The 72,089-nt window shown below is 43.8% G+C and overlaps 2 protein-coding genes across 8 annotated transcripts; one reads left to right on the top strand and one right to left on the bottom strand.

Annotated features, from left to right (window-relative positions):
• The first annotated feature begins 8,138 nt into the window (after positions 1-8,138).
• Positions 8,139-51,490, top strand: NFE2L3 (NFE2 like bZIP transcription factor 3). The gene is made up of 5 exons (XM_073677879.1): positions 8,139-8,968; positions 40,263-40,427; positions 41,532-41,612; positions 44,048-44,149; positions 46,559-51,490. The coding sequence occupies exons 1-5, from the start codon at positions 8,432-8,434 to the stop codon at positions 47,789-47,791; spliced, it is 2,118 nt and encodes a 705-aa protein (XP_073533980.1). The 5' UTR covers positions 8,139-8,431; the 3' UTR covers positions 47,792-51,490.
• A 7,443-nt stretch (positions 51,491-58,933) lies between these two features.
• Positions 58,934-67,421, bottom strand: HNRNPA2B1 (heterogeneous nuclear ribonucleoprotein A2/B1). 7 transcript variants are annotated; one of them, XR_012320057.1, is made up of 12 exons: positions 67,259-67,421; positions 66,828-66,938; positions 65,249-65,395; positions 64,968-65,178; positions 64,790-64,891; positions 64,619-64,708; positions 63,892-63,954; positions 63,135-63,263; positions 62,701-62,790; positions 62,361-62,449; positions 61,057-61,171; positions 58,934-59,089 (listed from the first exon to the last, which is right to left on the bottom strand). XR_012320057.1 is itself a non-coding variant. In XM_073677881.1 (11 exons), exons 1-10 carry the CDS (start codon positions 67,262-67,264, stop codon positions 62,382-62,384), a joined length of 1,017 nt encoding a protein of 338 aa, XP_073533982.1. In that variant the 5' UTR covers positions 67,265-67,420; the 3' UTR covers positions 61,726-62,193; positions 62,361-62,381. The 7 variants fall into 7 exon arrangements, 6 of the variants coding, with proteins under 6 accessions (XP_073533982.1, XP_073533981.1, XP_073533983.1 ...); XM_073677881.1 differs by lacking the exons at positions 58,934-59,089; positions 61,057-61,171 and adding an exon at positions 61,726-62,193 and having other exon boundaries at positions 67,259-67,420; XM_073677880.1 differs by lacking the exons at positions 58,934-59,089; positions 61,057-61,171 and adding an exon at positions 61,726-62,193 and having other exon boundaries at positions 62,656-62,790; positions 67,259-67,420.
• Between the last annotated feature and the right edge of the window lie 4,668 nt (positions 67,422-72,089).

The raw sequence follows: 72,089 nt of genomic DNA on the forward strand, positions 1-72,089 counted from the left end.
CTCAATGCTTCACGGTGGGAACCAGGCATGTAGAGTCCATCCGTTCACCTTTTCTGCGTCGCACAAAGACATGGTGGTTGGAACCAAAGATCTAAAATTTGGACTCATCAGACCAAAGCACAGATTTCCACTGGTCTAATGTCCATTCCTGTGTTCTTTAGCCCAAACAAGTCTCTTCTGCTTGTTGCCTGTCCTTAGCAGTGGTTTCCTAGCAGCTATTTTACCATGAAGGCCTGCTGCACAAAGTCTCCTCTTAACAGTTAGCAGAGATGTGTCTGCTGCTAGAACTCTGTGTGGCATTGACCTGGTCTCTAATCTGAGCTGCTGTTAACCTGCGATTTCTGAGGCTGGTGACTCGGATAAACTTATCCTCAGAAGCAGAGGTGACTCTTGGTCTTCCTTTCCTGGGGCAGTCCTCATGTGAGCCAGTTTCTTTGTAGCGCTTGATGGTTTTTGCAACTGCACTTGGGGACACTTTCAAAGTTTGCCCAATTTTTCGCACTGACTGACCTTCATTTCTTAAAGTAATGATGGCCACTCGTTTTTCTTTACTTAACTGCTTTTTTCTTGCCATAATACAAATTCTAACAGTCTATTTAGTAGGACTATCAGCTGTGTATCCACCAGACTTCTGCACAACACAACTGATGGCCCAACCCTATTTATAAGGCAAGAAATCCCACTTATTAAAGCTGACAGGGCACACCTGTGAAGTGAAAACCATTTCCGGTGACTAGAGAATGCCCTTTGTTGAGCTGATTAGTATATATGTAGCTTACCACGGGCCTAGGTGGTCTGGAGTTGGGACCCGGTCCTATTTGTCTACCCTTTTATATGCATTACTTCAACTTTGATATACAGTAAGGTTTTTAATATAGACAGTGTAGGTACTGTCCCAATTTAGGGTCACCTTGTCGCTGGTGGAAGGCTTGTATACTTATTTTGATCAAAAATAGTTCACTAAGTACCCTATATTTAATATGCAACTTTGCTTTACATTTATATATAATGATGGTAGGGTATGAGATATATTAGTAGGACTATCAGCTGTGTATCCACCAGACTTCTGCACAACACAACTGATGGCCCAACCCTATTTATAAGGCAAGAAATCCCACTTATTAAACCTGACAGGGCACACCTGTGAAGTGAAAACCATTTCCGGTGACTACCTCTTGAAGCTCATCAAGAGAATGCCAAGAGTGTGCAAAGCAGTCATCAAAGCAAAAGGTGGCTACTTTGAAGAACCTAGAATATAAGACATATTTTCAGTTGTTTCACACTTTTTTGTTAAGTATATAATTCCACATGTGTTAATTCATAGTTTTGATGCCTTCAGTGTGAATGTACAATTTTCATAGTCATGAAAATACAGAAAAATCTTTAAATGAGAAGGAGTGTCCAAACTTTTGGTCTATACTGTATATAAAAAAGAACATGGCCTCTTATATGTTATCTAATAGAGAAAAGAAACCCCTTGGCATGCAGGGATCCTGTACAGCGGCCCAGGTTACTAAACGGTGTGACATAAAGAAACCTCTTACAAGCAATTCCACATTTCTCAGTTCTCCTTATAGACAGCAGCAAGGAATCTCACAGAATGGATTATTCCAGCAAAATAAATATACACTAAGGCATAAACTGCATTGTATCGGAATAGAATCCAGTATGTACAGAATCCTCTATGGTACATCTATCCATGTTTTGAAAATTATTTTTACAGTCAAATTAGGATTACCTGGGATACTTCTACAATGGGGACTAATTTGCCAGGTATTTGTTTTCTTGCTGAAACATACTATAAAACTATAACAGGAAATGTAAAGGGACCACGAGGATTATAAAACTAGTAACAGATGCGGCTGTGACCCGTGGATTTACATTATATAATAAAATATAACAACTGTGAAAACATTAAAAAAAATCCTAATAAAAAAAAAGGAAAAGAAAAGACAAAGCAAATTCCTCTCCACATATTCCATCTGCAGAGCACAGGACATCAGGGTATTTAAACTGAACCTGACATCTGATAAATGACGCCCAATCCACAGCATGAATCAGACACTGGCTGTGTAATTTCGTCCAAGTATGTGTGACACTGAAACGCTGCCGTTTTGCTATGTAATCTGAGAGCAGCATGATTTAGGGGTAGAGACCCTGATTCCTGCAATGTAGCACAATGATCCGCTTGTTGTAGTTTCAATAAAATTAGTGATTTATCAGCAGGAGATTATCACCAGAGGACTAGTTGTCTAATGCCATGTAGTCCTTCTATTCTGTATAACTCCTTCCTCACCAGTGATTGACAACTTTCTGCCTATGCACAGTGTTCACAGAAAGCATTGGTGTAGAGATGGGGTTATACAGAGCTCAGCATTCAGAGAACTGGATCTGCAGCAGAGAAAACAGTGATTCTATTAACACTACACCAAGCAGCCCAGTAAGTGACACATCGCTGGAATCAGGGTCTCTGCCCCTACATCATGCTGCCCTCAGATTATATAGTAAAAACCTGCTGACAGATTTCTATTAAAAGCCAGCTGGGGACACTGGTGGGGAGAAGCCATTGGGGACCCATCTGCCTGAATACTCTCCAGTTCAGCTTGATCCCCGGTGGTATGTTTTTCAAATATACAATGGTAAAAACATACAGCAAATGTCTGATATTTGCTGCTGTGGATCAGGCAGCATTTATCAACTGGGAAGTTGACTTTAACCTTTGGATAATTTATTTTATCATCTTATTTTATATACATATGTAAACTTTTGCACAGTAATGTATCTATCAACATAACAAAAATGGAGGCAGCATGTCCTTTAATATAACTATCTATTCCATGCCCTAGGTATGCAAAGTTTTGTCTCTAAGGCCATGGCTCCACTATCAGTATTCAGTCAGTATTTTTTCTCAGCAGTGGGAGCTAAAACCAGGAGTGGGTGATAAATGCAGAATTGGTGACTTGTTTCTATTATACCTTTTCTCTGATTGTTCCTCACCTGGTTTTGGCTCCCACTCCTGAGAAAAAATACTGACCAAATACTGACCGAATACTGATAGTGGAGCCACGTTCAGTATTTGGTCAGTATTTCACCTCAGCATTTGTAAGCCAAAATCAGTAGTGGATGATAAATACAGAAGTGGTGATGTGTTTCTATTATACTTTTCCACTGATTGTTCCATTCCTGGTTTTGGCTTACAAATACTGATATTCTGATTTGGTTTTTATCCTAAGGCGTATTGCAAGACTTGTTAGAGGGTTGATAGTGACTTGTAGGATTGCTGCTTCCAACAGGTGACGCTATAGAGTTCAAGTCCTCTTCCTCTCTGAAGAGGCAATTTGCATATTAAATACTGATATAAAATATTAACCAAATACGTGTGAACATGGCCTTAGAGTCGAAATGTTGGATCATACTTTGTGCATGGAATAATTGGAATAATTATTTTTTAAGTTCTATTGAAGGACATGCGGGCTCTATTTTTACTACTTGTACTTTGGGTTCTGATTGCCGGTGAATCTGGAGGGAAGCACCAGAATTGGGGTATTGGTGCTGCTTTGTTCTTTTCTTGTTTATATATATATATACATACATGCATAAAAACAAAAGAAATAGGGTGCTCTTGTCACGCCAGGTGTGAGTGCAACACAGAGAGTCACGCCAGGTGTGAGTGCAACACAGAGGGGAAAGTGAGCCCAGACACTAGGGAAAGGGGGAATAGGTGACCTCCTAATCTAGACTAGCGTCACCCTGTCTCCCCCTAAAGTCCCTATACAGCCTCCGCAGCTGTTGCCTCGCCCTACTATCCCTGGCGTAAGGCTATAGCTGAGGGTGGAAGGAGATGAGCACTAGTCAACCTCCGCTAGCACTCTAAAGACAGAAGGGGAAGACAACACAGGGGAAAAACAACTTAGCTTAAGAAGAACTCCAACAGGGCACACGGCCTCAAGACTCCAAAGAGGACGTGATGCTGCTTCAGCCAAGTTCCAAGTAGAAATGAGTATAACCGGCGACGCCCACCTAGACACACCAGGTATATATACACCCAGACTAAAGGGAGGTAGTCGTTGGGTCCTAAACACAGCCTCCTATCTAGGCAGCTGTCTGCATTGGCAAACATGGAGATCTCCTGCAAACCATTGCAGGGCAACTGTCTGTCACCTCTGACACACCCGTGACAGCTCTGGACTGAGGAGTCAAAATGTGGAATATGTGTCTATAACAGAAGGCAGTTCATTCACCAAAGAGCCTGAGAGTGGTACAATAATGAAAGTCTGCAGGCAACAGTGAAGCATGGTGGAGGGTCCTTGCAAGTTTGGAGACGGTTTTCAGCAAATGAGGTTGGGAAGTTAGTCTAATGGTGTCATTTTCTGTAGCCTGTAGGGCTCAGGAAAAAAAATTATAAAACCCTCACGAGATGGTATCATTATCTGTCTGAATTGCATACTATTTTCCCCTCCGTCCCAGACATATGCTGGCGCTGTGAGCAAGAAGTTGGTACTGTGCTCCATATTTGGTGGGGATGTAATACGGTTAAACAATTTTGGGAACAGGTGTTTTCGTCTTATCCTATAATTACAGGAAGACCATGAATAGTCCACAAACAGCTCTTCTCTCCATCCTACTCTCTTCCATTAGCTGTCAAAAGAAGGACAGTCAGTGCTTTTGTTTCACAGCGGGTCGCTCAGTGATCCCAAGACATTGGCGTCCACCTCAGATTCCTTCCATAAATGAATGGCATACCAAAATGGTTGATATTTGTTGAATGGAGGAACTGATGGCTGAAAGATCTGGTAATTCAGATAAATTTAGGAAGTATCTGGATTTTGTTCCAGGATTCATCAGATTTCCACAAAATATTTCAGCAGGGTGTTGTCTGGAGCTTTAGTTAGACCTCGGTTGGTGCTATGAGTCCCTATTTATGTTCTGGCATTCTTCCATTCTCTTATATTCCCTCACATTTTACCTCCCTCCCACCTTCCGCCAGTCTTTATTCTTCCTTCCCCCTTTCTATTCTTTATTCTTTTTTTTATTCTCTGAAATCCTCAAGTACTAAGTGAGGGACACTATTGGGTGTGCTTCCTTCACAGCATAATTTGTTACTGTTAATTATTTTATTTTACATAAGTCTTCATTTATCTTCAGAATTCTAAAAAAGACCCTGTGTGGCTAATATGTCTTGCCTATACCATTATACTAAGTTTTGATTGATTCTTACTCATTCTTATGTTATATATTGTACAATATGCTTAATAAAACAGATTGAACATAAAAAATACAGGCAGATACTTATCTATTCTACAATACCATTAGGGAGGCGCCTGATTGTGTCCAAATTTATTCTGCAGCAAGACAATGACCTTAAACATACAGCCAATGTCATTAAAGAGGTTGTCCACTACTTTATCACTGGTGACCTGTCCTGGCCGATGTGTAGTACCCTGCCGCGGCCATTATCAGAAGACGGGGCAGCTCCACAATTGACTAGTTCTGACCGGCGGCTGCCGACACCAAGAACAGCTGATTGGCGGGGGGTGCAGGGTATCGGACCCCGACCGATCAAACATTGATGACCTATCCAAAGGATAGGCCATCAATAATAAAGTAGTGGAAACCTCTTTAAGAATATCTTCAGTGTAAAGAAGAACAAGGAGCCTTGGAAGTGATATGTCCCACACAAAGCCCTGATCTCCACAACATCGCGTCTGTCTGGGGTTACATGAAGAGACAGAAGGATTTGCACAAGCGACATCCACAGATCTGTGGTTAGTTCTCCAAGATGTTTGGAACAACCTCCCTGCGAAGTTCCTTCAAAACTGTGTACGGCTATGTGCCCACGATGCAGAAATGCTCAGGATTTTTTCCTGAGCATTTCTGCATCTCCCTGGCAGAAAAAAAAGCATGCGGATTGTACATGTGGATTGTACATGCGTTTTTCATGCCAGCGACAGGCGGAAGTGAAGCGTTCTTCAGATGCATTTCTGCATGCGGGTTGACAAGCACTTTCCAAGCGATTTTAGCATCACTTGGAAAGTGCTTGACAACTAGGTCACACTATATAAATCCATGCAAACTGCATGGATTTATATAGTGCGACCCGAGAGAATGGTTAAAAATAAAAAAATAAACCTATACTTACCTTCTGATGGCCCCCGAGTCTGGCTGCGCTCCTGTGCTGGCTGCCGGCAGATCGCGGTACGCTGTACTGAAAGACCTGCCATCACATGACTGTGACGTCACCGCAGGTCCTTCAGTCCTGCAGGCAAGCACAGAGAAGGAGTCCGGGGGCCGTCGGAATGTGAATATAATCTTTATTTTATTCTTTTTTTTACAGCTTTTAATGGTACCTGGGTGTGGAGAAGAGTCTCCTGTCCTCCACACCCGGGTACCATCCGCACATTAGAACGCGCCAATTACGCAAGTACAGATGCAGTCTTGCGGAATTAACGTGTTCTAATGCAAGTCAATGGCGGCGAAAACGCAGCGCTTCCGCAAAATTAATGGACATGCTGCGGATTTTTGAGCGCAGCATAAACGCTGCGGAAAAATCCGCAGCATGGACATTGAAAGTGCGGAATTGCATTGGAGACCATGGGGGAAGGTTTACCAAGCGTTTTGCTTGAAAAACGCATCGTGGGCACACAGCCTTAAAGTGTATCCAGAAGAATTGGTGCTGTCATGATTTCCATTTCGTTCATTCACTTCGCATTTTTTTAATCGATAAAAATAAACTATGGATATTTCTGTATTTGCAGCATTCTCCATACTTGCCTACAACACACATGCATATACGGTGTCTTGAAAAAGTATTCATACCCCATGAACTTTTCCACATTTTTTCATGTTACACCAACAAACTTAAATTTTATTGGGATTTTATGTGATATACCAACAAAAAGTAGCAAGTATTTGTGACGTGTAAAGGAAATGATACATGATTTCATAAATATTTTTATAATATAAATCTGAAAATTGGTATGTGCATTTGTATTCAGCCCTCTGTAGCCTGATACCCTTAAATACAAACCTGGGTGACCAATTGCCTCCAGAAGTCACATAATTAGTAAATTGAGTGCACCTGCTGGGGGTGATGGGAGTAGTGAGGTCAGACCTGCTGGGGATGATGGGAGTAGTGAGGACTTACCCTCCCGAGGATGATGGGAGTAGTGGGAGCAAGACCTGCTGGGGATGATGGGAATAGCGAGGGCAGACCTGCTGGGGATGATGGGAGTAGTGAGGACTTACCCTGGTGTGGATGATGGGAGTAGTGGGAGCAGACCTGTTGTGGATGATGGGAGTAGCGAGGGCAGACCTGCTGGGGATGATGGGAGTAGTGAGAACATACCCTGCTGTGGATGAAGGAAGTAGTGAGAACATACCCTGCTGTGGATGAAGGAAGTAGTGAGAACATACCCTGCTGTAGATGAAGGGAGTAGTGAGAACATACGCTGCTGTGGATGATGGGAGTAGTGAGGACCTACCCTGCTGTGGATGATGGGAGTAGTGGGAGCAGACCTGCTGTGGATGATGGGAGTAGCGAGGGCAGACCTGCTGGGGATGATGGGAGTAGTGAGAACATACCCTGCTGTGGATGAAGGAAGTAGTCAGAACATACCCTGCTGTAGATGAAGGGAGTAGTGAGAACATACGCTGCTGTGGATGATGGGAGTAGTGAGGACCTACCCTGCTGTGGATGATGGGAGTAGTGGGAGCAGACCTGCTGTGGATGAAGGAAGTAGTGAGAACATACCCTGCTGTAGATGAAGGAAGTAGTGAGAACATACCCTGCTGTAGATGAAGGAAGTAGTGAGAACATACCCTGCTGTAGATGATGGGAGTAGTGAGAACATATGCTGCTGTGGATGATGGGAGTAGTGAGGACCTACCCTGCTGTGGATGACGGGAGTAGTGAGGACCTACCCTGCTGTGGATGAAGGGAGTAGTGAGGACCTACCCTGCTGTGGATGATGGGAGTAGTGAGGACCTACCCTGCTGTGGATGATGGGAGTAGTGAGGACATACCCTGCTGGGGAAGATGGGAGTATTAGGCAGACCTGCTGGGGATGATGGTGGCAGCACGTGGTGTGCTGGCAGTACATGGCTCAGGGTGCAGTTCACACCTTCCTGCTCACCACCTCCTCTCCTCAGCTCCTCCCCGCGGCTCTGCCCACCGCCCTGCCGGCCTGCCCGCCTGTGGGAGTGCAGCCATGCCCGGCATTGTCGCTGGCTGTGAGCACTGATGCCTTTGTGTCTGGCGGAGCAGCCGGCGAGCTCTTTGTCTTCCCCCGGTGCAGGGATCCCCCGGCTGCTCCCCGCTGCCCGCCCGGTTATGCCCGCTGCCTGCATCCTCTGCCCACGGCCCCTGGCAGCAGACTGAGCGGGACCGGAGGTTGCTGGGAAGTTTGCTCGTCCTCGGCCCGGCAGGGATACAATGAAGGATCTGAAGAAGTATATGACAGAAGGTCTGCTGCAGTTCGCCATCCTGCTGAGCCTGGCCGGGGTGCGGGTGGACCTGGACTCCTACCTGCCGCCCATCAGGGAGATCATCCTGGGCACCAGCTCTGCCTACTCGCAGATCCCCTTCCACAGCCTGAGGGACACTTGGGGGGGCTCCAGCCTGCACCCCAAGAGCCCAGACCTGGACTCCTTCTTCACTGCCAGGCGGCTGCTGGACGAGGTGAGGGCGCTGGGGGACACACGGGTGCCCAGGACGGAGCTCAGCGCCTGGCTGCTGCACACGGTGCCGCCCGCGGACAATGCGGAGACTGGCCCGGCCGGTGCCCTGCTCACCACGGGCACCAATGAGGAGACCAATGAGGAGGGCAGCGGCACCGACACCCCGAGCCACAGCGAAGGCCCGAGCCAGCCACCTGCCGGGAGCAGCCGCCTCCAGCCGGGCCATGCCAGCCCCTCACAGCCACACATTGGCACCGGTGCCACCTCCACCCCCGGAGACTATACCAAAGAGGTAACTAATGGCAGCAATCACTGGGGCACCAGATAGACTCATATTTGTCGCATGACTTGTGTGACAGTTGCACTGTAGGCGCGATGTGCCGTCTGTACAAGGTCATGTAATGTGTTCTCCATGGGTGACATGTAATGATGGGAGTTGTGTGCCCCAGTTGCGGGGGGCAGGCAGCCCCCTCTGTAGTGACCAGCTGATCCCCTCTGCCCCTGGCATCAGGCTGTTTATTTAGGTACAGAACAAATATGGAGGCATCATGTGTGAGGAGCACCACGCCCTGCCCAGATCTGCTCCTCATATATGGCAGGAGCACAACCCCCATCATCCCTCACCATCATCCGCCTCCTCGCACACACTCCCTTTGTATTCAGCTGTTGATCCAGGACCATAATAATAATAAGTGCTGGTTTCCAGGCCTGTGGGTTGGCACACTGTGGCTGTGCAGGTGCCACCTCTGCCGCCCTGGGTGGGGATCTTCATGGGAAGAGACGGATCAGTCTTTCAGGGAGTTGCATCACTTCTCAAACTTTAACAAATCTTAGGTTTATCATAGGAAATCTCCTAGGCTTATTGTAGAAGAGAAGGAGGCTGGCCTCCATTATTGGGGGAGGGATATGGGTCTGCTCCATCCCCTGTGTCTCATCTAGTGGGGACAGGTGCTTTAGACAAAAACATCCTAAACATTCAGAGCTGTGTACCCTGTGTCCTCTCAGCAGTACATCACAGCAGGGTTATAGGCTGGTGCCGATGTGATAGAGCAGGGTTATAGGCCGGTGCCGATGTGTTACCGCAGGGTTATAGGCTGGTGCCGATGTGATAAGAGCAGGGTTATAGGCCGGTGCCGATGTGTTACAGCAGGGTTATAGGCCGGTGCCGATGTGTTACAGTAGGGTTATAGGCCGGTGCTGATGTTTTCCCAAATCCATGGGAGGCGTCACCACGGGCATTCTCCGCTCCCTCCAACAGATCAGACGGGGCCAATTCATGCTCTTATTTTATTAATGTTGCTCCCATTATTATTTCGTTTTTTTTTTCTTATGTTGTGATTTCTTTTTTTGAGGTGGGGTTGTTTTTTTTTTAAATCTGCCTCACAGGACTAGGGGGCTTTTTTATTCAGCACTAATTTGTATGGTCTTTACCAAGGGGGTGGTGCTAACAGGATTCTCTAGGGGCGTGTCTGAAGGCTGCTTTTCATTATTAGCCAGTGAGCTCCGCCCTCTTATAAAGACCATAAAAATTACCATATATATATAAGGCCCATATTTCAGGTCCTTTAAAGGGTTATTCCGACCTTAATCCCACCATACATGATAGATCGCTTTCGGCTGAACTTTTGACAGTTCCTCCTTATGCAGGTACAACCGAGCGCCCCTGTGTTCTCTATGAGGCTCCTCTGCCAGTGAATTATATCACCGAGAACACATGTGCCGGGCTAGAGTCAGGAGGCCCCTATATACAGGAGACTATAAACCGAGCCCTTTTCATTGGTTTTAATTAATGTCCAATTGTTTTTGGTGTCTGCATCTCCTGTAAAGACATTCAGCGCAGCCTTCACATGTCTGACTTTCACGCTCTGAGATAGACCACTATGTCTGGCCACGGGTCTCCTGACCCAATCTCGGCAGCCTCATACATCGCTATGAGGTGTGGGGCGGTGAATGTTGGACTTTTACTTTATTCTATTTTTTCTTGACTTTGTGCTGATGTACATTTAATAGGTTACCCAGAAGTAGTGGACAGATAGAAGGGAATATGACTGCAGGATCAGACTACATAGGGATCGTTTGCAGTCTGTTACCATGGAGGTTCATTGTTTGCATAGAAGCTGTATAAACAAAACGGTAGACAGTTTTTTAACTGTCCAATGCTGTATTTTTTTATTATTTGTTTCCAGGTGGACGTAGCGTTTACTTTAATATGGATATTTTACAAATGTCTTTGTTTTTAGAACACACCTCTCTCATGACTAATAAACTTTCAAAAGTGTCATGGGCTGACATGTTCTAAGAGTCGCCCATATAGTGTCTGTATTGGGCACACAGAGTCCCTGTGGTTGTGCCCAGAGCTGAAGGCACTGTGTGCGGTTCCCTCATATAGTGCCCTATTCTTCCTCCATATAGTGCTCTATTCTTCCTCCATATAGTGCCCTATTCTTCCTCCATATAGTGCCCTATTCTTCCTTCATGTAGTGCCCTATTCTTCCTTCATGTAGTGCCCTATTCTTCCTCCATATAGTGCCCTATTCTTCCTCCATTTAGAGCCCTATTCTTCCTCCATATAATGCTCTATTCTTCCTTCATGTAGTGCCCTATTCTTCCTCCATGTAGTGCCCTATTCTTCCTCCATATAGTGCCCTATTCTTCCTCCATATAGTGCCCTATTCTTCCTTCATGTAGTGCCCTATTCTTCCTTCATGTAGTGCCCTATTCTTCCTCCATATAGTGCCCTATTCTTCCTCCATTTAGAGCCCTATTCTTCCTCCATATAATGCTCTATTCTTCCTCCATGTAGTGCCCTATTCTTCCTCCATGTAGTGCCCTATTCTTCCTCCATGTAGTGCCCTATTCTTCCTCCATATAGTGCCCTATTCTTCCTTCATGTACTGCCCTATTCCCCATATAGTGCTTTATTCTTCCTCCATATAGTGCCCTATTCTTCCTTCATGTAGTGCCCTATTCTTTCCCATATACCTGGCATGTAGGTCAAAACACCTCTAAGTGGAAAAGGCCACCATTTAGTTTTCACAGAGGCATAAAGGGGTGCAGTATAGCCCCGTATACTTACATGGGTGCTATCTTATGCACCCCTAATATGGCTGCATGCCTACAGGGTTTTCCACATTTTTTTTTCAAAAGTAAGAAGCGTGTGAGGATTGTTATGAAATTTAGAAATAAGCATTACTTACCCCATGAATACTTTCTGCTGGTACTGAAGATGGTGGCGACCCTTTCATCATTTACATGACCACTGCAGCCAATCTCTGGCTTCCTTAGCCATGTGACCGCTGTGGTCAGTGATCATATAGATCATAGACTGGCGGAGGGGCAGGGGTCTGCACAGGTAAGTAATGCTTATTGTATTAATAAAGGAAAGGGGGGATTGTTCCTCTGTGAAGCAGAGAAACAAAAAGATGGCCACACAAGTTCAAAATTGTAAAGAAGTAAGAAAATTCCTTTATTAACACATGTAGTAAACACAAATTATTGTATTAATGTAGAGCATTACCTGCCTGGGGCCAAATTTTGGCTATTATTGGGCAACCCCTTTAATGCCTCAAAAGGAGGGCGACAAACAGATCCAGAGGATTGATGTGCAAGTGTTTCCCCCACATTAGCAACAGCGAGTCTAAACAAACGGGAAACGTCCAGACAAGCTGTAATGGGCTATTTTGGTGGCATTACTTCGTATACCTGAGACCCCTCCTATAGGCAGTATGGCTGCATCACAGCATAGGCATTTGTCACTTAAACTCCCTTTTCTGCCTGATAATTGGATATGTTGCAGTGCTTAACAGGGCTTTCCTGGAAAAGACTTATAGAATTGCTCATCCTGGGCTTAAAGGGGGTTTCCAGACAGATAATATCAGCCTTAGGGCTCATGCAGACGTCCTTCGGTATCGATCTGATCACGGACCGCAATGCACGGACTGGCCGCAGTTTTCCTGAACTGAGTGTGACATCTTCATAGAAATATATAAAGAGGTCATGCTCTGGCCACGGGTCCCCCTGACCGGCTTAGGGCTCATTCACACGTTAGTATATCACTCATAGCACTCGTACCTATCACAGTCTATGGGGCTGATCATATGTCAGATTTTTTTTCGAGTGGTCCGTGCAAAATTTTAGAGACATGTCTGCTATTGATCTGAGTGTCGGATCAAAGTCTGCAATGCACGTCTGGGTCAGTGCCACCCGGGGGCTGATAGGAGAAGGTGGAGAAACTTTTTTTTTTTTCTTATCAGGTGTATGGAGCGAGGCAGCGCTGAATGGCTAGGGGTATCTATAACTCATACATACTCTCCGGTCCTGGGTCTGAAACCAGCGAATCCTCACAGCGCGCAGTGCGTGTGCACTGGGGGGATTCATAAGTCTGCAGTCACACAGTGACTGCAGACTGATCACTTTAGACCAGACAACCCCTATAAACATCCACATTAGGTGGATCACATTAAACTGTGGAGCAGCAATGTATTAAGGATTTTCTTCATAAATAAATACCCATTCTTCTTCCCTGATCAAAGGAAAGGATTTAGAAAACTGCAAGGATGCTGCAGGGCCAAGGAGTTTTTTTCTGGTTGCCGCCTATGTTTGTATTGTATTTTCAGTCTTAGTGTTGTCCGTGAAATAAAATGTCTGTTCTTGGACCGATCTTATTCAGTAGGTTTGTTCAGATGACCGCTTCAGTTTTTTTTCATGGTGCGAACATAGGCATGAAAAAAAAATCCCAGCATGCACTAGTCTTCTTCATATTTTGGCTGAGACACGCCTATTCAAGTCCGTGGGTGCGCAAAATAATAGGATGCCGTATGAATCATCAATATAGCATCCGATTTTTACGGATACATTGCAATCTTTATTTGGTCTTGTGCATTTTAATAACCGCTCATGTATAAAAATTGCTTGCACACGGATTGACATATCGATGAAAAATCATCCTTTTTTTGTGGATGAAAATTGGACAATTTTCTTATATTTTTGTGTGAATTTGCTGTGAGCAGAACGCGGTTCTGCTTCTGTTCACACGTGCAATGTGGCTTCTATCAATAATGGAAACCATAACACCGTGTTCTGGATCTGCCATAAGTCAAATCCAGATCATGTCGGCAAACACAATATAGTGATCTCTGTTGTGGTTACAGCTGTTTGATAGCAAGAATAGTGTGATCAGTCCCCAACGAGGCTCGTAGGGCAGGTGTGAACAGAGCCTTGCTCCACATCAAGTCGTAAAAATGGAAAGAGGAGTGTGGTTGCCACTGTAACAATGTAACGTGCCCTCTGCTCTCCATGCTCATGGGCTTGTACTGCAGGTTGCATAGGACACTGAGTTTTCTGCAGGAGATGTGCGATCTGGCACTGTTCAGACTACTCCATAGGGCCACTGCATTCTCTGGTACTGTGAGGCTATGTGCCCACGATGCAGAAATGAAGCAGAAAATTTCTGCAGCATTTCTGCATCTCCCTGGCAGAAAAAACGCATGCAGATTGTGCATGCGTTTTTCCTGCAGAATACATGCGGATTCACATGCGTATCCACATGCGTTAACGCATGTGTTTCCGCATGTTGACTGACAAGCACTTTCCAGGCGATAGCATCACTTGGAAACTGCTTGACAACTAGGTCACACTGTATAAATCCATGCAAACAGAAGTATCTGCTATGATTGGCTCCTGTGATTCCACAGAAGGACATGTAGTTTCTCTTCTAGTTTGTAAAGTTTATAATAGTGAAAGTTACGCCACATCTGTCATCTGCTTTCAGATCTAGTAAATTAAATAAGTCACTGATTTGTGAAATGAAAAAATCCCAAATTGTATTTATGGGCAGTAAGCTTGTTCACATGTTGCGTTTTTGCTGTGTTTTTTTTAAAATATTTTTCAAGGGTAAAAAAAACACAGCAGTTCACAGTGACTGCTGAATGCATGAGAGTTCTGAAATCACATGCGGCTTTTTTTTCTTTACATATTTTAACCATCAGTGTTTTTTTTTTTTTTAAGACCTGCAGCATGGCAATTCTTGCTGCATTTTTCATCCGTTCAAATGAATGGGAAAAAAAACCACAAGTAAAAATGCACATAAAAGCGCGTCAGACATTCTTATTTTATTTTCCTGCCAGAACTCTGGGATTTGGTGCAGAAAAATATACTGCAAATACTCAACATGTGCACATAGCCTCAAAGGTGAAAACATTGCCCAGCATCGACGCACTGAACCCCATTCCCAGCAGGGAAAAGCTCGGATATATTTCTAGGGATACATCCATAATACTCCCAACCTGAGTTGAAGGGCAAGCGTTCTTTCATTTGCTTCCTCCATTGTGGTAACACTAGTTGCTCCCTTAGATTTATACCTCTTCATGAACTATAACAACTTGTGCATCGCTGTATTATCTGTTCATTTATGGATACACAATCAAAAGAGCTCTTTAGTGGAGACCACACAGATAACATTTGAAAGCACTCAGAAAGGGGTTTTCCAAAATCATGAATAATGTGGCCAAGGCAGGCAATGTGCAGGCAATCTCTATACTCGCCTATTATACAGTTGTCTCTGAAGCCTACTGCTCCATGCAGCCTGACAAGAGCGTAACTATGTAACTATAGTGGGTGCAGGGGATGCAGTTGCATCTGGACCTTAGAGCCAAAAAGGTCCCTTTGCGCCATATCATAGAATCATAGAAAGGTAGAGTTGGAAGGGACCAGCAGGGTCATCTTGTCCAACCCCCTGCTCAATGCAGGATTCACTAAACCATCTCAGACAGATGTGTGTCCAGCCTCTGGCTTCAACTTCCATTGAAGGAGAACTCGCCACCTCTCGTGGCCTCCTGTTCCACTCATTGATCACCTCACTGTCAAAAAGTTTTTTTCTAATATCCAATCTGTATCTTCTCCCTTTCAGTTTCATTCCATTGCTTCTCATGTTTCCATTTGCAAATGAGAATAAGGATCATCCCTCTATACTGTGACATTATTTACTGTGATATTTGTAGACAGCTATTAAGTCTCCTCTTAGCCTTCTTTTTTGCAAGCTAAACATTCCCAGCTCATTTAACCGTTCCCCGTAGGACATAGTTTGCAGTCCACTCACTATCCCGGTAGCTCTTCACTGAACTTGCTCCAGTTTTTCAGTGTCTTTTTTAAAATGTGGTTCCCAGAACTGGATACAGTATTCCAGATGAGGCCTGACCTAGGAGGAGTGGAGGCCGGGGGATAATTACTTCACGTGATCTAGATTCTTATCATTCTCTTGATACATCCCAGAACTGTGTTTGCCTTTTTTGCTGCTGCATCACACTGTTGACTCATGTGCGGTCTGTGATCTATTAGTATACCCAAGTCTTTTCCACACATGCTGTTGCTTAGCTCTATTTCTCCCATTCTGTAGATGTAATTTTCGTTTTTCTTGCCCAGATGTAGGACCTTGCATTTCTACCTGTTAAATACCATTCTATTAGTCACTGCCTATTGTTCAAGCTTATCTGCATCCTTCTGAATCCTTTCTCTGTCTTCTCTAGTGTTAGCTATCCCTCCTAGCTTTGCATCATCTGCAAATTTGATTAGTTTACTTTCAGTTCCCTTATCTAGATCATTTATAAAAATGTTGGACAACACTGGGGCCAGGACAGAGCCTTGTGGTATCTCACTTGAAATACTCTTCCAATTGGATGTACAACCATTTATTACCACTCTTTGAGTATGATCACTGAGCCAGATATGACTCCACCTAACCCTAGCCTTGTCAATTCCATACTTGGTCATTTTTTCAATAAGAATAGTATGAGATACTCTATCAGATGCTTTGCTGAAGTCGAGATATACCATATCTACCGCATTTCCCTGATCCACCCAGTTAGTGATTCCATCATAGAAGGAAATTAGATTAGTCTGGCATGACTTCTTTGCTACAAACCCATGCTGACTCTGGTTAATTACTGTATTCTTATCCAAGTACTTACATACATGCTGTTTAATAATTTGTCAAAGATCTTTCCTGGTATAGAAGTAAGGCTCACTGGCCTGTAGTTTTCTTGCTCCATCTTTCCTTTTTTGAAGATAGGGACAGCATTTGAGCTTCTCCAATATTCTGGGACTTCTGATCTCCTGGATTTTTGAAAGATTCTGGCTAGTGGTTCTGCAATTTCCTCTGCTATCTCTTTCAGTACCCTAGGATGTAATTAATTTGGACCAGTAGATTTAAATTCATTTAAATTAGCTAAGTGTTCCCTCACCATTGCTCTGTTTAGGCTATGTGCCCACGATGCAGAAATGCTCCGGATTTTTCCTGAGCGTTTCTGCATCTCCCTGGCAGCAAAAATGCATGCGGATTTTACATGCTTTTTTCCTGCCAGGGACAAGCGTAAGTGAAGCGTTCTTCACATGTTATTTCGCATGGGGGTTGTAAAGCGCTTTCCAAACGATTTTAGCATCACTTGGAAAGTGCTTGACAACTTGGTCACACTATATAAATCCATGCAACCGGCATGGATTTATATAGTGTGACCAAGTTCTAGTAAAAGAATGGTAAAAAAATAAACCTTATACTCAACTTCCAATGGTCCCCGGTCTCCTCCTGTGCGTCCGGTGTGTTGGGCGGCTTGCGGTGGTCTAAAAGGACCTTTCATGACGTCATTTAGTCATGTGACAGGTCATGCGACCACCGACGTCAGCGGTCGCGTGACCTGTCGCATGACTAAATGACGTCATGGAAGGTCCTTTTAGACCATCGCGAGCCGCCGGGAAGCCAGGAGGCATCGCTATGGAGACCGCACATGTAGTTGTGCGGATAATAAGCGATTCAATGCAAGTCAATGGAGGCGAAAACGCCGCAATTACGCAAAATAATTGGTAGTGATGCAGATTTTTCCGCAATGATAATCCGCAGCGGAAATTTGCACAGCACATGCGGATTATCATTGGGGAGCATTGCATTCCTTCTACCATGCGTTTTTTAAGCATTTCTGCAGCGGAATTGCCACTGCGGAAATGCTTAAAAAACGCATAGTGGGCACACAGCCTTCTAGATAGTGTGGATTCTTTTCTTCCTTCGATAGCACAGTGAAGATCAGTTAATGTTACATTTGCTTTCTTAGAGAACACAGATGCAAAATAGGAATTTAAAAGTTCGGCCTTCTCAACATAATTTTTGACCACTTTCCATTTTCATCCTCTAGAAATCCTATAGCTTTTCTTTTGCTTTTGACATAACCCCAAAATCCTTTTCATTGCTTTTGGTCTCCCTTGCAAGCCTCATTTCATTACTGGCTTTAGCTCTTCTATGCACTGCATTCCCTGCAGACAGCATTATATTCTTCTTTAGATATGCCCCCCTCTTTCCACTTGATATACATTTATTTTTTCCTTTTTAGCAATTGTTTAAGTTCTATGTTTATCCATCCTGGTCTCTTTAACTGCGTCCAATTCTTCCTTCTTTTCCGGATTGTTACTGACTGTGCAGTGAGAATTTCATTTAGCGAAATCTCCCATCCTTCTTGGACATTTCTGTCCTTTAGAGCAGGGTTCCCCAACTCCAGTCCTCAAGGCCCACCAACAGGTCATGTTTTCAGGATTTCCTTAGTATTACACAGGTGATAATTGCATCACCTGCACAGGCAATAATTCCATCACCTGTGCAATACTAAGGAAATCCTGAAAACATGACCTGTTGGTGGGCCTTGAGGACTGGAGTTGGGGAACCCTGCTTTAGAGCACCCAGCCATTGGATGCAAATTTTCTACTGCATATCCGCTGTGCTTCTGCATCAAAATCTGCACGTGTTAAATGCGGATTTTGTTGTGAACCTCACCCCGTATATTGCAAGGCTTTAAAATCTGCACAAAGAATTAACATACTGCGGATTTGAAAATCTGCACAGCTGGTAACATATATATATACAGTATATATACATATACAGTATAATATATACATACAGTATGTATATATTGCTACCTGCATGATTAAAAGTGATCTGTTCATTGTTGCTTTATGCTTTTGGATGTGATGGAGCTCGGGGCCATTGATCTCTGGAGACTTGGAATGTGGTTACTTGTGTGACTTGTTTTTCCTTTGCGTTGGTGATATGTGTCTGGGGTGTATAACTTGCATATATTGTATACTATTAGCAGGTTTGTGAAGTGCGGTGCACAGACATAATGATCTGATCATCGCCTGGTTTTATTTAGGGAGTTGATGCAAATCTGTGTCTCGGTTCCTTTGAAAGTCCTGGAAAGCTCCATATGTCTTCATACATAGTTGTTGTTAATAGCTCTTTCCTATAAAGCCATTTGCATTTTACAGTAGGTATATTGATCGTGTACATAGGACTGATGAAAATGGCGTGTCCCAGAAGATTTGTCTCATATTGATCTATATTATTATTCGGTAGCAATCCAAAGTATTGTTCCATGAAGGAGACCCTACCGGGGAAACGATAAACCTGACGTTACCGTAAGACTCCACTCATTCACTTCCAGCGCAGCGGCATTATACATTACACATCAGTGCGGTAATAGGACTTCTAGCTGTCACCGACTGCTCCGACCAGCAGAACACAGCAAAAACACCTTGAAGACCAGTCACACATTGCAGACACCACTTTGTTTTTGTACATGGGTCCTGTTCCATTATAGTGACACTTTGAGCTTTTTGTGTACTCCGACAAATAATTACCATTTCTTAGTGATTCCTTTCTACATATTTCAGTGATACAGACGTTACGCCACAAAGGCAGATTTCCTGGAAGGAAATGTTATGTTTTGCCTTAGGAAACAACATCTCACATGGCATGCATAGGAAAAGCGAACGTCTTCTTTTCAGGTGGTCTGTCATTCTTCCGTACCAGTACAGATCCCATTGTTTTATTTATATGCACTAAGAGCACTTTCTAACCTCTCTGACCACAGCGGAGGCCGCCATCCTGTGTGCAGGGACTCTGAATGGACTCTTTAGTATTTAATACTAAGGGTGTATGGCTTCGTTCACATCTGTGGTATCGCTTCTGTGTATAATGGAGATGATGGAATCCACAACACTCTGCCAGATCCAACATAAGAGCGATAGTAATGGCATCGGATGGAGCTCTCTGGCTTAGACCAAGTTCAGACCAGCGTATAAAACATTATTTTCTCATGTATGGTTTTCTGTATGTCTGTTTTTTATATCTGCCATCTGTGTTCATTTTTTCAATCCATATGACATCTGTTCTTTATATCCACAATTAAAAAATATTATAAGGTCTAAAACAGTTCCCTATTTAACGTTTGGCATTGTTTTTTTGAAAAAACCCATTGAGTTCCATGGGCGATTCTTTTGCGAAAAACGTAAGAGATTAGTGCACGCTGCTATGTATGGGGAGAGCTGGGCGAGATAGTTTTCAGCCAAACAATGGCTCAGCACTAGCTACCTATAGTGCGTGGGAGCTTAAGAGTGCTGTGGGGTGTAAAAATCACCTATCCTCTTTTGCATCTCTCATTATAGGGTTCCAAATTGCCTCTGGAAGGAAAACAAAAAATTAAAAGGAAATTTTGTGTAGAATATGGTTCTTGGCCACTACTTTTTTTATTGATCATCACTATCTGATGGGGAAGGGGGTGCGACCCACTGCGATCAGCTGTTACTGGCAGCTGAAAGTTCTCGGATGCTGTCGGAACACAGCGGTTCTGTCATCCCTGCAGTGGCCGGAGCTGCTGTTTTCCGGCAACAACTAAGAACTTCCGGTTGCACCACCACCGATCAGAAAATGATCAATAAAAAAGTAGTGGCCAACATCTGGATTTCGTTAGTATCACACAGGTGATAATTCCATCACCTGCACAGGCAATAATCCCATCACCTGTGTAATAGTAAGGAAATCCTGAAAACCTGATCTGTTGGTGGGCCTTGAGGACTGGAGTTGGGGAACCCTGGTGTAGACGACCTGACCTGCCGCCGACCGTAGAGTGGCTACATAATTGCACGTTGGGGGCTATTTAATAGCTTGTATATACAGGGCGACTGCCCTTCCGATGCACACAGAACAATTGTAAAATAGATCGTTCTGTGTGCATTTACTGTCACTGTTCTCGGCAGCATGTGTCCTGTTTACAGAGAACGATGTGCTGCCGAGAATGATGATTTTTCTTTTTAGCGCTTTGCACCTTCGACAGCCTGTTTACACTGCACTATTATCGGGAAACAAGTATTCTTAAAAAAGCTCGTTCATGATTATTAGGCAGTGTACTGCAGCCTTAGTTAGCTGGATCCTACCATATATTAATATTAACTAAATACTATTTTTTATGGATCTCTAGATACTAACATTTATAAACTGCTGAAAAGCTGGTTGCGTTTTTACTAGAATTTTCTTTCTTTTGTATTTTTGAAGCCCAGTTTTAGTAAATTAGTTTAGGCTTCATTCCTCTGACACGTACAGTCAGAACATCAGAATCCAGTTAGTCAGCCCTCGGGCATAACGACTCTATAAGTGTCTGGAGGAAATGCAAATAATAATGTAAAGTATTTAGGGTTAGTAGACGCTGCAGATTGTGCTCCACACCTGGAGAGTAGAAAGTATAGGACACTGCAGTGTAGAGAGGTCTTGTGAGGACAACCCGTCCATAAGGTATATGGACTTTATAGAACGGTCCTTCTTCTGTGACCCTTTTTTATGAGCCAGAACTGCTTCCCTGTTCATCTGTGCAGTACATGTACAGTATGTATTTGAATGGTCATCATGTAATGTTATGGAGTTACCAGCCACAAGAAATGGTGCCATACACCTGAGATACCGGTCTTGTTTAGGTGTCTCTCCCAAATTCATGATTTAGGACAGCAAGCCCCCTGCTGACTCTCCCCCTGATAGAAGATGTAAGCATCAGGAGGAGTGGCAATGACTTCACATCTACAGATATCTGTCATTTGCGCACACGTCACGGGGTGTCTGTAGACATAACGTCGTCAGCTCCGCTCATCTTCCAATGCGGAAATAAGCGGCTCTGATTACAATTTTGGATAACATCCGTGCCATATAAGCAACAAAATATTAATCTGTGTCTGATTTCTTTTCTCCGAGAGGTTCTGCAGCTGCTGGGCTATATATCCTGTGGTTCTGCAGCAGAGAAGGTTCATTTAGACGAGCTGATAATCAGGAAAAAGCGCTCCTGTAAACGTGCCCACAGTCATCTGATGAACGAGGAAAACCCTCGCTCGACAGATGATTGCAGCGTTCTTGCCGACATTAAAATCATCTTTCTTGGCAGACTATCGTCCTGTGTATACAGGCCATGTGCTGTCAATATTCTATTCTATATCATATTAACGATCGTTCTGTGCTCATAGAGTCCAGGTCACAACCTCGATTGACAGGTTGTCTACATGGTTGGCTCGTCTACATGGGCCCATAGGATAAACGTGCCTTACGTAGCAGCTGCAGAACCTCTTTATGACGTGAACAGAGTTTTATACAATTTTGAATATCTCATATCGTTGTTGTATTTGTTCTGACACATGTGATCCATTTGTTGCTATTTCTATCCAGATGATAATATAGGTCACCATTATTCTGGTACAGCTCCCTGTATTCCAGCTTTTCTCGCGCTATAGATAAGGCGAGGTGTGGTTCTCACTTATTTTCAGGTACAAATGAGTTTCACTTCCTAGACATAATGTAACACAGCGGGATACAGCAGGAGCGGTGTGGGATCTGACCACCACAACCTCTCTCAATAGTTGATGTGGCAATACGAGATAGGAGCTTACCACACCCTACGTTAGAGGGTCCGAGACCCTACTAAGCATGACACCAGATATCTGTGTCTCCATTCGAACCCCATCTTCTGTATAGATACGTGAGGTGTTATCCTACTGGGCTTGGTATGGTCAGTGCTACTGGCGGGCTATGATTTATTGGGGAGGCCATCGCAGCTGGTCCTATGCCTTAGAAGAAACAGACAAGAAACCAGCAGACTTTTGTGCTCAAAGGATGTAAACTGGTAATCGATCTCTTTCTCTCTCTGTCTCTCTATTTTTATATATCCCCTTGAACATACGCTCTTCATTATTGAAATGGCAAGCAACAAAGAAAAGTTGTGGAATTATAGAAATCACAAAATTGATAGGCATGTTAATGCTATGCAAATGATGGGAAAATGGAAACAAAATTTTCAAGATTTATCAATTTATTAAGTATCTGGGGTGTCATTGGTCGGTAACTGCAAAAATAATCTGTCAGCAGAGGATCTTGATGATTTGCCCAAGTTCATTCATTGTAGCAGAAAGTTCCTCAGATAACCATTATTATTATTATGCTTTGCTTATATAGCGCCATCATATTCCACAGCGCTGTCCCCAATGGGGCTCACAATTTAAGTTCCCTATCAGTATGTCTATAGAATATGGGAGGAAACCCAAGAAAACTCAGGGAGAACATACTGCCCAACCATTAATTTCCTCATTGATAGCAGGCCAGGTGTGTACGTGCTGGGATTTCTGCATGTGGCGCTGACACTTACTTTTGAATAAATCGATGTGTTAAAAATTCTGTTTCTATTTTTTCATCATTAGCATATGAGTAACACGTCTATCCATCCTGTGATTTCCATGTTTCCACTGTTCCTTCTTGGTGTTGCAATATGAGCGTATTTGGGCCACTGCTTATCTAACAGCATACTTGTACTTGCCAACTCCAGGAATGTTCAAGAGACTCCTGGAAAAGATGGTAAGGTCCCTGTTTACTGGGGAATTTGACGTCTCCCTATGTTTTGGGAGTGTTTTGGTTCTGTATATAGGAGGTCTGATTTGAGGTTTATATCTTTATTTAGGGGGTATGTTTGGTTTATGGCTTGTGTTAAGGGTTAAGTATTTACTGCATTTTTGTTTTGTTTTTTTCCTCACAGTTTTGTCACAAAAACTTTAAGCATTTCCTCCTACCAGTAAAGTGAATGAGATTTCTGTAGTCTTATGTGTGTTCCATATTTGTTTCCTTATAGATTTCAGGCAGTTTCAAATCTGCAGCATATCAGTTCTTTCAGCGTTTTTCACCCATTCCAGTGCATAGGAAAACACGCAAGTTAAAAAATCTGTCAAAAACGCGCATATTTTTCGCAGTGTTTTTTCCGCCAACACATCAGTATTTGCAGCACATTTTTCTGCTGCAAATACTGAATGTGTGCACATACCCTGATGAGGTGGTCCGGATTCATATTAAAATGTTCTGTGTCATGTGTCCATTAGTGATTGCCATGTTGTATATTGGGTGGGGTACAAGGCCATACATTTTGTGTTTCTATTCCCCTCTTCGGAATCTCTCTGATGTGCCTTATCAAAATCCGGCATGTATAGACTAAAATTGAGTAATTAGTTTGGAAACAACCTATTAAAAATATTGTCAGTTTTCCCTCATAGTCTTTCTGCAAGGAAGATACCAGCCGAGACAAATCTCTTATGACATTTACTTTACCTGAAGGGGTTGTATTTTTTTAACTATCTGTACTCCCTATGATGTATCCACCACAGGTCTTCCCATAGTAAATATAGAAAAATGTATCACCATGAAGGTGACAACGTTCCTATGCAGAGTGTCCAGAGGAGATCAGCCTGCTTATTTCATGTGCAAGGGTGAATGCGGCACCCATTACAATCCCTTTAATGTGTATGGCCGATGCAAGTCTATATCTTTCTGAATATTCTTCAGGATTCTTTAGGTCAAGATTAGAAATAATTATATAGATTTTAATGTAATAGATGTGTATATGTACACACATCAGTAAAAAAAAACTATTTTGCTATTTCTAATCTTAACTTAAAGAATCCTGAAGAATATTTAGAAAGATACAAATTTGCTATTGTACAAACTGTGCTATCAGTGGAGGGAGCTACTTGTGGGGTGAATCAGTTAGTGTCACTCTTTTCACGGTGAATTATGTTTTGCACCTTCATTACTCACATTGTTATATGACAGCTGTTCTCCAAAGTACAATTGCTGGCAGCGTATTGGTATAAAAGCATCATCCAGAAGAACGGCCAATGATTTTCTCATCTCGAGTGACCTGTCATTGCTTGAACCTTTTATTTCCCAAGGCTTAGATCTCAATGTTAAGTTATTGACTTGTGTTGATAATTTAATATGCAGGTGTAGTGAGATATTGACTGGTATTTATCCTGGCATGTAGGTCATCAGATGACTATTTGTGGACAGTGTATGGCACTGAGCGGTTGTGCCCTGTTTGTAGGCAGTAATATTTTCAAGAACATCAGTTTTGAAGATTTCACCTCTCCGAATGTCTCTGTTAAAGTAAATGCTAACATTATCAATTATATAAAAACACTGGAAATGTTTTCATTTCTGTGTTTTGCCATTCCTCTGTGATTGTAAGAATAATCTGAAACAAAGTGTTCAAGGGGTTGTTCAGGACTTACCGTATTTTTCGGACTATAAGATGCACTTTTTCCTCCAAAATTTTGGAGGAAAATGGGGGGTGCGTCTTATAGTCCGAATGTTGAGGAGGGGGGTGTATATTTATGTGGGGTGTGGGGGGAGCAGTTGCGGCAGAGGAGCGGAGCACAGGAGGCAGCAGCCGCCTGCTGCAGCCTACACTGTCCCCGCTGCTAAAGAAAATGAATATGTGGGGAGCACTGAATATTCATGCTCCTTAATAGCGGTACACAGTGTAGCCGCGCTGCGGCTTCTGCTGCTGCCGGAATCGCCTGTGCCCGCTGTTAAAGGGCATGAATATTCAACCTCTCTCCACGCCCATGGGCGTGGGGAGGGGGTGAATATTCATGCCCTTTAATGAGCGGGCACATGAGATAGCAGGCAGCAGGAGGAGCCGCAGCGCGGCTCCGCTGTGTGCCGGCTATGAAGGAGAGTGAAGTCACTGCTCCCCGCGCACACAGTCCCAGCGTGGGGAGCAGTGACTTCCGGCAGCTGATCTCTCCTTGTGAGCCGCGCATGGCAGTGATGTCATGAGCGGCTCACATGGTGAGATCAGTGTGGGCAGACAGGACGCAGCGCTGTAGGAGAGAAGAAAGGTGAGTAGCAGTGTTTATTTTTTTTTTAATTTGCAGCATGATGGGGATTAGGGGGACCATGCATACCAGGACAGGGATTAGGGGTGCCATGCATACCAGGGCAGGGATGAGGGGTGCCATGCATACCAGGACAGGGATGAGGGGTGCCATGCATATCAGGATAGGGATGAGGGGTGCCATGCATACCAAGATAGGGGATGAGGGGTGCCATGCATACCAGGACAGGGATGAGGGGTGCCATGCATACCAGGATATGGATTGCTGTGCCATGCATACCAGGATGGGGATTGCTGTGCCATGCATACCAGGACAGGGATGAGGGGTGCCATGCATACCAGGATGGGGATTGCTGTACCATGCATACCAGGATAGGGATGAGGGGTGCCATGCATACCAGGATAGAGATGAGGGGTGCCATGGATACCAGGATAGAGATGAGGGGTGCCATGGATACCAGGATAGGGATGAGGGGTGCCATGCATACCAGGATAGGGATTAGGGGTGCCATGCATACCAGGATAGGGATTAGGGGTGCCATGCATACCAGGACAGGGATGAGGGGTGCCATGCATACCAGGATATGGATTGCTGTGCCATGCATACCAGGATGGGGATTGCTGTGCCATGCATACCAGGATAGGGATTAGGGGTGCCATGCATACCAGGACAAGGATGAGGGGTGCCATGCATACCAAGATAAGGATGAGGGGTGTCATGCATACCAGGATAAGCATGAGGGGTGCCATGCATACCAGGATGGAGGGATGCCAGGCATACCAGGATGGGGATGGGGACCACGTATAAAAGGAAAGGGGGGGGCATATATACCAGGATGGGGGATATTGTCAGAATTGGGAGACATTACCCCTATACCAGTGTCAGCAGAAGACCCCCTCCCCCTTAAAAGTGCATCATGACCACATTTTTTGCTTATTTTTTTTTTTTCCTCCTCTAAAACCTAGGTGCGTCTTATAGTCCGAAAAATACGGTATATAGTGATGTCTATCCTCAGCCGGTGCCGGCGGCAGTCGGATGTGCTCAGTTGTGCTCCGTCAGCTGCATAGTGGCTGCAACCAGGTACTACGACTGGGGCTCCTCTAACGCAATCCAAATAATGTAAGGTCTCATTCAGACATGAGTGATTTTTCTTATCTAAAATAAAATAAAAAAATGGGTGCATGTTCTATCAGTGGAAAACATGGCTAGAACATGTACTTGACTCCGAACTTCCCACTCCCGTCTCCAAGATTTCTCGTGTGCTGCGCCAATTCTTTGGAATGCACTACCCAGGACAGTTTGAGTAATTCCCAATACCCACAGTTTCAAGCGGACCCTAAAAACCCATTTCTTTAGACTGGCGTATCGCCTCAACACACTATCAGTCCGTCCCAGTTTTCCCCCATATTAAAATCTTCTTCAATTTCAGGTTCATACCATCCATGTACTTAATAGCCTCTGTCAGGACTGTACACATACTGGCTGGTGACCAGTCCATGTATTATTATTTATCCTATTTAGTATATCAAGGCTGCATTATTCAATATATGTACATTTTACCTTTTGTGTCTCCCCCATTTCCTCATAGACTGTAAGCTTGCGAGCAGGGCCCTCACTGCTTTTGATATGAGTTATGCTTATTCTGTATTGTTTGTATAAGTCCAACCTAAAATTGGAAAGTGCTGCGGAATATGTTGGCGCTATAAAAATCATTATTATAATTATTATTATTGACTCACGGACGTCTGAATGAAGCCTATAGCATAGTCTGACAGTCAGGGAAGCCATGATTATGTGCATCTGTGAGGATCCTAATGGTAATACCGTCCCTATATCCATTAGAATAGGCTTTTAATGGTGATCTGTGGTGGTCGAACCCTCAGAACCCCTAGTGATCAGCAGGACAAAGCAGCTTCTCCAAATAATTCAAGACCTCATTGTCCTTTTTACTGTGTCTTGTACAGCAGCTTAGCCCTAATTAAGTTGCGTCTCCAACAGAGACTTTTGGTCATGCAGGTCTCTGGAATTGTGCAACCTCTGTGTTTTATAGGTGGTTGTGAGCAACAAGACCTGAAATGATTTTCACTTCTTGCGATTGTCGCATATAGAAGATCCGACGTTACACAAAGATCACAAGTTGCTGTGACTTATTGGCTAATTTTCAGCTTGTATTTTTGCTTTTTTGTCTGTTTGCTTTCGACTTGCAAATTTTTGCTCAGACATCAAGGGTGTTTCTTAGTTAGTCCAAGCTGCAACAGTTCTAAATGTCCCAAAAAATCCAGAACCTTTTAAGGTAATAATAATTATACCCTCTGATTACTTGATCCCATTACATTACTGTGTAATTTATGGTAAGGAGTTTCTAATTATTAAATACAGACATGTTTTTATCTATTATGACTGTACTGCCCTGTAATTACTCATGTAGTTGCTTCATAATTTCCTATTGTACCTAAGGTCAGATTTGTTATTTTGTGCCTCCCTCCTTAGATGTGTATGTATTTCAGAACAGGTTTTTGCCGCCTCTATTGCCTGAATTATTGGGCACACAATGTTCCTGGGCCGTTACCCACCTTAATGTAATAGTAAACTACAGCCTTGAAGGACAGAAGTTGTATCTCCCAGCTCATGCTAGGATTTCACCCCAGGCATTGACCCGCCATGTAATATTACGATTTGAGTAGACCTTCTGCCACAGCTAACCCTGGAGGAATATAATTTAGGCAGATTCCACCCACAAAAAATGAACATAAAGCACAAAAATGTAAAAACAACATTGCTGTGCACATGTTTATTCTTTTGTCACTTCTTTTAACTACTTTGAGTTTCGGAAATCATGAAGTGGTTAAAAGAAATAACATGTTCCTTCTTCAGGAGCCTTTGTCTGGATGTCTGGAATCCGCCTGCTCCTTATACGTGAAGTCACTTCACGAAAAAGACCACTGACTTTTTCCTGAAACAGCTTGGCCTAGTAATTCCTGAGCGGCTCAACCAGCATCTTAAAGATGCCACATATACGTATCCTGAGGTTGGAATCACACATCTGTGTCTTGCGGCCCATTACACGGATCTCCGGACCCGAATTTGACAGCCTCATACTATACATGCCTATCAGGCTGTTCAGTTTAGGCCAGGAGAGCCGTGGCCATTGCTTGTATTGTCATTAAAATTCAGAGGTGTGAATGTGGCCTAAATATGATCCTGCCGCATTCTAACCAATATAACGCTTTCAGTGTAAGGTAGGGGAACATCAGATTAGCTCCAGCTTCTTTCATCCACTCTCAGTTGTGGCTTATATGATGCTAGAGCCAGATAGTGCCGCAATAATACTCGCGTCCTCGAGTACTCGTCCTGAATAAGGTGTCTTCGGCATCCCACATCAGTACTGTGCATTACGTCTACATAACACTTATCTCATAACTTTCCATAGGTTTAAAGGGGTTTTCCAGCACTATAATATTGATGTAGGAAAGGTCAATATAATAGTACTGGAAACCCCCTTTGTCAGCAGCTCTTCACCTAATCTAAACACTGGATGTGATATCGACAATAATGTAATGTGTGTGGGGGCAAATGATCACACAAAGAATTGCTTGTACTCACCACCCACCACCCCAGATAATGTTGCAAGTAAATGAAACGAGCGCCAATTGACATTCTATATCGTTGATCGGCGCTCATTGCCTGCAATTTATCGGCTACTGTTAAAAAACTCTAAACCCCCCTATATACACTTTATCTAAAAGTATGATGTGTATGGGGGTCTCATGACTCTTCTTCTGACAGATATTGTCAGGAAAGTTAAAGGGAACCTGTCACCAGATTCATACAGCCCAAACTGGGGGCAACAGGAATCAGACCCTGGCTGCACGATTGCAGCCAGGTATATTTTTCACTGAAATGCAAAATGCAGGGGGATTTCAGAGAAAATACACTGTGGGGATCATAGCAGGAGACTACTAGTTTGCCTATGCCCCCGAACGGATCTACGCAGTGCTACTAGAGATGATTGAAGGATCTCTCACTGTGCAAGAGACCCGTTGATCTCCAGCAGCGGCACTGGGAAGAGCCGGCCGAGGCAGAGCCGGACTAGCCAGGTCTTTGTCGATCGTGCCCGGCAGGATCTTTACAGTATACCTTCTCTGAAATGCCAGAGTGTTTCAGAGAAAAATATGCCTGGCAGCAATTATGCAGTCATTCTCTGATTAAAGCCCCCGTCTCACATTGCGAGATCGCTGCTGTATCACGGTTTTGGTGACGCAACAGCGACCTCACCAGCGATGTCGCTATGTGTGACACTTTGCAGCGATCAGGCCCCTGCTGTGAGGTCACTGATCGCTGCAGAATGTCCTGGACCATTTTTTGGTCGTTGCCCTCCCACTGGTCAGCACACATCACACAGCGATCAGGCTGGTAACCATGATAAACAGCGGGTTACTAGGGGCACACGTGCACCTAGTAACCCGCTGTTTATCATGGTTACCACTCTGCTACGGTGAGCAGGAGGTTACACTCACCGTAGCAGAGTGGTAACCATGATAAACAGCGGGTTACTAAGTGCAGGTGTGCCCCTAGTAACCCGCTGTTTATCATGGTTACCAAGAAGCAGGCTGGTAACCAGGAGCAGGACATCGTGGAAAGATTCTTTCCACGATGTCGCTGCTCCCCTGATCGTTGGTGAGCCTGCCTGTTTGACAGCTCACCAGAAATCACATAGCGACGCAGCAACGATCCCTGACAGGTCGTATCGTTGTCGGGATCGCTGTAGCGTCGCTAAGTGTGACGGGGCCTTAATGCTGCCTGCGGTTTGGGCGGCATGAATCAGGTGACAGGTTCCCTTTAACTCTCCTGACAGTATCTGTCAGAAGAGTCATGAGGCCCCCATACACATCATACTTTTAGATAAAGTGTATAGGGGCGTTTAGGGTTCTTTAACACTAGCTGATAAATTGTAGATCCCTTAAATTGCAGATCCTTTTGTTTTCAGAGCAGATAAGCTGCTGCCAGTGGAGTTAGGCAACAACTTTTTCCCTTCTACCTATTGAAAACTTAATGCTTGGCCAAGTTACGGGAGTCGGGAGAGATATTTGTTAGTCGACAGCTGTCTCGTGTACGACCAGCTTTAAGCCCCCCATACACAATAGACTAATGTCAGATTAAACCACCGATATCTGTGGGTTCTGCCGATAGTTCAATGTCCCGAATCTCTCCCGACAGAGGATGAGTCTAATTTCGGACTGCCGTTCGTTTTGATCTCTAAGAGATAGGCCGCTGGCATAGATGCCTGGCAGCAACTGTCATAAAAGTGCTCAGCAGAAAAAGTGCTATTGTGTATGGGAGGTAAAGGAGAGATAGCTGCCGAACCATCATTTACCCAATAGCTATATAAATTGTATCGGGGGGCTTTAGTCTGTATGACTATTGAGGTATCATTTCTCTTCACATTGAGTCCTGGTATCACCCATTTGTCACCATTCCTACACCTGGTTCTTCTGTATAGGTAACAAAGTAACCTAAACCCGCTCTCTGGATGGGTGTATGTCCTGCCTTTCTCTGTTTCATGAGATACAAACTTTTCTTTGTAGAATCTTTTAACTAACCTTCCCTCCCCGGTAGGACAGGAAGCCGGGCTGGAGGGACAGCTGTCTCCTTGACATGGGAGCAGCTGCTGCAGAATACCCAAGAACAATAGGCTTAGAAGGCAACTTAACATCTGCTGTGTGCTAATCATGGGGGGCTTGTGATGTGCAAATTTCCACCCTCCTCCTAAAGATTAAGTTACCTGTAATACCTAAGCAGAGAGTCTTCTGATCTTCTAGTTTCATGATCTCTCCTGTCTTTCCACTAAAGTATCGGCACATTTTCAGCTCTAGTCCTCATATTTCCCAAAACAAAATTCATAGTTTTGTTTGGGGAATTTGCTGTAATTATCAGCATTTTTGGGGGGGTTAATATTATTATAACCTACTAAAAGGTTGTTTCAACTTGGTAAACTCTTTCCATATGTCCTATTAGGATATATGGGCGTCATAAGAGTATCCATTTATGTACTGGAAACCATGGAATTAGAACACATTCTTTAGTTTCTTTTATTTAGATTTTTATATGATAGTCATTGTTATAAGGGATGGTATCACTTTCAATGCTCTTTCAAAAATGTATAATGGGGAAGAAAAAAAATCGAAAATATGGACAAATTGATAACCAGATCGTGACCAAACTGACAGCAATGGATGTGTAATAAATGTAATTTATTATTCCAAAAATATACTCTAAATCCTGCTGTGCACCTGGTCACTTCGTGTTTGTCGCTGCATGTATTGTAGTTTAGGTAATTGGTGGGTTGTGTTTGGCAGGAGAACAGAGAGAGAAGGACAGAACAGTAGATGATAGCTGGTGGAAAAGAGAACAAATGTTAAAGCCCATAAGCTGCTGGGGGAAGGGATCTATGTGTTGAAGATTCGGCCTCTCAGGGTGACCACCCTTCATTGCCACCTCTTGTTCCACATTCTGCACCATAGTTGACCAATTGATTATATTAGTTAAATAAGTCAACCCAATCACAGTACTTTTTAAGAATTTTGTCCAAAATTTCTAACCATCTGTTGTGTAACAAATCACTGAAAAAGGCCCATATTACGATTAGCGTTTTCTATACCTTAATGAAGTAAGCACCATAGTCAGTTGTGCCAAATTCATTAATAGGAATATGCCTCTTAAATGAATTTGGTGTGGTGCATCTTTCATCTATTGTGCGCCACATCCAGAAGTGTATACCAGGCAGAGTCTGGCTTCAATTTCAGTTGTAAATTATTATGAATTTGTCGGACGTGCTTGGCCCCAAGTTCTGCCTACTTTTCAAAAAGTTGGCAAAGCTGGCAGGGTCTGACATAAAACCGCCAAAAATTGTACAATTTTTACTCAACTTTGAGATGCAAAAAGAAATAATTGACAACATTTCAATCAATTTTGTAACATACCTGGCGGCGTCCTTGCATGGTGGTCCATCTCCCACTGTGCAAGAGCGCGCACTTGATCTCCAGTCCAGAATGTCTCTCTGGCTTCCCTCCTTGCTGTCTGTTTGTCTGTTTTGGCTGCATAGGGCGACGCCCGCTGAACTTCCTGTTTCTTGTACCTGCTGCGGACACGCCCCTGTTGCACCTTCAGCCTATTGCTGTCCATCTTTGGGTATTTATACCACCTTCTTCCTCAAGATGGCGCCTGAGCATTGTGTCCTGTCAGTCGGCTTTTTGTCTCTGACATGCCAGGTCCTATCCTGTTTTCCTGCCTGTTTTCCAGTTCTGTGTCTGAACTGTGGTCTGTTCTTGTGAACACGCTTCTTGCCTGTTCTTTCGCCTTCTAGGGGCCGTATTCCTAGATCTGCCTGTCTGTACCTTGCGGTATCTGTTCCCGTCTGAACAGAGTCCTGTTTGTGTCTCTGCCTTGCGGTATCTGTTCCCGTCTGAACAGAGTCCTGTTTGTGTCCCTGCCTTGCGGTATCTGTTCCTGTCTGAACTGAGTCCTGTCTATTTCTCCTGTCTTGCAGTATCAGTTCCCGTGTCTGAACTGAGTCCTGTCTATGTCTCCTGCCTTGCGGTATCAGTTCCCGTGTCTGAACTGAGTCCTGTCTGTGTACTCTTGCCTGCTGCCTTTCCTGGAGGCTGTATTTCCAGGCCTGTCTGAACACGCTCCGAGCCTGTTCCTCCCGCCTTCTAGGGGCCGATTACCTAGATCCGTTCCTGTATCTTGTCTGTCCTGTCTGAACACGCTCCTTGCCTGTTCGTCCCGCCTCTCTGGGGGCCGTATTCCCAGACCCGCTCCTGTATCCCGCTGCAGTGTCGGTCTCTTCCGTACACTCAGTTCCAGTCTGAACTCTCTCCTATCCTTTACCTGTTTTGCCTCTATGTCCGTTCCTTTCCTTTTTCTGCAGAGTCTGTACTCGTACCTAACTCCTGCTTGTTGTCTCTGTACTCCCGTTTGTGAGTTTGTGGTCCACTTGCTACTTCACTGCAAATACCCTGTGGGTATCTGGCTCTGCCTTTCCCTTCCTGTCTGTTCCGTGTGAACAGAGCCCTGTCCGTCCTGCTCTGACTCCTTGCTCACTGCTCCGGCAGCCTTGCTCCGCTCTGACCCTTTTGCTCACTGCTCCGGCAGCCTTGCTCCGCTCTGACCCTTTTGCTCACTGCTCCGGCAGTCCTGTCCTGCCCTGCTTCTGCCCGCTGCTCCGGCAGTCCTGTCCTGCCCTGCTTCTGCCCGCTGCTCCGGCAGTCCTGTCCTGCCCTGCTTCTGCCCGCTGCTCCGGCAGTCCTGTCCTGCCCTGCTTCTGCCCGCTGCTCCGGCAGTCCTGTCCTGCCCTGCTTCTGCCCGCTGCTCTGGCAGTCCTGTCCTGCCCTGCTTCTGCCCGCTGCTCCGGCAGTCCTGTCCTGCCCTGCTTCTGCCCGCTGCTCCGGCAGTCCTGTCCTGCCCTGCTTGTGCTCGCTGCTCCTGCAGCCCCGTCCTGCTCTGTTCTTGCCCACCGCTTCGGGCGTTCCCTCTCTGCTGTGGTTGTCTACCGCATCTGCGGTTCTGTGACCCAGTCTGTACTGGGTCTTAACCTTTCTGTGCTCCAGCCCGTCCTTTCGACCAGTACCTCCCTGCCTGCATACTCGCCTGTATCCACCCATCTGCATACCTGCCGTGTTTGCTTACATCCACCAGTCTGTGCCAGCCTAACCTGCCTGTTCCAGTAATCCCAGTGTGGGTCAACCCCCGTGTCCGGAGTTTGACCTGGAGTAGCACCTGGTCCCTCTGCCCGGTTTCTCCCTGGTGCACTGGCGTCGTATGCCGTCGTGCCACCTTGGTCGGATCGGCCAGATACTTAGTCACGCCCCTCCAGGCACTCTCCGGTCCATGGTCCAGTGGAACCACAACACCCGCACACGCCAGTCAGTCCGGGCGTGTGCATAACAGCATGCTCAGGCCATGGTTCCCGTTGAGCCCCACGGCCTTCGCTCTCTGAGAAGTTTTCCAGCGAATACATGCATTAAAAATAAATAAATAAATAAAAAAATTTTTTCTCAGCTGAATTCCAGGCGAATTACGCACCCGTCCAGATGGATCTATCTGCTCTCGTTCCTGCGGATCCGCCACGTTACTATGGGGATCCAAGACAAAGTCGTGCATTTGTGGAGCAATGCATGCTACACTTCAAGTTCTACCCTCTATGTTTTCCCACCGATCGGGTTAAGGTGGCATTCATTATGTCTTACCTGGCGGGTGATGCCTTGGAATGGATCAACCCCCTATATGAAACACAGGATCCGATCCTCCTGGACCTAATGGCCTTCCTGGTGGCCTTTCTAATGGTCTTCGATAATCCTAACCCGGAGGCTCCTGCTGAAGCTTCATCTCCCTGTATCCCGGAGAAGCCCCAACGGGTAATGTGCGTGGGTAGTGCTCCGGTTCTCCTGCCTGAAGAGACTTCTGCCCATCCAGACTCCACACAGGAGAACTTCCTGCACCTGGCATCAGATGCTTCACCCACTTTAACCGGTGTGCATGTCCAAGGATGCTCCAAAGCTGTGGTTACCTTTGAGTCTGTGCACCTCTACTACCTGGCGGAGGACCCCCTGTTGCCTCCTGAATCCTCCGGGATACCACTCGATGACAAATGGAGAGAGACTTCTCTACACTCGGTACTCGATACTTTGTCCGCTTCGTCCTGTGAGCCTGACAATCGGTACCCCAAAGTGGTAGTTACCCCCGAGTCTCTACACCCCTCCGACCAGGCAGAGGACCTCCAGTTGTCTCCAGAACCCTTCGGGGTGCTACCTGGTAGCGAAAGGACAGAGACTCTCCTATACTCTGTACCTGATACCTCGCTCGCTTCGTCCAGTGAGTCCAACCTAGTGTACTCCGAAGCAGAGGTTACTTCCGAGTCTCTACACCCCTCCGACCAGGCGGAGGACCTCCAGTTGTCTCCAGAACCCTTCGGGGTGCTACCTGGTAGCGAAAGGACAGAGACTCTCCTTTACTCTGTACCTGATACCTCGCTCGCTTCGTCCAGTGAGTCCAACCTAGTGTACTCCGAAGCAGAGGTTACTCCCGAGTCTCTACACCCCTCCGACCAGGCGGAGGACCTCCAGTTGTCTCCAGAACCCTTCGGGGTGCCACCTGGTGGTGAATGGACAGAGACTTTCCTATATCCTGGATCTGATACCTCGCTTGCTTCGTCCAGTGAGTCCGACCTTGTGTACTCTGAAGCAGAGGTTACCCTTGAGTCTCTACACCCCTCTGACCAGGCGGAGGACCTCCAGTCGTCTCCAGAACCCTTCGGGGTGCCACCTGGTGGTGAATGGACAGAGACTTTCCTATACTCGGTACCCGATACCTCGCCTGCTTCCTCCAGTGAGTCCGACCTAGTGTACTCTGAAGCAGATGTTTTCTCTGAGCCTCTGCACTCTTCTGACCCGGCGGAGGACCTCCAGTTGTTTCCTGAATTCTCCGGGGTACCACCAGATAACAAAGAGACAGTGACTTTTCCTCATTACGTACCTGATAACCCGTCTATTTCTTCCTGTGAGCTTGACAAGATGTACCTCGAAGCAGAGATTACCCCCAAGTCTCTGTCCCCCTCCAACCCGGTGAAGGACTTCCAGTTGTCTCCTGTACCCTCTGGGGTGCCACCTGAAAATATGTGGAGAGAGACTTCCTTGTGTGCTGTTCCTGGTACTCCACCCGTTTCGTCTGTTGCTAAGGATGGCTGGATAGGAGGTAGCATCCTAGCTAACCAGATGAGATCAATTTTTCCTGTGGACAGTGGAAGTGATCTCCTTGAAGTGAACGACTGGTCCTCGAATTCCCTGCGGAAGATTCTGGCAGGCCTGAAGAAGAGGGGGCGGGGTACTGTAACATACCTGGCGGCGTCCTTGCATGGTGGTCCATCTCCCACTGTGCAAGAGCGCGCACTTGATCTCCAGTCCAGAATGTCTCTCTGGCTTCCCTCCTTGCTGTCTGTTTGTCTGTTTTGGCTGCATTGGGCGACGCCCGCTGAACTTCCTGTTTCTTGTACCTGCTGCGGACACGCCCCTGTTGCACCTTCAGCCTATTGCTGTCCATCTTTGGGTATTTATACCACCTTCTTCCTCAAGATGGCGCCTGAGCATTGTGTCCTGTCAGTCGGCTTTTTGTCTCTGACATGCCAGGTCCTATCCTGTTTTCCTGCCTGTTTTCCAGTTCTGTGTCTGAACTGTGGTCTGTTCTTGTGAACACGCTTCTTGCCTGTTCTTTCGCCTTCTAGGGGCCGTATTCCTAGATCTGCCTGTCTGTACCTTGCGGTATCTGTTCCCGTCTGAATAGAGTCCTGTTTGTGTCTCTGCCTTGCGGTATCTGTTCCCGTCTGAACAGAGTCCTGTTTGTGTCCCTGCCTTGCGGTATCTGTTCCTGTCTGAACTGAGTCCTGTCTATTTCTCCTGTCTTGCAGTATCAGTTCCCGTGTCTGAACTGAGTCCTGTCTATGTCTCCTGCCTTGCGGTATCAGTTCCCGTGTCTGAACTGAGTCCTGTCTGTGTACTCTTGCCTGCTGCCTTTCCTGGAGGCTGTATTTCCAGGCCTGTCTGAACACGCTCCGAGCCTGTTCCTCCCGCCTTCTAGGGGCCGATTACCTAGATCCGTTCCTGTATCTTGTCTGTCCTGTCTGAACACGCTCCTTGCCTGTTCGTCCCACCTCTCTGGGGGCCGTATTCCCAGACCCGCTCCTGTATCCCGCTGCAGTGTCGGTCTCTTCCGTACACTCAGTTCCAGTCTGAACTCTCTCCTATCCTTTACCTGTTTTGCCTCTATGTCCGTTCCTTTCCTTTTTCTGCAGAGTCTGTACTCGTACCTAACTCCTGCTTGTTGTCTCTGTACTCCCGTTTGTGAGTTTGTGGTCCACTTGCTACTTCACTGCAAATACCCTGTGGGTATCTGGCTCTGCCTTTCCCTTCCTGTCTGTTCCGTGTGAACAGAGCCCTGTCCGTCCTGCTCTGACTCCTTGCTCACTGCTCCGGCAGCCTTGCTCCGCTCTGACCCTTTTGCTCACTGCTCCGGCAGCCTTGCTCCGCTCTGACCCTTTTGCTCACTGCTCCGGCAGTCCTGTCCTGCCCTGCTTCTGCCCGCTGCTCCGGCAGTCCTGTCCTGCCCTGCTTCTGCCCGCTGCTCCGGCAGTCCTGTCCTGCCCTGCTTCTGCCCGCTGCTCCGGCAGTCCTGTCCTGCCCTGCTTCTGCCCGCTGCTCCGGCAGTCCTGTCCTGCCCTGCTTCTGCCCGCTGCTCCGGCAGTCCTGTCCTGCCCTGCTTGTGCTCGCTGCTCCTGCAGCCCCGTCCTGCTCTGTTCTTGCCCACCGCTTCGGGCGTTCCCTCTCTGCTGTGGTTGTCTACCGCATCTGCGGTTCTGTGACCCAGTCTGTACTGGGTCTTAACCTTTCTGTGCTCCAGCCCGTCCTTTCGGCCAGTACCTCCCTGCCTGCATACTCGCCTGTATCCACCCATCTGCATACCTGCCGTGTTTGCTTACATCCACCAGTCTGTGCCAGCCTAACCTGCCTGTTCCAGTAATCCCAGTGTGGGTCAACCCCCGTGTCCGGAGTTTGACCTGGAGTAGCACCTGGTCCCGCTGCCCGGTTTCTCCCTGGTGCACTGGCGTCGTATGCCGTCGTGCCACCTTGGTCGGATCGGCCAGATACTTAGTCACGCCCCTCCAGGCACTCTCCGGTCCATGGTCCAGTGGAACCACAACACCCGCACACGCCAGTCAGTCCGGGCATGTGCATAACAAATTTTCTGCTAAAGTCCTTGATAAATTGACCCCAAACTGTTTTAGTGTCAATAGATGACTTTCTGGTTGCATATAGGACATTACTGTGAAGTTACTGATGCTAAATTGGTACAAGAGTAGCACTGCTATATGTAATGGCACACCACAGTGCCCACTACAGTGCCCTCCATGCCCACAATTAATGAAAGCAACATTGACCTATAGGCCGGCAATACACATTAGATACACATTAGATGGCTGTTGGCTGAACAATACTTCAACCAACGGCCATCTCAGTCAACTCTCCTATACACAGGGGCACTCAATCAGCCGAGCGTTCCCGTGCTTTCTGTGAGAAAGCCGCCAACTGACTCGTTGGCCCGGTATTTATCTCAGGGATAAAAATATGATCGGTATTTCAAAATCGGACATGTGTGATCGACATCTATCACAACCATCCTCAGCCGGTGCCCCCATACCCAATAGACCATTGGCCGAACCCGACAAGATCTGCCGGTACAGCTGACTTTAGTCTAATGTGCATGGGCTCTCTTAGCCACAGTGTCTTCAGATGTGGAGTCTTGAGTTGCCAGACTACACATTGGTTTCAAAAGATAACCGTGCAATTTACAAAATGAAATTCATAAGGTAGTTTTTCGGTTGGTTGTACTCGGTGAGGATGGGTCTGAGAAGAACATTATCTGGACACCCAGAAAGAGGAAAGAGCATTTTCCCGTCCTATCATTTACACATTCAGATTTTCTCTTTATCCTAATGAAACCTGAATACTTGTTATATAATCACATTATGTACGTAGTCTAGTTATATTACTATATTTGGATACATTTTTACTGAGCTGTTACCTATTTGTATCAAATTTACTATCAGATGTTTATTTGTGTAACCATAAGCATTAGTGATGAGCGCAAGTGCTCGTTACTCGAGTTTGCCGAGGGTGCTCGGGTGTGCGCAGAGTATTGTGGGTGCTCAAGTGACATGTTCGAGTCCCCGCGGCCGGATGTTTCACCTCTGTTAGACAGCCACAAAACATGCGGGGATTGCCTGACAAAATGGGCCGAGACACTTGCAGCCGCAGCGACACTAACATCAATGCCAAGCACGCAGCAGATACTCGGCGAGCACCCGGGCGTGTTTGCCAAATGGGTTAACAATTCATGCTCGCTCATCACTAGTTCTGTTATCTTTTTTCTTGTCGGTTTTGGGTAACAGGTATTTTTAATTTACTATGTTGTCTGTCCTATCACCTTTCGGGTGCAGCCTTATATACCTTCCCCTGCTGGTGTTTCCTGCTGGTGTTTCCTGCTGGTGATAAGACTTTTTTGGATTCATTCACTTTGCTGTAATTTAAGTTGGTTGCAGTTGTTTTGTGTGGGGTTCCTTATTCCTTATGGAATGAAGGGTACAATACCAGGAGCAGCTAAGGACATTCAGAGTAAGCTGCTGTTGAGTGGGGGCGCCATTGCATTATCTTACGGTGCCAACTTCCGCAGTCAGGCAGGGACAGACCAGTGTCAGAAAGGGTTTTTTTCTAGTCTGATCAGGATTCTGTTAGGTTCTGGTATTTGTCTCCTTCGTTTGTACACTACCTGTGTGAATGTGCTTTAGCAGTCATAACATGATATTTGTATCATGTCTGCCACTTAGAAGTGCATCAAGTAACACACTGGGGCAATGTTGTAGATAATGATAGATGTACTTGCAAAGTAGAGTGTACTTATATCCTATAGTAATTCCCTCACAAAACACTAAATACGGCCATTGTAAAGAGATGTTTTCCTCAATATTTCAGAAACAAGAAGATAAATTGGGATACAGTGAAGAATCCTACGGCTATAGCTACCTTGACAATGACAATGGGAAGGCCAACCTGGACGAGGTGGAGGTAGCTCAGAGCGGTGAAGAAGGTGACCCCAGCAATACAGGCGCAAGGGACAGCCATAACATAGGAGCAGAGGTACGAGCAGAGTATGAAGAATGTGTTGATGAGTTTAAGAAACTAGAGAGAACTTAAATCCATTATAAGTCTGTGTTCACATAGCATATTCATTATAAGTCTGGTGAATGTGATAGGAGCATCCATTTGGTCCCAATAACCAGACATATCCTGAAAGATGAAGGACAGCAGCATCTTACAGGCGCCCTGCAGTCTATAGTCTGTGAATGAAGTCCCCCGCACCCATCGAAAACAAGATGTGTTACCATACAAATATCATACTTAGTCTCGTGAGATAGATAGAAACCACTTGGCACTCAGCTGTTCTTCTTCAGAGAATTTCATTCACATATCAGGCACATTTCAGCTTGCTGGCAGGTGTTGACTCTTTTCCCAAGATCAAGCTCGACGTCCTTTTGGCGTCAGACGTGACCCGACATCCTGGTGCCTGAGATCTGGTGCACAGAGCCTCCCTGATTGGGACTGGCTGCTCTCAAATTGTGGAAGGGGTCCCATGTACCGTTTTGAAGTGCATTCGTGTAATGCTGCTGCACCTGTTGAGTAGTAGCTTACTTAGGCCATGTTCACATGTCCAGTAATCATCCTTTAGAATGGATCCAGCACCAGTTTGTTGACAAAAAAAATAAATTTCAACTGCATCCATTTTTTTTAACAGTGAAGTCTATGGAAAATGGATCCTTTAATTAGCCATCCGTTTTTCTCCCATTTGAAAAAGATCCATTTTTTGCTTACTGGAGATGGAAAAATAAATATTTAACATGTACTACACAGCACATGTGAACTTTCAAGTAATCATTTATTTGGAACTGATCCAGTGATCAAAAAACAGATTTCAAATGGGAGAAAAAAATGGATGGTTAATTAACAGATCCATTTTCCATAGACTTAAATGTTAAAAAAAAATCTATTGAAATCCTTTTTTTTTTTCACGCGGACAAAAAATGCTGTGTCTGCACAACATTTCCGTCAAGGATTGCTGCTGGATCCGTTCTAACGGATGATTACTAGACGTGTGAACACAGCCTTAGTTGTTAGGCTTTCACTCCATCTGCACACAGGCCACGCTGACATTTTTTGTTATGGTAACGCTTTTGAATTTTGCAGATTGACCGGAACACGACTGAGCCGTCTCTGTTCTTTGAAGAGTTTATTCAACTGCTGGCGCAGACTGAAAACGCGCTGGAGGTAAATCACTTTCTGTTGCTGCTTATAGACAAAGTTATTATAACTAAATTCTGTGAAATTAATTTTTTGTACCACTAAAAATGGGTGTAAAGATATCAGGCAATTATAGATTTGTTCTGTACACACTGGATACATGGGTATACACACACACTGATAGGCCATAACAATAAAAGCACCTGCCCAATATTGTGTAGGACGTCCTTGTGCTACCAAAACAGCTCCGACCTATCGGCAATGAGATGTTAGTAGCAGCGAAGTCCTGTAAGGTGTGAGGAGCAGCCTCCATGGATTGAGACTTGTGTTTCTAGCACATCCTTAGATTCTCCATCGGGAACAGATCTGGGGAGTTGGAGGCCAAGTCAACAAGTTAAAGTCTTTGTTTCTCAGACCATTTTGGAACAGTTTTTGTAGTATAGCAGAGCACAGTATCCTACAAATAGAGGTCACAACTATTAGAGAATACCGCTGCCATAATGGGATGTTATTAGTGTGCAACAATGTTTATGTTGATGGGATGTGTCAAAGTACCATCCCTATGACTGGCAAGAATCAAGGTTTGCTAGTAGACATTGTCCAGGTCTTTACAGTGCATCCACCAGCTTGATCTTTTTCCCATAGCAGGTGCTATTTCTTCCCCACATAAGTTACACACGTGGTCAAAATTATTGGTACTCCTCGTTTAATGAAAGAAAAACCCACAATGGTCACAGAAATAACTTGAATCTGACAAAAGAATAATAAATTAAAAATCTATGAAAATGAACAAATGAAAGTCAGACATTGCTTTTCATCCCTGCTTCCACAGAATTAAAAAAAAAATTAAACTCATGAAATAGGCCTGGACAGAAATAATGGTACCGCTGAAAATAATGTGACAAAAGGGACATGTTAAATCAAGTTGTGTCCACTATTTAGCATCACAGGTGTCTGCAATCTTTGTAATCAGTCAGTGGGCCTGTATATAGGGCTACAGATACTCACTGTGCTGTTTGGTGACATGGTGTGTACCACACCCAACATGGACCAGAGGAAGCAAAGGAAAGAGTTGTCTCAGGAGATTAGAAAGAAAATTATAGACAAACATGTTAAAGGTAAAGGTTATAAGACCATCTCCAAGCAGCTTGATGTTCCTGTGACTACAGTTGCACATATTATTCAAAAATTTAATATCCTTGGGACTGTAGCCAACCTCCATGGACGTGGAGGAAAATTGATGACAAATCAAAAAGACGGATAATACGAATGGTAACAAAAGAGCCCAGGATAACTTCTAAAGCGATTAAAGGTGAACTTCAAGCTCAAGGAACATCAGTGTCGGATCGCACCATCCGTCGTTGTTTGATCCAAAGTGGACTTCATGAGAGACGACCAAGGAGAACACCATTGTTGAAAAAAAAAAATCATAAAAAAGCTAGACTGGAATTTGCCAAACTTCATGTTGAGAAGCCACAAAGCTCCTGGGAGAATGTCCTATGGACAGATGAGACAAAAATGGAAGTTTTTGGCAAGGCACATCAGCTCTATGTTCACATACAGAAAAATGAAGCATATCAAGAAAAGAACGCTGTCCCTAGGGTGAAACATGGAGGGGTCTCTGTTATGTTCTGGGGCTGCTTTGCTGCATCTGGCACAGGGTGTCTTGAATCTGTGCAGGGTACAATGAAGTCTCAAGACTATCAAGGGATTCTAGAGAGAAATGTGCTGCCCAGTGTCAGAAAGCTTGGTCTCAGTCACAGGTCATAGGTCTTGCAACAGGATAATGACCAAAAACACACAGCTAAAAACACCCAAGAATGGCTGAGAGGAAAACATTGGACTATTCTGAAGTGGCCTTCTATGAGCCCTGACCTAAATCCTATTGAGCATCTTTGGAAAGAGCTGAAACATGCCATCTGGAAAAGGCAACCTTCAAACACGAGACAACTGGAGCAGTTTGCTCATGAGGAGTGGGCCAAAATACCTGTCGAGAGGTGCAGAAGTCTCATTGACAGTTACAGGAATCGTTTGATTTAAGTGATTGCCTCAAAAGGTTGTTCAACAAAATATTAAGTTAAGAGTACAATTATTTCTGTCCAGGCCTATTTCATGAGTTTAATTTTTTTTTAAATTCTGTGGAAGCAGGGTTGAAAAGCAATGACTGACTTTCATTTGTTCATTTTCATAGATTTTTAATTTATTATTACTTTTGTCAGATTCAAGTTATTTCTGTGACCATTGTGGGTTTTTCTTTCATTAAACGAGGGCTACCAACAATTTTGACCACGTATGTATCATCAGTTTATGAGCTAGAAGATAACCTCTAATTAGCTAATGCTGTTGTGTTGTAGAATATTTACCACGTAATGGGACTTTATAAAACATTGTATCTTCTGACTCTACATGTTGTTCACACTATCGCAGGACTTGTCACTCATGTTTTTCTTTGCTTCTTAAAGGGCACAAGTGAAAATTCTCTTCAAAGTGTGCAACCCTCCTCCAGGCCTGGGAACTCAGTAGGAGAATTGTGGCAAGATTTCCTCTCTTTGCCTGATTTAAATGTAAGATTATTTTATTCCTTTATTCATTTTTTAGTTATTTATTTCACTAATGCACACCTGTCTGTGTGGTTAGGATGAATAGGAAAGATCTCCAAAGCCCTGATACTGCAGAGCAAGGTACCAACACGTAAAGGGAATCTGTCTCCATATTTGACCTATGTAAACTAATAATATGGTAATGCAGGTTATAGACAGCTGAGGAGAATGATGCCTGTATGCCTCATATCAGATGCCTAGTTGTGGAGAAATCATCTATCACTTTATATAAATGACCTCTTCCAGGCTATGGAGAGGACGCTGCCTGGAAGATATCTCTGCCCCCAGAGCTTGTTATTAATGGCCTCTCTGATCTCACTGCAGAGCTGTGTGTGATTATACCTGACACATCTGCAGGCTCCTCTCAACATCCACCTCACAGGCAGACAGGTCTGTAATATTGATACAATGCAGCAGAGCTCAGAGAGCTACAAAAAATGTGTTTGCAAGAAGACAAATTTAATTTATTATTGGAATAATATGTCATATAAGAGCAGTAAAAGGCAAATGGCCTAATGTATGGTAAATATGTAATAACAAAGGATAAAAAAACCTTGAATAATACAGATAATAGAATGCCCCAAACACAGTATGATACCCCCACAGTGAATTCCTCCACACGCACGGTATGATGACCCTACTGTACCCCCCTCCCTCAATCCCTTCGACAAAGAATGGTGACCCCATCACAGTATGATTCTCCAACTGTAATCCCCAAACAGCACCCCCGTACAATATAATGGCCACAAAAAGTGCAGTATAGTGGCCCCGCATAGTTCTCTATGCAGTATAATGGCCCCACATAGTCCTCCATGCAGTATAATGGCCCATAGTCCTCCATGCAGTATAATAGGCCCCACATAATGCTTCATACTGTATAATGGGCCTCACATAATCCTCAATGCAATATAATAGGCCCACAACACATAATCCTCCATACAGTATAATGGCCTCACATAGTCCTCCATACAGTATAATGGGCCTCACATAGTCCTCCATACAGTATAATGGCCTCACATAGTCCTCCATACAGTATAATGGGCCTCACATAGGTCTCCATACAGTAATGGCCCCACATAGTCCTCCATATATTATAATGACCCCGTTTAGTCCTCCATACAGTATACTGGGCCCCACATAGGCCTCCATACAGTATAATGGCCTCACGTTAAAAAAATAAATAAATACTCACCTCTGCGCATTCCCCCACTGCTCCGGTATCTTCATGTTGTCTTCAGATCCTCTGCACATCTTGATACAGCGGGCAAGTTGTAATGATGTCATTGCGCTCACTTTTCTGAGACGTCAGACGCAGAGGGGAATTGATGGGAGAGGGAGCTTCAACTGACGCTCCCTCCTCCATCATTGGTTTCAACTGTATCGGCATCTCAGATACCTATATAGTTGAAAATGCGATGCCGGGCGGGTGATCCGTTTGGCGTCACGGGTCAAATATACTCTGGGGACCCGCCCGGCCTTGTGGGCCAAATATGCTCGCCCGCGGGCCAGAGTTTGACATATGTGCCTTTTGTGAATAGTAAGTGATCACAAAGAGTTAGGGAATCCAGACCCATGAATATCAGCTTATGCCGGTTTCAATTTTTAAAGTGATTGACTTTATAAGATGACTTCTTTAATCACAACATGTAACTAAACCAATCCAAATTAAAGGGAGTCTCTCAAATTAATCAAAGCTCATTGAAGGGGAAAGTGTCCTAAGAAAAATGCCACTTTTTATCTTAAAAATAGCTTCATTTTTAAAAAATCATTCTTTGTCTGAATAAAGTCTGAGCAGTTCTGTGCTCCTTCACACTTACATGTCTTCCAGCTATTCCCCCCTTCCTTGATTGACAGCAGTGGCTTCAGAGGAGTCAATTGTGAAATGTTGCGCATGCTCCAATCGCCAGTACCAGCTCATGCGCAGAACAGCCTTAGGCCGGAGTCACACCAGCGTATAGCATCCCATGCGATATGCTAATGGCACTCAGCTTCAGCTCTGCAGCAAGCAATGAAGAGAGGATGGCAATACTTGGATAATATGTAGACGGGAAGATGCACTAAACCACTTGGTCACTCTCAGGGGGCGCTGAGCATCTATTTAGCATTTTCGGATAAAGAAACGTCTTTTTAAAACGAACTACCAGATTTTAGCAGTAAAAGTACAATTATTGTGCAGAGTTTGACCATTGTTGATGCAAGACTGCTTTTAAGGGACAGTGGGTGCAATGCTCCTAACAAACTCATTGCTTGCTTCATCAATGTCCTACTGCAGATTGGTAGAATTGGAAAGTTATAAAATTCATCACTACTTCTTGTGACATAAAATATAACTGGAGTGTATCTTACTTTTTCTTACTTATTTTACCTATGTAGATTACACTAGAAGACATTCAGTCCATTTCTAATACCAACAATGCCATCAGTACTTCAGTACCGTTCAGTGCGCACCTGACAGAGACAATAAGCCAAGATAGCAGTCTACCGGAGGCCATGTTTGCAAGTCCTACCGCCAGGTCCAATGAGGACCAGAGACCAGAGAACTTACTGCTTTTAAATTCAAGTGCTATTCCTGGAGATCCCTTAAGTGCCACAAATCTGACCAATCTATTTCCAGCTACTAACAATAACTCCAGAAACTCAACTAATCAAGATCTTTTTTCTGGCCTTGACGAGAATGTATTTGATGAAATTAATTTAATGTCTCTAGCCCTGGAAGAAGGATTTGATCCTCTGGAAGTCTCTCAGTTATTTGAAGAACCAGACTCCGATTCTGGACTTTCCTTAAATTCAAGCCATAGCCCAACATCGGCAAGTATATCTGACACTTCATCTATAACCTTTGGGGAGGAAGAAGGTGCAGCTGGCTACAGCAGCGACTCTGAATCCATCTCATATGATGGTTTAGAGGGAGCAGTAGGTGGAAATGGTTCAGAAATCAACAAGTTTTGTCAAAATGATGATTCAGACTATTACAATGAGATGTCGCTACACAATGTTCATCACAACCATACATATAATCAGTTGCCCGATCAGGAGGAACCTAGTCAAGAACATCATTATAGCTGGTCAGTGAAATCCAGCAAAATAAGGAGCCCATGTGTCAATGCAATGGATAAAAGCCTCAGTCGAGATGAACGGAGAGCCAAATCCTTAAAGATACCATTCTCAGTGGAGGAAATTGTAAGTATGCCTGTAGAGATGTTTAATAGTATGTTGTCCAAGCATTACCTGACTGAGACCCAGGTGTCTGTCATACGAGATATTCGGCGTCGGGGAAAGAACAAGGTGGCGGCTCAGAACTGTCGTAAGCGTAAGTTGGATGTCATTTTGAACTTGGAAGATGATGTAAATCAGCTGAAAGTTCAGAAGGAGAAACTAGTGAAAGAGCAAGCTCAGTGTAGTAAATCCATGAGCCACATGAAGCAGAAACTAAATGATCTGTACCGAGATGTATTCAACCGGCTACGAGACGAGCAGGGAAGACCAGTCAATCCAAACCACTATGCCTTGCACTGTAACAGCGATGGCAGCATCATGGTCGTCCCAAGGAGACTGTTCAAATCGGAGCAAAAAAAAGACACACAGAAAGACAAGAAACAAAAATGATCGGTTACTAATGAGAAAATAGTGGTGGCATGAACTAAAAATGCTGCAAACTGGGAAAGATTTAAAACTGGATCAGACTTTGGAGATCTCACAAGTTCAGGTGGCAGCTGAACATGTTTCCTGGTCCTTATAAAAATGATACAAAGAAGCTGCTTTTTTTTTCTCCTAAACTGGCACTAAACTTGTACGGACCTCCTGGTATGCCACATATGAATATCTGCATGGTCGTACACTATCACCCGTTATATGCAGCTTTCTTTCCTTTCTAGAATAGATTTAACGTATGATAAGACCTCTATCGAAAGAAATGATTGTTCTTAAGTAGAAATGGGGCCAATTTTCTGGTAAAATTGGATTTTTAATATATATAATCTGGACATTTGGCATATCAACAAAAGACCTTGCCACCAGAAAAATCTTTAAAATACAAAGTGACCTTAGATTTAGTCTGTCGCACTGGAGCACATTGTTCATGTAAAGTTCTGGCTTAACATTTTTATTCTGTTATGTACGTTTTTATTTATACGTGTGGTGTGTAAGGAGCTATAAATTATGATGTGGACTTTTTTTTTTACACTTTGGTTCTTGTTCTACTCTTTTTTCAATAGGTCCTGGTGGCTGATCATTCTTTTTTTATTATTTTATTTGTCATGTGTCTAAGAAGATCATTTCTAGCAAGCTGGAGTTGCTTTTTTTATATTACTTTGTATGTGATTTCTCCAGTGTACATGTTGGCTGACAAAGTATTTTTTTTTGTACCATGAGAATATTTGCTAAAGAGTTTTTAATTTACGATAATGTTATTTTACATTTATACTACAGGGATATTCACAAATAATTGTGTTCCAGAAATCCAGCATGGAACCCCCGCCCCCCTATTTTAAATCGACTCTTGGTTACACATAGGGTGGAAAGCGATTGGTCGGAGGCTTACAATCTATTGGAGGGAGGGTTGGTTATAAGTGAACCCCTCCTTTAAATTTGTTTGTCAGCACTGGGAGTTTTTTCTTAGAGTAGGTTGATTTTAAAAAGAGACATATATCACTGCAACATATTAAATATAACATAAGCTCATAATAACTTAATACCTTAAGCATATATTTTTTTCCGATGATGTTGAAGCCATTTAAATATAACACAGTAACTTGCACCAATGCTGGTGAGTTATATACAGACAGAAAAGTTGATGTATCCTTGCAAACTTTGTCTCACTACAATATGGGGGCCATATATTGAAGTGAAATATAAAAAGTACAGGTATTGTTTAGAATATTAATATTGGACTTCGGTTGTTATACCCACTCTAATTCCATCCTGAAAAATCCTATGTCTTTGAAGGTTTCTCAAGACAATCCACACTGATGAATTCATTAAAGAAAATGGGATTTGTGGGAGATACAGTGCCGTACACATTAGATTAACGTCAGCCAAACTTGATGATTTTGTCAGGACTCATCATCTATCTAATGATCTAATGTGGAAGGTATTCTTGGAGAAAGAAGGTTCGGCCATTTTGGATTTTAGCATGCCCGATCCTTTGTTCTCATAGGGTATAAGCTGCCGCCAGAAGTTTCAGGGAGCTGCCGATTGGCCTCTGCCCATTGAAAACACATGCGCACTCAGCTGACAGGGAAATGAGCATTTGGCCACCAGCGATCCAAAGTGTATGGCCACCTTAATACTCTGCTCAGGTTGCGTTTGACTCTTCTGTAAGAGGTGGACATTAGGAAGGCTCTGATACATGACATTGTATAGGCATAAACTGGCTTCCATAATAACAACCTTATACCAAGTGGCATACATTATTTTGTGGGATGATTATGCAGAGGAAAGCAGCTGTGCTTTTCTATAAAACTGCTAAACCCACATATACGACCTTGTTGAAGGCCAAACAGTCCCTCTTTTGGTCCCTGTCGTCAAAAGTTGGGGCCTGTGGTTACGTTCAGCAATTAAGGCTTCCCTGCTGCATGCACCAAACGTTCCCATAATGTGATGTGAACAGCGCCTAAGGAATGTGATCACTCATTATGCAGGTTTTAAACTTTGATGCAGCCTAGGCCTAAAATGCATTTTATCTATGCCGAAAGCAGTTTGAGAACATTATTATCAATATCTATTGGAAAAGAAGAAAGGTAATCCAGCTTCTGAATCTTCAGTTAAAAAACAATATTTATTGAATAGTATTATAAAAGTTGCAATGCCAGTATCGTGAATAAAAATGTAGCAAACGCGTTTCAATCTGCAGTCATGAAAATGAAACGCGTTTGCTAGATTTTTATTCACTATATTGGCATTGCAACTTTTTTTTTATATTTTTGAATATATAGTGTTTTGTTTGTTTTTTTACTTTAGATTCAGAAGCTGACTTTCCTTTCTTCTCTATTATTCCCCTTGTGGCACTACAAGCCTCTGTGCCTCAGATCTTCTGATGGCTGAGCTGACTTTTTTCTATTTTTATTATCAATATGTATTGGTATACCAAATATACACCAATATATCATAAGCTTGGATTCAGATCTATCAGCTGCTGCTGCGTGCCTTCTTTGTATAATTTTGGAACTAAGCCAAAGCATTTTAGCTAAAGTTTGAACTGTTTTTAAAAATAAAAAGTGCCCTTTTATTTCAGTAAAAACTTCCATCATATGACATATGATATACAGCATTAAGGTGGCGTGTTTTATGGTTCAGGACCATGGTGCTATTTAGATGTAAAAAATCCAAATTGAGACCTCTTCTGCCAGAATTGGCAGACATCCCTTCATTCTTGTTACCTATCCAAATTTTAGGACAATTTAGCAGTGTAGAAAACATTACTGAAATCAGAAGCTCATTAGCGCTTGTCATAGACTTGAGAGATGTCACAGCAGCCCCTCATTGTCTATGTGCATGCTTATGGCAGATTCAGGAGAATGAGCCGTCTGCTAAATCAAGTATTTTAATTATTTGGATAGCTGGTACAATCCTTTTCTTGTCCAAGTAAGACCAGGGCTGGCCTGTGAAGCATTACTAGGAGAACCAATGTCTCCCAGGATGTCACTGCGTGCAGGAGCTCTGGTCTTGTGGCCAGGTCTATGACACATTTAACTCTACCTTACACATGTGCATTTGGTCCAGTCGAGCATGCATGTGTTCTCAATGGGGAGAGGGGAGTAAACTGTTGTTACACTGTGGTGGCACCTTATCTACAAGAAGAACAAACGTATGCTGAAATGTAACGTATCTGATCCCACGAATAGCTAAAGCAAGGTCAGCTAAAAACCTAATGCACATTAGGTGGCCTTTTGAAATCTTCATCCAACCCTAGTCTAATGGTTATTGTCACTCTTAAGCCCCCCATACACATTGAACTAGTGTTGTTTAAACCCGTAAATACCGATGCATTCGGCCAACACTCTAACAAGTGTGGGGGCGCCGGACAACCGATCTTCGGGTGAGATGTCAATTTTGGATATATGATTGCTTTGTTCTCCTGTAGATAAACCATCGGCAGAGATGTCCGGTGACGGCTTTCTCATAGAGAACAAAGGAGTGCTCGGCTGAACGAGCGCTCCTGTGTATGGGAGAGATGTCTGTAGGCCGAACAATTGGCTGAAGCATTTTTCGGCCAACAGCCATCTAATGTACAGTATAGACCAAAAGTTTGGACACACCTTCTCATTTAAAGATTTTTCTGTATGTTCATGACTATGAAAATTGTACATTCACACTGAAGGCATCAAAACTATGAATTAACACATGTGGAATTATATACTTAACAAAAACGTGTGAAACAACTGAAAATATGTCTTACATTCTAGGTTCTTCAAAGTAGCCTTTTGCTTTGCGCACTCTTGGCATCCTCTTCAATGAGCTTCAAGGGGTAGTCACTGGAAATGGTCTTCCAACAATCTTGAAGGAGTTCCCAGAGATGCTTCGCACTTGTTGGCCCTTTTGCCTTCACTCTGCGGTACAGATCACCCCAAACCATCTCGATTGGGTTCAGGTCTGGTGACTGTGGAGGCCAGATCATTTGGCGTAGCACCCCATCACTCTCCTTCTTGGTCAAATAGCCCTTACACAGCCTGGAGGTGTGTTTGGGGTCCTTGTCCTGTTGAAAAATAAATGATGGTCCAACTAAACGCAAATCGGATGGAATAGCATGCTGCTGCAAGATGCTGTGGTAGCCATGCTGGTTCAGTATGCCTTCAATTTTGAATAAATCCCCAACAGTGTCACCAGCAAAGCCCCCCCCACACCATCATACCTCCTCCTCCATGCTTCACGGTGGGAACCAGGCATGTAGAGTCCATCCGTTCACCTTTTCTGCGTCGCACAAAGACATGGTGGTTGGAACCAAAGATCTCAAATTTGGACTCATCAGACCAAAGCACAGATTTCCACTGGTCTAATGTCCATTCCTTGTGTTCTTTAGCCCAAACAAGTCTCTTCTGCTTGTTGCCTGTCCTTAGCAGTGGTTTCCTAGCAGCTATTTTACCATGAAGGCCTGCTGCACAAAGTTTCCTCTTAACAGTTGTTGTAGAGATGTGTCTGCTGCTAGAACTCTGTGTGGCATTGACCTGGTCTCTAATCTGAGCTGCTGTTAACCTGCGATTTCTGAGGCTGGTGACTCGGATAAACTTATCCTCAGAAGCAGAGGTGACTCTTGGTCTTCCTTTCCTGGGGCGGTCCTCATGTGAGCCAGTTTCTTTGTAGCGCTTGATGGTTTTTGCAACTGCACTTGGGGACACTTTCAAAGTTTGCCCAATTTTTTGGACTGACTGACCTTCATTTCTTAAAGTAATGATGGCCACTCGTTTTTCTTTACTTAGAATTTGTATTATGGCAATAAAAAAGCAGCTAACAGTCTGTTCAGTAGGACTATCAGGTGTGTATCCACCTGACTTCCGCACAACACAACTGATGGTCCCAACCCAATTTATAAGGCAAAAAATCCCACTTATTAAACCTGACAGGGCACACCTGTGAAGTGAAAACCATTTCCGGTGACTACCTCTTGAAGCTCTTCAAGAGAATGCCAAGAGTGTGCAAAGCAGTCATCAAAGCAAAAGGAGGCTACTTTGAAGAACCTAGAATATAAGACATATTTTCAGTTGTTTCACACTTTTTTGTTAAGTATATAATTCCACGTGTTAATTCATAGTTTTGATGCCTTCAGTGTGTATGTACAATTTTCAAAGTCATGAAAATACAGAAAAATCTTTAAATGAGAAGGTGTGTCCTAACTTTTGGTCTGTACTGTATATGGCCGGATTTAGTTTCAAAGTGCCACTAATTTAGCTTCAATAAATGATTCCCCCAGAGTATTGCAGATTGCTGTATTTTTTGGCACCCAGTATTACTGTTGCCCAATCTCATCCATGTGATTGATTTAAGATGCGATTCTACAAGTCCTTAATATACTAATTGCAGTTTTGCATACACATTACATTGGCTGCGGATGATACAACCATAGTTTACCAGATGCTAGCAGTAGATGCACCTATATATAAGTATTCGGAGGTACTATTGCCTTATATCTGGGGAAATGCAAATATCAGTATGAATTAATAAAATCTAAAGATGAGAAGATTAAACATTGGGGGGATTTCTATGCTACATTATTAGCAACATCTCTATGGGCTGCATAGATATATATTCTGCTTTAAGGCGAGCCTATATACATAAGGTATTTTCATTGCATGATGTTGTGTGGGGTGATGGATGTCTCTTTTATATACAATTAATCCCAGATTACAGTTAATGAGAGTATTCTATATTATAATGTACACCGCGAGTATCACTGCATATCCCTATCAATAACAGCAACTCCGGTACGTTACTTATAGTTAAACATTTCCAAAATATATTTGTCATATGTGGTAGAAGAAAAAGTGAAGACCTCTAATTACTAAAGTGTTAATACAAAAAAAATATATCTTAGAAGGTGCCATTTAGATGTTTTGGTAAATTACTTAGATAGTGCCTCTAAGTGTCACGGTATCCTCAAGCAGGTTGGGAACCCTAAAATAATATTAGTACTTGCCAAAAAGACCTGGAAGCATTCATTAGAGATTACTGGTTCTGACTACTTGAATGGGACTGAGCTGCAATACCAGAAACAGACCATAGACAAGAGAGGCGCTGTTTATGGAAAAAAAAAAAACCTCCTGATTCCAAGCAACTCCTTTAATCCTAAATGGCCTAGGTCTGTCCCTGTAGGATTTCATGAAGCTGGCTACAGACACGATTTAGAAAGTGCCTGTCTGATAGTCTAATGAAATTAGGAAGAATATGTGCCTGCCCACATTTATGTTACGTCCCTGGCCAGTTTGACATATACATTCCTTACTCGCAGAATAGCTGGTTAATCCTATTTGCTCCAGTATAAATCTCAGGGCAGTATAGGTTTTCTGACACCCATCATGAAACTAACCTTCTTTCCTACAAGATCATAGAACCACCATTTAAGGGCCTAACTTAATAGGAATGTATCATTAGAAAATTACCTATTGTTTAAATCAGGTAATTTTCTTAAAAATGTTGGTAATTTTTCTTTAAATTAGAAAACTAGCGATTTTTCACATTTGCTAATGAACTGTTTTCCCCAATTCATCAAGACCGGCATTGTTCCTGCTGGTCTTAATGAGATGTGTTGGGGGATAGAGGCTCTTGATTCATTAAGAGACGCTTGAAAATGGCGTGAGAACACCGTAAGCTGCAAAATTTTAGCACAGCCTCGTGTTGTGCCAAAATATGGAGACTTTTCAAAGCTTTTTCCACCAGAATACTGGCATAAAAGCTTTGATGAATTGGGCCCATGGTTCCGGTTCTTTTGGGAAATCCACATAAACACTGGCAGTCATAGAGTGACTCTGACCTCATCTTTTTATAACACAGATTGTGATATAAAAAAAAATGCCGTTTTTTTATATGTATGTTGTGGAAATGTCTAAAAACCTGATTTGTATAATTAAACCTGATTCATACAATAGGACATTTTCTGATGACACATTTGCTCACATTTGCTTAAAGCACCACTTCAGCTTTTTTTAGCGCTGGACTGGTGCTATCAGCGCCGCTCCGGTCAGTCTCCAGAAGTTTGTGACCTGCCAGATCACTCCAGTGTCTGCTAGGTGAGCCGGGGGTCACTTTTCAGCCAGAACAAGACCCTCATAGACTTACATTGAGAGGTTGTGATGGTTACTTCTGACTTCCGGTCAGTCAGAAGTTGCGGGACTGGAGCGGAGCCAATAAAAAGGTAAAGACAGGGTAAGTATAAGACTAGGGACAGGGACCTTAGATTACTAGCACCACTACAGCGCTAAAAAAAAACGGCTGGAGTGGTGCTTTAAACCCACATTTTCAATCTTAATTTACTACATTTACAAGTAGATGCTATTCAGGAGTAACCATAGAGAAGCGATGATTTATACCAGTCTCTATCTCACCATGTTGGGACAATCAGCCTGTTTCCCAGCTTTTCCAGAAGAAAACATGACATTCTTATTTGCGGACGTTGTGGTGCCTGAGAAGACCATGAGAGCTATGTGGATTCGTACAGCCCCATGAGAGTGGGTATGATGCCAGTCTTGTGGTACAGAAACCTTGGGTCGTTTGTGAATTATTACAGTGTATTATTGGTGGAAGAATGTGAAACCATCAGACATCTGACCCACTTTTCTCCCACTTCTACATGATAGAGAGAACAGGGATTGCTGGGAACGGTAGTTCTATGAAGAGGAGATCATTATTGATGGCGAGATATATACATTTGTTATTTTTGGGTGTTATTGTTAGCCTGAATTGATGCATTTTTGCATGAAAATTCACACTGATTGATGGACATTACTGTGCCACATAGATCAAAATTCTACATTTCTGCACTAAAAATAGTGGATTGCATTGGGGGAAACACAGACTTCGGTCTGGGAAATCTTAACCTGATATGTCATGAATAATGTAAAGATCAGGTATCAAATATCCAGCTCTGGATGTTGTCTGCACTACTGTCTCTGACACCCGACCACTCGCTACACATGATAGCCGCTGTCACCTATTAAGAATTGTATGTGGAGATGCTATCGGCAGTGAGTGAAAGCCTATAGTGCTGTGTTCGGGGACATGGTTACTTGACTGCTACTGTAAACTCTTGGTGTACTACTTTAAGGGTATGTTAAAAAAAAAAAAAAAAAGTAACCAATAAACTGCTTCTTTGAATATATTGGGTTCTGAGTCTTTATTTGTGCTGTAACATTATACCACAACTTGTAGTTCTACTTTCCCTGTGTGTAGGATCTTTAGAAATATTCAAAGTGTGGGACAGGAAAGAGTTCATGTGAAATCTGTGTGTCCTAAAGTGAATGGATCTAAAAAAAAAAATAAAATTTAAATATTTAAAGTTTTAATTAAAAAAAAATGTTTTAATTAAATGGTATAAATGAAAAATTTTAAAAGTTTTGATATTTTCAACTTTTAAACACTAGGGGGAGCAGCTGCTGTCATTTATCATGAAAACCTAGTGTAGCAGTTGCTCACTTTACAACTGCAGTAAAAATGGGCGGGATCTTCTGGCATGTGTCTGATGTCACTCCTCTCCCCTCCTATGTGTTTACAATTTGAAAGGAGAAAATAAAATTTAGAATCACAGTGCAGAGCGATGTGATATACTGAAATGTAGACTGTCACCGAGGACGGCTGTCAGTGCCAATTCTCTCTTTCCTGCTGAGTTAATATTGAAATGGTGCCACTCCCCACTGTGCACATACACAATTCCTCCATTTTTTGAGAGCGTTTGTTCACAGCAGTCATTGTGTGATAAACATGAACTGGTAACATGATCCTCCAGGATCACAGATTATATTTTATCTTATGTTGAGACAATTATGAAGTTTAAAAGAAAATAAAAACATTTCTTCTGGATCACTCATTTCATGATAATTGTGCAGTCTAAGCAGCCTGCCAATCAAGCAATAATAATCTGCTTTTCAAACTGTGTTTCTGCCAAAATTCCACCACGTTTCAAAGTAAACATACCTGGCTGCAATAGAGCAGTGTCGGAATCAAGCTGCTCATTTTGGCAGCAGGAATCTACTGGCAAATTCCATTTAAAGATTTGCAGAAAAAAAACCAGAGGGACAGATTATGAACACAAGGGTATGATTTTTATAAGAGCGATTTCCCTCCATGGCTATGTAGGCACTTAAAAATGCGTTTTAGGGCTGACCAACTCCCTTTAATTGCACAATTTTAGGCCCCCTTCACTATTTTACATCAGTAAGTGAGGAAAAAAAAAATGCAGAATTGGTGAACGTGGTTTTGGCTTACAAATACTGAACATGTGAAGGTAGCCTTATAGTGTCTTATTACCCGTAGCTGCGTCAAAAGCTGATATTTCCTTGATGAACTGGCTGATCTTGTGAATTTTTTGTGTGCTACTACAAATTATTCTGTGAATTAAAGGGGTGTTCCACTCCACTTGCTTCTGCAACTGTGTGGGGCCAGTGTCCATAATGTGCAACTGGCAGGTGTCGTGCACATGTCCTGGTCACTCTGCAAACAATATTACGATTTGTGCTAGAACTGAAAAGGTGAAAATTCGCATAAAAGTATGTTTTCTTTTATGGAACCTTAAATCAAATCTGCTGTTTGACACATTCACGACACTGATGTTCTCCACACGGAGTGACGCCTCTCTGGCTGGGACGGATACCGTGGGTGTTATTTGTATACTGTTAGGCAGTGCTGCTCAGCCACATGCAAATATTATCTTTTCCTCCACAAATTTGCCCATTTCTACATAATAAACTGGGTAGCCTGCTAAATGAATGATGAGCTGCTGCCCTTGTCTGTGCCAAGCATGGCTTAGATAGGGAGGTGATGGGCCCGCTCCTGCAGAGGGGATGCACGTGTTCCCCTGTGGGCCAGTATGATGTATAACCCACAATTTTTGCAGCCACCATTTGCCGTTTAGATAGGCCAGAGTGCTTCCTGTGCTGGGTCACTAGCACCCACATCACCCAGCTTTCCTGAGCACCTAATTGTTTCTTAAGGAAGTTACAGAGAGAAAATATATGGCCATCATCTTACCAAACATCCTTCAAGAACTCCATACATACCACACAGGAATATGATCTACCCATAATTCAGGGAGATATTACGCTCTTGTGGGTTGCCGGCTACCAGCACTTTTGCGATTTTACTTACAGATGCCAATTATGTTCCCCAATCATAAATATATCCATGGATTGCATCAAACTCAGATTTTATAGATCGTGCACTATTTTGCTATGCCTTTCCATTGCCATGTTAGACAGTTTCTGATATAGAGCCATACTGTCTGCCTCAGGGGCACATAATTGATTAGTACCTCTGGTAATCAGGCTGTACTGTCAGTTTGCACTTCCAACACCTCTCAGCTACTGGTCAATACCTCTGTATACACACACACTCCATGTCTGCTCTCCATGAGAAACCTGCTTCGATTACCTGTACACCACATGATGTGCAGGCTGTTGTCCAACATAGCATTTGCTATGTATAACTTATGACTACTTTTAATATGGAGTTGCTCCCACCTTTGCAGATGCCAGTCTTCTGGGAAGGCTTTATTGTGCATCTGTGGGAATTTTTGCGCATTTATCAGGTCAGACACTGATGTTGGACAGGAGGATCTGGTTCCTAATCTCCATTCTAATTCATCCCAAATATGTTGGATGGGGTTTAAGTGAGGGCTCCGTGCGGCCAATCGAGCCCTCATTAACAGAAAAATAAACGTTTTGGCTCTTGGAAGAAGGGGAGGAAGGAATAAAGAGAAAATTTGATAACTGGCCCATAGAAGTAGGGGTTAAATTTGGATGCAGCAATACAAAAAAAAGAAAAAAAAGTGATCTGAGACAAATCTTCATTCTCAGTTTTACTAATGGTAATATAAAACTGAGGAATAACATTTAGGACATTTTGTGCCATGACTGGGATTTTTTTTTGTGCTTTAATGTTAGACAGTCTCTTGTAGACTTAAGACTTCACCTCCATGCAAATGGCTCCTTGAATACCAATATCCTCGCATGGTCTGCTAGACAACATGAATATGGCAAAGGGAGGAAGAGATTTGGCAATACTGAGTTTACCACGTGTAAAAAAAAAAAAAACACCACTCATTCCATCTGTAAGAAAAATATAAAATTCTTTATTTAAAAAACTTTCACAGCTGTAAAACTAATTTATACACAATATTTTATGATGACATCCTTCTGTTACACTGACATGAATAAGTCAAAATCTGCTGTTATTTGAATTCCTTCAGATCTTCACCCACATTACCTGCCAGATAAAAAACACCATAATATTGTGTTACAGTAGCAGACTTTGGGACCACAAGTACCATCATAGCCAGATCCATCATAAAAGTCTGTGGTAAACTGCAATAAATGTTCCCTCTGTAAGAGAACTGCTCCTAGCCCAGTCAGATATACAAACGGAGGTTATAACTAGCTGGGCCACCAGCAGTCTTGTGGGATTTTGGCATCTGAAGTAAAGGAAGAGGTTCCATTGTATACTACCAAATGGTATGTAATACTGTGGAGTCTTCCACACTACAAATATTTTGAGCAATATAAGAACAATGCAATTTGCTTATTTTAGAGAATCACTCCCATCAAAGTTGTTAAGTCTTCATACAATATATTGCAGCCATATTATATAGCACTGTGTACTTGCAACTGCTCATTTTGCCTTTTTTACCCAATACATTCTTCTGTTTTTACTGCCCTATGTACAAACAGGAAGTCTCTGCATTTATCATTCCCTCATCAACTCCTGACTAGTGATGAGCCAGTATGTTTTGTTAACCCTTTCGCCGAGTATGCTCGGGCGAGCTCCGAGTATTTACAGCTGCTCGGTGATATGGTTGAATCGCTCCCGTGTGCATGATTTGCGACTGTTTGACAGCTTTAATACACGTGAGGAATGTGTAAGAAATAGACATTCCTCACATGTATTAAAGCTGTCAGACAGTCGCAAATCATGCACAGGGAGCGATTCAAACATATCACCGAGCAGCTGTAACTACTCGGTGCTCGCCCGAGCATACTCGGCGAAAGGGTTAACAAAACATACTCGATCACTACTCCTGACTCAGCTGCTCTGCTTCTCCGCTTGCCAGGGTATTTTGCTGTGACTCATGACTTGTGCAGATAAAATTGACCTCCTGTTTCTACATAGAGCTTAGAAGGTTTCAGCTAGTTGTTTTTAATCAAGTGATTTCATAGACCAAATTGAAAAGAGTAGAATTAACTGGGTAAAAAGGCACTGTAAGTACACAGTGCTATATAATATGATGATTGCAATATATTAGTGGGAATTTTTTTTTGATGAGTGCTTCTTTAACAGCGTTGAGTCTTACTCTTTAAACATGCAATATAAAGCTTTAGAAATATCAGATTGTAAATAGTCAACAAACCTTTTCCTTTTATCCTCCTGTGGCCGATTGCAGGGAGGGTTACTGTGGTGACTACAGACTGTCATTTACTCGGCCGCCTCAGCTCCAGCGCAGTCTCCACCTCTATTCCTGGTATCTGTGATTGTCTGCAGCTCTGGCATCATGTCAACAGTCCTGCAGACAATAACTGACCTCAGCAGCTCATGCCATCAACTGTCGCCAAGCTCAGTTATTGTCTGCAGAGCTGTCGACGGCACGTCAGTGCTGCAGACAACAACAGACTCTGGGAGACAGGGCAGAGACTCAGCGCTGGAGCAGAGGAAGGAGAGTAAAATTCAGAGGTAGCAGTCACAAGTTCTCAATGTAAGTCTATGAGAGTCTCATTCTGGTTCTCAGACTTACATTGAGTTGTGACTTCTGGTTTGCCCAGCAAACACCGGAGCGATCTGGCAGGTCACAAACTGCTTGAGTCCGACCGGAGTGAAGCTGATAAAAGATGAAGACGGTGCCTGGTAAGTATAAAACTAGGGGCAGGGAACTTTGAGTAGTAGCATCTCACTCTAGTGCTGCAATAAAAAACACACTGGAGGAGTGGTGCTTTAATGTTTCCATTATTTTATATGCAAGTAGCAGTTTTAGCCTTTAGCATGCTTAATGTCAAACCAAGAAGGCACGGTCTTCAGTTAAACCACAGCAGTGTCTCAAGACGCCCAGCCTATGCCATAGATGGCTTTTAAGGCAGTTGCCATCTGAAATCATGCACACCTGACTTAAAAATGTGGGCAAGTGCAAGGTCAGGGCGCACACAAAACAAAAAATAAAACCGCATGCGGAATTTATTTTTTTTTACCTGTAACAGCCTGAAAGGATTCCAGAACTTTGGGCCACATTCACATGTATGCTATTTCACTGGTTATGATGTTTCTCAGTCTGTGTCAGACTGCGTGTCCATTTTCAAGCCACTGCTAGAATTCCAGCAAAAGAAAAACCGTACTAAGAATCTTGCAAATGGTTATGTTAGAAGACATTAAAAATGAGAAATTAATGGTTAAAAGCTAAAACATTAACTAAACTGTAAACTCAATCATCTGTTTAAATAAAAGAAAATAGGATCTTACCTACAGAGGTATAACTGAAGCTTAGCACTACTTTGCTCTACCCCCTCAGCTTTCGCAGACATCCTTAATCTAGTGTAGCACAAACTTTTTTTTTTTCCAGAACTTTAGCTCAGTGTAGAACGACTGAACTTAGAAGTCGCTCTCAAGGCTTCTCTTGTACTAGACCTGTGTCTCTGGGTTGAGTACCTCGCTGGAAATATCGCCTTTTACTTGCCATTGAAGAAGCAGCTGCATCTAAAAGATCTAAACAGGAGCTTCTCTTTGCAGAGATCCCCTTCGTTATCTAAATACTTTTCTCCTTAAGACTTGTAAAACACAAAACACTGAACAGAAAGGTAACACGATACTCATGACTATTCCTTTCCTTGTGGCATGACAAAGGCATACATCTAGAGACAAGATTTCCTTCGAATTATTTTATTAAATGAAAGTGTACAACAGCTTAACTACAAACACACTGAAGGTTTAAAGGAAAAATAAAAAGTCTCATATTACACCATGATCCTGGCTAGTTTTGAACTGTTCAGAAATCTTAAAAAAATGTTCACGTTACCTGGAAAAATTAAACATTATCAAAAAGGAATGCTGCTGCACTCTTTACAAAGACCACTACAAAGAAACAATTAAAAACCTAGTAAACTGACTCAAAAGGCATATTTTACAGTCCTTCCTCCATAGTAAGGTAAAGTACTTAAATATATTCCAATCCATTCACAAAATGGCTCTCTGCATCTGCTCTGGTGTCTTCTGTCATATCACTGCATGTTCTATGCATGACTGAGATAATGACTCCTTAAACTTTGTAATCTCGATAACCTGCAGCTGCGTTACCTCTGGGCTCTCATCCTCTCCTATTTATACAGTGAAGCCTGTTTCAACAGAAGTAAAGAGTAAAAAGAATAGGTTATGATATGATCCATCTAGCCAGTTAAAAGACAATACTATCCTGATAAGCTTAGCCTGTAGCTAACTGAATGTGTTTATATGAACAAAATTAAATTACAGCTACTGTGCCCAGTTAGAAAACCTCACTTACCCAGAAGGTGTTGACTGGAAATTAGTAGCGATTTCTCCCTCCATATCCACCGCTGCTGCCTCCACCTCCACCTCCTGGACCATAGTTTCCTAGGAAAAATTATTATAACTCAAATACATAAACATATTGGCAAAAATACAATTGCCCCAAAATAGTTAAAGAAAAGGAAAGAGGAAAAAAAAAAAAACACCCCATACACCTTCACAGTTCTAAAATTTAGGAAATGTCCCCAAATTCATGTTTTTTTTCATTTAGGTATTGTCACATAGGTGGCAATCACGAGTGTGTAGCTTACCACCACCATATGGTCCTCCCATGCTCCTGCTGCCACCGAAGTTACCTCCGCTCTTCATTGGGCCATAATTTGATGACTGCTGGTTGTAGTTTCCAAAGTCATTGTAGTTTCCTCCACCACCACCACCGTAGTTTCCTAAAATGACAAGGGATTTGTCAGTAAAGTTGAATTTGCAGAGACAAACAATGGGGGATAGTTTTGCCCCTGCTGTTAGTCTGCATGGTCCTGACACAAAGGCTTGGAGATGAAATACAGGGGTTATACCCCAGCTTTGGGTCTGGACTTAAGTATCAACTGCAGAAAAAATAAATAAATAGAGGCGGCTACTACAACAGCTAGTCGTCAGACATGGGGTAGAAAGGAGGCAGGACTTGGCTGAACTACTGAGACACTTTTTTCATTCATTTATCAATTTTTAATTGAAAGATCTGATCAAAAGAAAGATCAGATCTTTCTTTTGATCATTGAAGCCACATTACCTCCACCATAGTTGTCATATCCACCGCCGTATCCGCCACCTTGATTTCCATAACCGGGACCACCACCACCACCACCACCATATCCACCTCGTCCGCCACCATAACCTTGTCCACCACCAAAGTTTCCACCTGGATGAATTTAAATTCCATGTCAGTAACAATACAGCAGAAAGCCTTCTTACTGCACAGTTTGTTGTTCATGGGCTCTGCACTTATTTATAGGGGCACTTTGTGACCTGCAGCTAGTTCGCTTTGTAGAGAGCTCCAGCTTTGCAGCAGAAAATTCAGAAACTATTCTGAATAGATCTCGAAGAAATTCCTGCCCTTGGTGTCAGAACAAGCCCATCCAGGTCAATGAAGCAGTTGCAGGAATTTCAAAAGCAAAACTTGTCACATGTGAATATACAGTACAGTAGGCAAGAGCATTGGTACACGGGTTTGTGTACACATGGCAGGCTTGTAAATCCACACTTGAAATGTATATTTACTGCCAAGGACTATATCAAATATTGCTTTTGAAAAGGTTTTCAGATTTTAAAAGCTTAGCTCCAGTCCTTGCCATTTAATTGACAGGTTATGAAAAGCATAATAATTTGAGAAGCTTTATATATATATATATATATATATATATATATATATATATATATATATATATATATATATATATATATATATATATATATATATATATATATATATATATATATATATATATATATATATATATATATATAAAAATAAATAAAAAAAAAAATACCTCCTTGACCACCACCGTATCCATTGTAGCCGTCACCATATCCACGACCACCACCATAGCCATCTATAAAAGGAATAGAGTTGGTTTTAAAGTTTTGCAATTATTGATTTCCCTTTACTGGTAATAATAATAAGAATAATTATTATTCCAACATATTCCGTATAGTCCATATAATGTACAGTCTCCCTGGAAAGGAGTTATCACTCGTTTTGAAAGATGCTGCTGGCTTACAATTTCAGGACGCAATGCTTTTGGAAGTATTTAAGATTTAAATATATTCTTTAGTCTGGAGATCGACTTCAAATCCATTATCTGCGCTATTAGGCTATGTGCCCACGTTGCGGAAATGAAGCAGAAAATTTCTGCTTCATTTCCGCATGTTCTCTCCCGGAAAAACGCATGCGGAATTCCGCAAGCGTTTTATCGCGCGTTTTCGACATGCGGAATTGCCTTGCGTTTTTTATTGCATTGTATAAGGCAATTCCGCTTGCGGAAACGCAAAATTAATGAACATGCTGCGGATTTTTGAACGCAGCATAAACGCTGTGGAAAAATCCGCAGCATGGGCATAGAACTTGCGGATTCTCACTGGGGACCATGGGATGCGGATTACCAAGCGTTTTACAAGCGTTTCTGCTGCGGAAAATCCGCAGCAAAAACGCTTGTAATCCGCAACGTGGGCACGCAGCCTAAATAGGTCTATAACCATAAATATATTGTGACGTACCAGAACCTCCCCTGAAGTTGCTGCCAGGTCCTGAGCCGAAGTTTCCACCTCCACCACCACCACCACGTGAGTCACCAAAACCAAAGTTTCCTACAGAATAAGTAAACATTCAGATTGTGCTTCATAAGCCTGAAGACTGTGTAAACCTGAACATAATGTCTGGAAGCATACCTCCCCTGCTGCTCCTTGTGTTCTGCACTTCATGCATTTCTTGCCTTGATAACGCCTTCCTGACTTCTGCATTGTGTCCGTTTATGGTGTGATACTTTTGCACTACAAGAGATTCCCACTTTAGCTTGTTTGGTAGCACATTTGAGACAATAACATAAGAGCAAAAAACAAGACTCACAGACAATTTTATCCACAGGATCGTGGTCATCGAACGTCACAAAGCCAAAGCCTCTCTTTTTGCCAGAATGTTTATCTGTAATAATTTCAATGCTGTCAATCTTTCCATATTCTTCAAAATATTCCCTGAGGTGATGCTCGTCAGTGTCTTCCTTGATGCCGCCAACAAAGAGCTTCTTAACTGTAACATGGGCGCCGGGCTTAGCAGATTCCTGTGAAAGAGAACTCAAGTGAGATAAGTAGACATGACAGCAGAAGAAGGTGTATCCTCCATGCAATTACCTCTCTTGCTACAGCTCGCTTGGGCTCCACAACTCTTCCATCAATAGAATGGGGGCGGGAGGACATGGAGGCATCAACTTCATTCATAGAGGAGAAAGTCACAAACCCAAAGCCCCTGGATCTTTTGCTTGCAGGGTCCCGCATAACCTACAGGAGAGGAAAATGAATAAGTAACTGCAGCATATAAATTCACATGAGAAATCCATACCGAATACATGCCAGGACCAGAAAAGGGATTGTTTATGTTTAATGCAGTTTTGATTTCATTTGTTTTTTTTGTTTTTTTTTTATGTAAGGATATGAAAAATACAAAAATATCTATACAAAAAAAAAACAGAGTCCCGGATTCATCATTGCCTTTTTTTTTCTTTTCTATATTAACACTGCTTTTAATGGAGACTATTTGTCCTTTCTTACAGGCACAAATAACAGCCCATTCTGTGGGGTGCTAATGGTCGGACCACCACCAATCTATAAGTTACCCCCTATCATGGCCTTGGTTTTAGTTATCCTGATTTTTAAGTCTAATTGATCATTGTTGAAAACGTTGCTACATTTTTGCGCTATAGTACTATACTATATAAAACCTGTTTTACTTTAGACGGAAGGATGGTGTAATTCTTTATTCTAAAAAAGCACAAAAAAGACCCCACTCAAAAAAATAAGCATAAATGGAATTTGCATTAACACTGACAATTTTGATACATAAAAAAAACAAAAAAAAAAAAACACAGAGCCTGAGCCCTTAAGATGACTATGGCGTTCATCAGAGGCATCCATTCCACACATGGGCATTGTATGCTAAATGTGATATGAACATGACTGTAAAATAAAGCACATGGACCCAATAACAGAGGTCACCACTCTCCTAGGCCACGTGCAGGATTTACAATACATACACAGGACACCAGGAACACCGCAAACACAAGGACCAGAAGAAATAACAGGATGCTGAGGATCATCAAGTTCGCATTATACTGGGGCAAATATACACCCCGTGCACCATATAAGCAGGAATAAACCTAACACGGGAGGATTATTATACAGGAACGTAGTCGCCAAATAGCATAAAAGAAACAAGCAGCAGAAATAGGGAGAGGACTGACAGCAGCAGGGAACAGAGGAATCTGCCAGCTCCCCCTGCAGGGTAAGTCCGGCATGACGTGCTTGGGCACCCATGGACTGATCTACCAGGGAGAGCTGACATCGGAAGGGGGGGGGGGGGGTTGGCACCGCCGCAGACAGCCGGGTTGGGGGGGGGGCACCGCCGCAGACAGCCGGGTTGGGGGGGGGGCACCGCCGCAGACAGCCGGGGAAGGGGGGCACCGCCGCGGACAGCCGGGGAAGGGGGGCACCGCCGCGGACAGCCGGGGAAGGGGGGCACCGCCGCGGACAGCCGGGGAAGGGGGGCACCGCCGCGGACAGCTGGCACTGGCTGGATGAAAATGGTGCTGCCGTGTGGTTTTACTTCAGATGATTTTAATAACAGCGCAATAAGACACAAGTACCTGACCCGGGTAGTGACAGCCAGGACCACTCACAGCCATCACTACCACCCCCATCCGGCTCCACCACTTACCACGCAGTCTGTCAGCTTCCCCCATTGCTCGTAGTACTTCCGCAGACTTTCCTCCGTGGTCTCGAAGCTCAGGCCTCCGATGAACAGCTTACGGAATTGCTCCTTCTCCCTCTGCAAAACGAACACAGTATAAATAAGTCCCCTTGTGTTATAATAAAGCCCAAAAGGACAGAAAGTGAGAAAAAGACAAATTACAAGAAAAAATCCTGTCAGGAGAAGCTGAGGCGACCGGGGACAGGCCGAGCTCAGAGGGCGGCCGCCATCACTGCGCTGAGGAGACAAGATGGCGACCGAGGAGGGAGAAGCGGAGCCGGTGTATTAGCCACAGCCACTACCTGCCCCGTCACCACAGCTTTCCCAACGGCGCTCACCCTGGACGCGAGCAACGGAAGACTCGGCGTAGGCACACTAACACCCGCCCCATAACTCACCTCCATGACGGCCCAGACACAGAACCCGATAGAAATAAGAAAAGAAAATAAATACGGTACAAGCAACGCGCCCCTTCTCCCCAGCGACGGCTCTGCGTTTAATGGCGCCCGGACAAACCTCCTTCTAGAACTTTCCCTAGCCGGCGGTTAGTCACGCCCACAAGAGTCGATATCTTGCGTGGGCACAGCCAATAGCGAGCGGAGACAAGGGCAGTGGGCGTGTCCTAACCGCTGTCATTCTCACGTCTGCGGTTATGATGACTAGCCCCGCAGAGCAGGAGCCGCGCAATTTACGTAAGAACGCGTCGGGCATTGGAGGCTGCGGGGTGCAAACAGCGCTGTCTGCTCTGTGAATAAGCTTACGCCCTAACGCTACAGAGAAGGACCGGTCTATGGCTGTACGTGGGGATGCGGGATTATGGGACGGCGGATCTTGTCCATTGTTTAATGAATGTTCTTTTATTACTGTTATCTGTGCAGGGTCCGTCACATTATCGCACAGGCTAGGCTACTCTGGGAACCAGGCAGCATTTACTTCATATACCCGATGTTAGGACATACCATGCAATGTGAGGGCACATTTCTACAGCGTCTCATGTATGCCCTAGATAATATCTGGTATGAATCTCATCAGCTGCGGAGAAAATGGACCAGGGGACCGGTGCTAATTTATCATCACTGGACATCCCCTTTAAGTAAGATTCTGGTGTCTGTTTCCTTGTGGAATTTAGCAGCAGCTTTTCCTCTGTGATAAGATCGGCTGTACACCCTTGTATGTAGCGTAATATCTGCAGATATACGCCGTGTGTGAATGTAGGGCCGGGGTCACAGATCTCACCCAGCACTCGGGAAACAGCAGACGTGTGAATGAGACCTTCCTGTCATCCGAATAAATATCCTCCTGACCCCCCCACAAGAATGTGTCAGTTATAGTGGAAGCATTGTGCGGGTCACCCTACATCAACACCATTGGCCCCCACATGAGCCTCTGTGGACACAGCTCGGGCCGCGTTCACACAGCTGACTTTCATGGTCCAGTTACAGAGCGGACCAGCCGCAGAGCTGTGGAGTCTGAGCCCATTTTGGTGGAGTTGGAGTCGGTATAAAATGGACCGACTGCTAAAATATATAATACATTGGGTGCAGTCGTTCAATGCCGTTTGTGGGGAATATTTTTTCATAAGAATTTGGGAAAGTTATGAAGTGTCCTATAAATGTCTGTCCTATTCCTGATCTAAGGGTCTAGACTTTTAGCTGAGATGAATCTGTGCTACAGTAAATTGATCACTTAAACATGAGCCGTGTATGAGGGAGTCGTGGAGTCGGTGTCATGGAAATTGAGGAGTTGGAGTCAAAAGTTTGGCTTACTGACTCCACAGCCCTGCACAACCGCTCACTCCCTGAGAATTACTTATCTGAAGGCGCGGACAGTGACACCAGCGGTGATTGGGCGCAGAGATCATGTAACATAACTGCAAATGGGCCCTGGGACCGCGAGTGCCGACACCGCTGGAATGGGAGGTGAGTATCAGCTTTTATTTATTTTAATGGGGCCAATCACTCAGATTGAGAAGGGGTGCTCCTAGTAGTGGACAACCCCTTTAAGGTCATACATGGGATAGGCCAACAGTGTAATGTGCATGGGGTCCTCCTGGCTCTCCTCAGTCAGATTACTCCGGCAAAGAAGGATCCAGCGCAACAGATTTCTAATGATCCTTTTGATTAATGGGAGAAAAGCTGCAACCAGTGGAGAACACAGGAATGTCCAGTGGGGTAACATAGCTGCCTACATTTACCTATTGTATGTGGGGAACGTAAAGGGGTTTTCTCAAGCTTGTAAGTTATCCTCTATCAATGGGATAGGGAATAATTTCCCAATCACTGGAGGTCCGAGCTGTGGTCGATCATACGCACTGCTGCTTCTTTCATTGGTAATGGGGCTGCCGCAGATGGCTGAGCGTAGTGTTCAGCTGGTCTGTAGCACTCTCATAAGAGTGAAGGGAGTGGCAATGGGCATCAACAAACACCAGTTTTCAAGATCGATAGGAAGTTGTCACCATTTGAACCCTCAGCGATCAGGAAGTTATTCCCTATCCCATGTCCAGCTTGCGAGCAGGGCCCTCACTCCTGTAACCATTGAACTTACTTTGTCATGTCTTTATTGTCTGTTTCCGCTTAATTGTAAAGTTTTGCAGAATATGTTGTTGCTATAGAAATATAATTATTATTATTAGAACGTCCAAACTTGAGAATACCCCTCTAAGACATCATTCAGATGTCCTTTTTTTTATCACATCTAGTGTTGAGCGAGCACTAAAATGGTATCCATACTCAGTCCCCAGGCAGCCGGGTGTCCACACTCGGTACCCAGCCGCCCCCCGGCCGGGTGTCCATGCACGGTCCCCAGCCGCCCCTATTTCTTCTGTCACCTTTCCACACACTTTTCTTAGCCTGGTCTGCTTTAGGGCAGCATTGGACGAGCCCACCAGAGAACCAGACTCCTCTGGTGGGCCCTGGCTTCTCCATCAGGGGAGTTGAGAGTGCCAAGGTGAGGAGCATGATGATGATGATAGAAGTTAGCATCTGCTTTGTTTTCTTGGAATGCAAGCGTATGTATGTAGTAGCGGCTAGGCCTGAGGTGGTCAGTGTTTTGGCGCATATCCTACCTCCTCCGAGGATTGCTGGATGTTTTCCTGCTACTATCCCAGTTCTATGACTCCCGTTAAAACAAAGCTTCAGGTGATAAATGATGGATGAGGTGGTGGCAAAGGAGAAAGAGCAGGAGGAACAGGGACCATTCACATCAATATCAGGCCAGTCAGCCACACATGTCTTGTAGGATATGTTTCTGTACCAAAAGGAGCGGTTCGGCTACACAGTTATAGGGCATACAGTGAGTGCAATGCCTACCAAAAATTTAGAGGCACTCCAATGCCCCTTGGAAGTGACATGGAGGTCAGAGGGCTTTAACTAAACCATTTTTTCCATTTATAGCAACTGGGTCTCCTGTGCACTGTTGGCCTAAGCAGTGAATGGAAGGCTTTCCAAAAATTATGAGGAACTGCAATGCCCCTTGAAACAGACATGGATTACAGCGTACTAAAAACCTTCTACCCATTATTGGGGTGTGGGTCTCCCTTAGTGTTCGCCTATGCATTGAAAAGCAAAAGCTGACTAAAATTAGGAGGAAATGCAATGCCCGTTGGAAGAGTCGTGGAGGTCGCAGTAGCTTAACAAGACGGTTTTAATGCCCCTCGGAAGGGACGTGGAGGTCGCAGTAGCTTAACAAGACGGTTTTAATGCCCCTTGGAAGAGCTGTGGAGTTCAGAGTGGTTTAACAAGACGCTTTTAATGCCCCTCGGAAGGGACGTGGAGGTCCCAGTAGCTTAACAAGACGGTTTTAATGCCCCTCGGAAGAGACGTGGAGGTCGCAGTAGCTTAACAAAATGGTTTTAATGCCCCTTGGAAAAGTGGTGGAGGTCACAGTAGCTTAACAAGATGGTTTGAATGCCCCTTGGAAAAGTGGTGGAGGTCACAGTAGCTTAACAAGACGGTTTTAATGCCCCTCGGAAGAGACGTGGAGATCGCAGTAGCTTAACAAGACAGTTTGAATGCCCCTTGGAAAAGTGGTGGAGGTCACAGTAGCTTAACAAGACGGTTTGAATGCCCCTTGGAAAAGTGGTGGAAGTCGCAGTAGCTTAACAAGACGGTTTTAATGCCCCTTGCAAGAGCCATACAGTACAGCATCTTAAAAACATTATTCCCATTATTGGGGAGTGGGTCTCCCATAGTCTTTGCTTATGCCTTCCAAGCAAAAGCTGCCAAAAATTAGGACGGAGAAACTTGCAATGCCCCTTACAAGAGCCATGCAGTACAGCATATTACAAACATTCCCATTATTGGGGAGTGGGTCTCCCATAGTCTTTGCTTATGCCTTCCAAGCAAAAGCTGCCAAAAATTAGGAGGAAATGCAATGCCCGTTCGAAGAGTCATGGAGGTTAGAGTTAATTAAAAACAACATTTCAATGCCCCTTGGAAGAGCTGTGGAGTTCTGAGTGGTTTAACAAGACGCTTTTAATGCCCCTCGGAAGAGACGTGGAGGTCCCAGTAGCTTAACAAGACGGTTTTAATGCCCCTCGGAAGAGACGTGGAGGTCGCAGTAGCTTAACAAGACAGTTTTAATGCCCCTTGGAAAAGTGGTAGAGGTCACAGTAGCTTAACAAGACGGTTTTAATGCCCCTCGGAAGAGGCGTGGAGGTCGCAGTAATTTAACAAGACGGTTTTAATGCCCCTCGGAAGAGACGTGGAGGTCGCAGTAGCTTAACAAGACGGTTTTAATGCCCCTTGGAAAAGTGGTGGAGGTTGCAGTAGCTTAACAAGACGGTTTTAATGCCCCTTACAAGAGCCATACAGTACAGCATCTTAAAAATATTATTCCCATTATTGGGGAGTGGGTCTCCCACAGTCTTTGCTTATGCCTTCCAAGCAAAAGCTGACAAAAATAAGGACGGAGGAACTTGCAATAATGGCAACACGGACCACGGTCACCCAGGTGGTATAGTGGTGGTGGAGGCTGAGGATAAGGAGAAGAACATAAAACAGCTGAAATGAGGAAGCGTATACCCATGTGTGGGTTTGAAGCGGTGCATGTGAATACACCTCCCGAAATAACACAGTGGATTTGACTTTATGTTACTCTGCTGTCATTTGGTGGTGATGAGAAGTCTGGCCCAATCCAGCCCTTGTTCATTTTGATAAGGGTCAGCTTGTCAGCATTGTCAGTTGACAGGCGAGTGCGCTTATCAGTTATAATTCCCCCAGCGGCACTAAA

The sequence above is a fragment of the Phyllobates terribilis genome, unplaced genomic scaffold (assembly GCF_046119375.1).
Source record: "Phyllobates terribilis strain yellow unplaced genomic scaffold, ASM4611937v1 Scaffold_4__5_contigs__length_816908805, whole genome shotgun sequence".
NCBI classification, from domain to species: Eukaryota; Metazoa; Chordata; class Amphibia; order Anura; family Dendrobatidae; genus Phyllobates; species Phyllobates terribilis.

Coding starts and splice junctions, on each gene's coding strand:
- NFE2L3 (XM_073677879.1), top strand. CDS start 8,432: ATGAAGGATCTGAAGAAGTATATGACAGAAGGTCTGCTGCAGTTCGCC. Junction 40,428..41,531: donor GCCATAACATAGGAGCAGAG/GTACGAGCAGAG, acceptor TGAATTTTGCAG/ATTGACCGGAACACGACTGA. Junction 41,613..44,047: donor AGACTGAAAACGCGCTGGAG/GTAAATCACTTT, acceptor TGCTTCTTAAAG/GGCACAAGTGAAAATTCTCT.
- HNRNPA2B1 (XM_073677880.1), bottom strand. Junction 65,179..65,248: donor AGCGAGCTGTAGCAAGAGAG/GTAATTGCATGG, acceptor TCTCTTTCACAG/GAATCTGCTAAGCCCGGCGC. Junction 62,450..62,655: donor GGGAGGACCATATGGTGGTG/GTAAGCTACACA, acceptor AATTTTTCCTAG/GAAACTATGGTCCAGGAGGT.